This window comes from Fundulus heteroclitus, unplaced genomic scaffold (genome assembly GCF_011125445.2).
Source record: "Fundulus heteroclitus isolate FHET01 unplaced genomic scaffold, MU-UCD_Fhet_4.1 scaffold_62, whole genome shotgun sequence".
Classification (NCBI taxonomy): Eukaryota; Metazoa; Chordata; class Actinopteri; order Cyprinodontiformes; family Fundulidae; genus Fundulus; species Fundulus heteroclitus.
This window is the reverse complement of record NW_023397055.1, coordinates 1,455,781-1,527,869: the sequence shown is the minus strand read 5'-3', so window position 1 is coordinate 1,527,869 and position 72,089 is coordinate 1,455,781. Positions and strand designations below refer to the sequence as shown.

At 38.4% G+C, this 72,089-nt stretch overlaps 2 protein-coding genes across 6 annotated transcripts; both read left to right on the top strand.

Moving 5' to 3' along the window:
- The first annotated feature begins 32,486 nt into the window (after nucleotides 1-32,486).
- LOC118561360 (gastrula zinc finger protein XlCGF57.1-like) lies at nucleotides 32,487-49,580 on the top strand. 3 transcript variants are annotated; one of them, XM_036133412.1, is made up of 2 exons: nucleotides 32,487-33,251; nucleotides 48,295-49,580. In XM_036133412.1, exons 1-2 carry the CDS (start codon nucleotides 32,596-32,598, stop codon nucleotides 49,367-49,369), a joined length of 1,731 nt encoding a protein of 576 aa, XP_035989305.1. In that variant the 5' UTR covers nucleotides 32,487-32,595; the 3' UTR covers nucleotides 49,370-49,580. The 3 variants fall into 3 exon arrangements, with proteins under 3 accessions (XP_035989305.1, XP_035989304.1, XP_035989303.1); XM_036133411.1 differs by having other exon boundaries at nucleotides 32,487-33,433; nucleotides 48,315-49,580; XM_036133410.1 differs by having other exon boundaries at nucleotides 32,487-33,513; nucleotides 48,311-49,580.
- Nucleotides 49,581-58,203: 8,623 nt separating this feature from the next.
- On the top strand, nucleotides 58,204-69,155 carry LOC118561359 (gastrula zinc finger protein XlCGF57.1-like). 3 transcript variants are annotated; one of them, XM_036133409.1, is made up of 3 exons: nucleotides 58,210-58,259; nucleotides 65,869-66,886; nucleotides 67,046-69,155. In XM_036133409.1, the coding sequence occupies exons 1-3, from the start codon at nucleotides 58,214-58,216 to the stop codon at nucleotides 67,938-67,940; spliced, it is 1,959 nt and encodes a 652-aa protein (XP_035989302.1). In that variant the 5' UTR covers nucleotides 58,210-58,213; the 3' UTR covers nucleotides 67,941-69,155. The 3 variants fall into 3 exon arrangements, 2 of the variants coding, with proteins under 2 accessions (XP_035989302.1, XP_035989301.1); XR_004929988.1 differs by lacking the exons at nucleotides 65,869-66,886; nucleotides 67,046-69,155 and adding an exon at nucleotides 61,426-61,633 and having other exon boundaries at nucleotides 58,204-58,259; XM_036133408.1 differs by having other exon boundaries at nucleotides 65,869-69,155.
- Nucleotides 69,156-72,089: the final 2,934 nt, after the last annotated feature.

Genomic DNA, 72,089 nt, shown 5'->3' with positions numbered 1-72,089 from the left:
TCTGCCTTTAATTTGGTCTGGATAAAGCTGTGAGAGCAGCAGAGACGCTTCATCATCCAGAGTCTTTATTGGAGCAGCAACTGGAAACCTGCTCCTTTACAAATCTTCCATCGCTCTGAAGAAAACCTTGTCGTCACCTCTCTTTTTATTTCAAATAGGGGAGGTCCCTAATTACAAAACACAGTTACAGCACTAAGGAAGTAGGGGAACAATGACATCCAAGATAAGATAGCATGATTTAATCACATCTCTTCCAGGCACCTAATGCAGACCATTCACTAGTATACCTACTTTGACAGTTATTTAAAATACTACAAAAAGGGTTCAGTAAAAGTCTGGATTTTTTTTTTATTGTAAAGCATTGACAACCTGACAGAATAAACCTGGTTTCAGAGAAAACAGATAATCATCAATGCCATTGATGCAGTTAATAGAAGAAATCATAGAAAAATTGATAAAACTAAATTATCAACTGGTGTATTTCTTGATCTCAAGAGAACATTTGATTCCACCAATCATGAAATCTTAATGTTGCTCCTCTTCTCTGCCTGCTTGGACGCTTTTTTCTCTGCTCCCTGCTTGCTTGCATTTTCCTGCCTTTTACTTTTTATCTCCTTTTTTATCTTAGCCAAAACTACAGAGAGTTGGATTTTGTTATTTTATTTATTTTCTATTTATTTGATTTTGATTTTCAAAAAAGATGCCTACCTTCACCACAGAGGACTTTGACACACTTCTACAGAAAATGGCTGTTATAAATAATTAATTAACTGCAGGAGCAGCGACAAACCGAGTGGTTCAAACATTGTATCCTGAGGGAGGTGCCGTGTCTCAGCATGACAATGCACCAATACACACAGCAAGACTGGTGAAAGATTGGTTTGATGAACATGGAAGTGAAGTTGAACATCTCCCATGGCCTGCACAGTCTCCTCACTTCTCTATGAAATCCTGAAGTATCCAAGGCTGTATTACTGGTAAAGGAACAATTTTGAATTCTGTTGTTTTCTGATTCACAATAGAATCAAGATTTTTAATATCTTATTTCTTTTTCCCAACAAGGGTTTATTACTATTTATTTATTTTTTGCTTGGATGATCCTGTCCTTTTCTGAATACATATTGTATTAATCACTTCAGGATGGAATGAAAATGTTATCCAGTATATTAAGAAGTATTTCTGAACAGATTAACAACTATAGCTTTAAGGTGTTTGCAGACATTAAAAAAAAACACCCAGAGCAAAGGGCAACACCTGGTTGTCTGTGTCTATAGAGGCCTTAATGCGCTTTACAGCCTCTGAATAAGAGATGCTTTCTAACTTCCTAAAATCCTCTAGTTTTTGGGTTTGGATATGGGCAACACATCCTCCTGAAAGCCATGGTTGCCCCATAGTTACACCATTCACGTTATCATTTGTACATTGAGATTGATCATGTTCTTTGCCACACTTACCTCACCTCCCTTCACCCCTGCAGACTGCTGGAACATGTCCAGACCTCTGAAATACGTTTGGTTTCACAGGATACACTATGGATCCTAGAGTAAATCTTTGATTGATTGTTTCTTCTTTTAATATGAGAAGTACCAAAGTAGTTTTCTTCAAGTCTTCCTCTCCTGGTCTAAAACATCTTTACTCCCACCACAGTTCCCTCCGCTCAGGGTTTTGAGTAGGTCTCCCTCATATATGTCTGGATTAATGTAAATGACTCGTTTTGAAGCTGGATCAGACTCTTGACCGAGCCCTAGCACAAATCCTTAAACTTCTCATTTACCCAATTCACTGAGCTTCAGAGTTTTCACCTGCTGGACTTCATGTTTCCACTCAAACCTCCCAGAAAATCAATCACAGTACACATTGTAAATGTTATGAATCTTTTTCTTTTGTCTTTGAATACATTTACATTTTATTTTCAACAAATAAGTGTTTAATTCAGTGTTATCAGCGAACACAAAGGAGAGAATTTAAACTGTGTCTCAAACTCAAATCCCTGAGTGCTGGTGTCCTGCAAAGTTCAGATGCTCTTCCTCATCAGGAAACTGAAAAGGACTGGACTTTCCACTAAACTGCTAAAATACTTCTACAAAGCTACCATAGAAAGTGTTTTATGTCTCTGCATAAATGTATCATATGGGAACTGTAGGAAAGGAATGATTTAGCACTGGTGGTGAGAACAGTTTAGAGGACATTTCATCTCAGCGCTGCGTGTCCCGTAACATCATCAGAGACCCCTTTGCACCCCCACCATGGAGTGTTCTCCCTGCTGCCCTCTGGGAAGAGGTTTCGAGACATCATCTGCAGATCCAACAGGTTCTGCAACAGCTTTTTCCCTGCTGCCATCAGACTGTTGAACTCTAAACTGGACTCTGCATCACACTTGCACCATTATTTTGCACTATCAACGTTGCAGTATTTTAATTATCCATTTAAATAGGACACAACTCAACGTTTTTACTGCATTTTGCACCATATTTGCACAACACTTAACTCCGTCATAGTGCCTTTTTGCACCATTATATTAAATAGTTTTTTTTCTCCTACATTGTCACATTCTGAACACTGCTGCCCTTTACATTGTAATGTTATCTATATTCCAACTGCAATCTCACTACACTGTCGCAAGTTGTATGCAACAAAATTTTGTTTTAGTATACACCTTGTGCATACACAATCATAATAAATTTGTCTAAGTCACTTGATTTAATGTTGTTTCTCCTGGAAATAATTATGACTCAGATGGATAACTCTGGAAACTAGAGGTCGCCGTTGTAAAAGATTGACCGCAAATGATGTGTCAAGGTGCATCCTGTGGCCATTGTTTACATTAGCTTGATGAGTCTAGTGGTTACAGCAGTGTGCATAGACTGACAACACAGATGTGCTACAGCTCAGTCTGAACAAAATTGATTAAAGAAACTTGAAATATTTTAACACAACTCTAAACATTGGCTACAAGAGAAATGCTGAAACTGCCAAGTGAAAACCTTGTGTGTTTGATGACAACACACAAACATCTGTCAGCAAACTATAGCTGTGTTTGAGTTGGTATTCATAGATATTTTCTCATGCATGGATTTTCATGTGTCTATTTAAAATTGATGTTTGGCTAAAGCTTTTCCCACATAGATCACAACAGTAAGGCTTCTGCCCTGTATGGATTCTCGTGTGTACTTTTAAATAGGCTTTTTGGCTAAAACTTTTTTCACATAGATCACAACTGAAAGGCTTCTGTCCTGTATGGATTCTCGTGTGTATTTTTAAATGTGCTTTTTGGTTAAACCTTTGTCCACATAAATCACAACAGAAAGGCTTCTCGCCTGTATGGATTCTCATGTGTCTGTTCAGAGCTCCGCTGTCAATAAATGTTTGTCCACATAAACCACAATTGAAAGGCTTCTGTCCTGTATGAATTCCCATGTGTCTCTTTAAAATTGATGTTTGGCTAAAGCTTTTCCCACATAGATCACAACAGTAAGGCTTCTGTCCTGTATGGGTTCTGGTGTGTACTTTTAAATGTGCTTTTTGGCTAAAACGTTTTTCACATAGATCACAACCAAAAGGCTTCTCTCCTGTATGGATTCTCATGTGGATGTTCAAAGCTCCGCTGCTAATAAATGTTTGTCCACATAAATCACAACTGAAAGGCTTCTGTCCTGTATGGATTCTCTTGTGTTTGTTTAAAGATCCTCTTTCAATAAACCTTTGTCCACATAAATCACAACAGAAAGGCTTCTGTCCTGTATGGATTCTTGTGTGTATTTTTAAATGTGCTTTTTGGTCAAACCTTTGTCCACATAAATCACAACAGAAAGGCTTCTGCCCTGTATGGATTCTCGTGTGTACTCTGAAATAGGCTTTTTGGCTAAAACGTTTTTCACATAGATCACAACTGAAAGGCTTCTGTCCTGTATGGATTCTCATGTGTCTGTTCAGAGCTCCGCTGTCAATAAATGTTTGTCCACATAAACCACAATTGAAAGACTTCTGTCCTGTATGGATTCTCTTGTGTCTATTTAAAATTGATGTTTGGCTGAAGCTTTTTCCACATAGATCACAACCGAAAGGCTTCTGTCCTGTATGGGTTCTGGTGTGTACTTTTAAATGTGCTTTTTGGCTAAAACTTTTTTCACATAGATCACAACCAAAAGGCTTCTGTCCTGTATGGATTCTCATGTGGATGTTCAAAGCTCCGCTGCTAATAAATGTTTGTCCACATAAATCACAACTGAAAGGCTTCTGTCCTGTATGGATTCTCATGTGTCTGTTCAGAGCTCCGCTGTCAATAAATGTTTGTCCACATAAACCACAATTGAAAGACTTCTGTCCTGTATGGATTCTCTTGTGTCTATTTAAAATTGATGTTTGGCTGAAGCTTTTTCCACATAGATCACAACCGAAAGGCTTCTGTCCTGTATGGATTCTCGTGTGTATTTTTAGATGTGATTTTTGGCTAAAACTTTTTCCACACAGATTACAACCAAAAGGCTTCTGTCCTGTATGGATTCTCATGTGTGTGTTTAAAGCGTATTTTTCAATAAATGTTTTACCACATAAATCACAACTGAAAGGCTTCTGTCCTGTATGGATTCTCATGTGTCTGTTCAGAGCTCCGCTGTCAATAAATGTTTGTCCACATAAACCACAATTGAAAGGCTTCTGTCCTGTATGGATTCTCTTGTGTCTATTTAAAATTGATGTTTGGCTGAAGCTTTTTCCACATAGATCACAACCGAAAGGCTTCTGTCCTGTATGAATTCTCATGTGTGTGTTTAAAGCGTATTTTCCAATAAATGTTTTACCACAGTCTTGGCAGCTAAGCTTCACTCCTGTCTGGACTTTCCTTCGTGAGTCCACATTTTTCTTCTCTGTAGAGCATTTCTTATATTGAGAGTATGACAAGTCTTTCAGCCCAGAGAGACTGTGTTCCACATCGCTGTCCTCTTCATCCTTCTCAGTGTCTTCAGTCTCTAAAGAAATGGAAGCATCTCCATGATCTTGTATCCTGATGGGTCTTTCTCCATCATTATCTTCTGGAAGCTCTCTGCCTTTAAGTTGGTCTGGATAAAGTTGTGAGAGCAGCAGAGACTCTTCATCCAGAGTCTTTATGGGAGCAGGAACTGGAAACCTGATGGTATTAATCACCTCCTTCCCATTGAGCTCCTCTCCTCGCAGACTGATGTAGACTCCCTTCTCTTCCACCTTTATGTGAGGGGGACTTGGCTGATTAAGGTCGGCAAGAGGTCTTTGGTCTAAAGAATCTTCTTCTTTAACAATCCGCTTCTGAGCAACATCTGCAGTAATCATTGAAACACATTATGCAAATTAGAAAGGATATTGATCTCAGTCTGAACTGAGGCACATTTTAATAAAGATATATTTAAGTAATTCAGTTAGATTTAATTCTTTGATTTAACTACTTTTTCTTAGTGTTTAGTTTTAACTGTTTCTTATGCCTTTGCTTGTTAACAGTTCCTTGCAAAATCACCATGGCTTTTTAATGTTTATTTGTTCTGCAAAAGAAGTTGAACAAATAAATTACGTGAACCTGCAGGATGAGGACATTCTGGAAAACTATAACAAGAAATATATTTAGTCAATAAATGTAAGAATAAAAAATATCAATGTACTGGAATGGAATTACCTTCACATTTATTAAGATGATAATTGATGATATTGCAGACATGCTGACCTACATCTGTAACTTATTTGTAAAATTGCAAAGGTTATTCCTTTGTTTAAATATGCCGATAATATGTGCTGTGTTGGCCCCTCTTGGGTGCCTATGCTGTTGGGGTCTCTTCAGGCATCTGGGGTTTTGGGTCCCCCTGCGCCTACCTCGGTGATCTGGGGGGCGGGTCTTTGGCTCTTCACAACCACTACTGAACATTTTTCCTAAATAATAATAATAATAATAATAATAATAATAATAATAATAATAGACAAGTACACCTACTTTGACAGTTATTTAGTAATACAATAAAAAGCGGTCAGTAAAAGTCTGGATTTTTTTTAAATTGTAAAGCATTGCCAACCTGACAGTGTCAACATGGTTTAAGAGAAAACAGATCACCATCAATGGCACTGATGCAGTTAACAGACGAAATCATAGAAAAAATATTTATAAGTAAATTATCAACTGGTGTATTTCTTGATCTCCAGAAAACATTTCATTCCATGAATCATGAATCCTTACTAAAAACTGGAAATGTATGGCTATATGGGGTAGCATTAAGAAACAGCTAATCACAAAAAAGAATTAGTAAATATAAACTTTCTAAATTGTATATAAATAACATATTCCATGTATCACACTTGGAAAGTGGTGTTCTAGTGGTTAGAGCGGCGCACTTGCGCTCTGAGAAGGTTGCAAGTGCCCGGTCCGATCCCCATAGCCTGCAATCTGGGTCCCTGAGTAAAACCCTTAATCCCAGATTGCTCCCCAGGCGCCGCACAGTGGCGATAGGTTAAAATTCATAAGTGATTTTCTACATTGTGAGATCAATAAAGTTCTATTATTATTATAATTATTATTATTATTAAACTTGCTCAAATAGATATGTGCAGATGATGCAACCATATTCTGTATTAGAGAAAGAAATCCAACAACTCACAACAGTGGTCACTATAGAAATGAAGAAAAAAAATCTAAAACATTGGTTCAAAAATGAACAAATTATCATTAAATTTAGACAAAACAAAATTCATGATTTTTAGAAACCGCAATAAATTAGAAAACAATGCATTCAAAACAATTATTGACAGTGTTGATTTAGAACGAGTCCATGATATCAAATTTCTGGGTGTTTTATTGGATGATGAATTTATCTTGAAACTTCAGATCTGCCAAGTAAAATCAAGACTAGTCAAAAGTGTTGCTGTTTTGAGGAGAATATGATTTGTTCTGGACCACAAATATCTAGTTATTTTATGTAATACTCTCATTGTACCATATTTGAATTATTGTAAGGAGCTTTTGGGCAATATATTCAAAACAAATTTACAGCAACTATACGTCATACAAAAACTGCTAAACTTGTACGTAATTTGCTATCTTGAGATTCTCAGTAATATTAAAGTTAACAGTGAGAACAGCAGCACTACAATGAACAGCTAACGTGATTTAATAAGCTTGTTTTACATATCTTAAAGAGGTCATGACAACAACTCTCTGGGGTCTTGGTGGTATAATTAGATTAGATTCAACTTTATTGTGATTACACAGGTACAGATACAAGGCAACGAAATGCCGTTTAGGTCTAACCAGAAGTGCAATAGCAGCAAGTGCAGGATAAACAATGGTTCCATAAGTAAAGGACATGGGTTATTACTGAATAAATATAGAGATGGATACTATTATAAACAGAGTTTTACTGATCGATTTGTCCTATGAGTATAATATATAGATAACTGGGAATGTGAAATAAATTTACAGCTGGATATGTACCGAATATAATATTGTTGGGATTAATGTTTATACTTCATTAACCGATTTATCTTGTTATGATGTAGTAATGTAAGCTTCTGATATAATCATATTACTCACATGATAGCTTAATCATGTCTGTGCAAAGAAACAGAAGACACACTGTTACTTCCCTTCCTGAAACAAGAAGACTTAGCTACAAGATTATGTGCTGACTGAACGTGATTGCTCAGCTGTGTGTCTTTGTTGACAACTGAGGCTGTAAACTATCTGTTCCCCCACCCTTCAGTACAGCCTCAGTCATGTAACTAGGGAAACGCCCCGAACTTAATAAAACCGAGGAGAACGCTGAGACCGGCAGAGTGGGTTGGAGATTGTAACTGTACGGTCTCTTCCTACTCTCCTCGAGAATGAAACCAAACTAATTATCTTTGTGCCTTTCTTTCCCTGTGTAGTATGATGTTCTAGGTGTTTAGACCTGACATTAACTTGGTCCTTCGAGCCAGAGACCAACATACCTGAAGATACTGGTGGATGCGGGTGAATCCAGAAAGACTGTGGCCACAGTAGGACTGAAAAGTCCTTCAGACCCTTTAACGGGACTGGGTTTCATCCCGTCCCCTAGGATTCTGAAGGTTGACGGTGATCCGAGGGATTAAGGCACAAAGGAGAACGGCGGAGTCCTGTAAATTTCGTAAGTAGGTTTTTCATTGAAACAAAAAACCTGAGTGAAAAAGAAACAAAATAGAGTAAAGCAAAATAGAGCTAGGTTTTCATTGAAAAAAAAACCTGAGTGAAAAAGACAAAATAGAGTAAAATAAGTTCCTACCAAGGGAGCAGGCCCCCGAAACTGTCTGTGGTAAAAGTAGGATATTTTACGTCTATAAAAGAAAAAGACCTGAGGAATTCTAGACTATGTTCGGGCAAAAATAATATAGAGCTAAATAACTCCTACCAAGGGAGCAGGCCCCTGAAACTGTCTGTGGTAACAGTAGGATAATTTTGGTCTATAAAAGAAGTGGAACTAGTTCGCCTACCAGGGGAGCAGGCCCCTGGAACTGTCTGTGGTAAAGGTAGGATATTTGTCATCTCAATTCAATAGGCCTTAAAGTGTGACAGAGTGTGATTGGGAACAATATAACCACTAGGTTCTATTGCTCCATACTAAAACAGCAGGAAAAGTACAAAACGACTTTTGTGGATGCAAAGGCAAGAATTTCTCACCTGAAAAGGTTGAAGCAGAAATTACCACAATAATTTTTAGTATAGGGTAGTTCACTGCTATTGTTTTCATCAGGGTTTTTCGCGCATGTGCGCCGGACTGGTATGCAAAAGGCGAACACAATGACGGACGCAAACAGAGAAACTGACGAGTTCTCCACGTATTTTTCTTCTTTAGATAACGTATCACAAGATCGTTTTAAGAGTAAATTGATCGTTGATGGTATCAGATTGCCAGATCCACACAGCAAAAGCCTGAAGGGACGGAGCGAGTCTGTGAAATGCTGGCCAAGGGTTCCGTACCAGCTGCCTTATAAACACGGCAGGCCAGTACAGACGAGAGAGCACGAAAGCCCCTGAAACCACTGGACGGCTACAATTATTTTATATCGGGAAAAAGGCTCCAGCAACGCCCGCGACGCCATGAGGGATTAAGCGGGTCAGAAAATGGATGGATGGATGTTGTTCACCCGTTTGTGCAACAGCACAAAGCGGCGTCGGACACAGACTGCGTCTCAGCAGAGAGGAAGACCCGCCCGGTAGGTTAAAAAAGACATTGTCCACTACGGATTATTTTGGTGTTTTTGTCTTGTTAAAATGGGTGGGGGTGTTGGCGACGTTGCAGCGTAAACACAGAAGTACTAGCGCCCGTGAACCGGGGCGTAATAGAGCCGCTGTCAGCCGGAGAAGCGGCTGCTACAGCAGCAGCAGCTGCTTCTCCGGCCCATGTAGTGATCGCCACCTTCCCTTCGCCGCTATTTAAGTAGAACAATGACTAGAGCAGAATTAAGTTGTATTTACCGGAGATGAAGTGTAGACTGCAAATTCTGTCGTAGTATGATGGCTCCCACAGTCCAAAATGTCAATTTTCTGGACGGCAGAAGCAGGAAAAGCCTTTTGTGATCTAAAACAGGACTTAGTTTCCAGCACCGCTCTAGCGTTGCCGGATTACAATTAACCGTTTATTCAAATGGTAGACTGCAAAGGTCATTACATGACCTCTGTTCTAGTAGAGCAGCACGGTGCAAAAATAACGCCAATTGCTTACTTTTCATCTAAACTAGATAGTGTGGCCTGCACCTTATCAGCATGTGTACATGCAGTAATCGCGGCCGGCAGCAAACCTGACTGTCAATAAACAGCTGAACAGTTGACTAATTCCAGACCAGATCTAAAAGATCAACCCTTAACCAAGGGACAAACTCTTTTCATAGATGGCTCATCAAGAAAAGACAACTACGGTAAAACACAGACAGGTTATGCTGTAGTTACAGCAACAAAAGTCTTAAAGGCATACTATGCAACATTTTTCAGTTAATTAATGTGTTCCATACCGTTTTGGATGATTAAATGAGTAATTTCAGGTCGAACAAAGGTTTTCTCTGCCGCCCTGGTGGTCTGTGGGGGAAATACCGTACTTGCAATTGCAAGAGCCCTCGGCCCGCACCCACAGGCTCAGAAGTCTGGTGCAAGACCACGAGAGTCGGTCTTGCTTTACGACGAGAACTCCATGTGTTTTTGCCCTGCCATGCACGCGCGAAAGCAACAACAAAGAACCGCGTGTTAACGTCAAATAAACATGCAAGCATATCGATTTTTTTTTAAAATTATTATTATTATTATATTTTTTTTTTTGGAATGTTGGCGAGGCGGTAGCGTGAGTTTGGCGAGGCGGCCGCCTCGCCAAGATAGCGCTGCGGGAAGCTTGATGTTCATACCTTCACTGTGTTAGTCATTGTTTGTACTGCCGTTTTTTCCACTTTTCGTTGCGTTCGCCTGTCTGCTAAGCTCAAAACAACCGCGCCTGGCTTGACGGAGAAACCAGAACAGCTATGCATCTTTAAAAGACAAAATAACAAAAAAGTGCAAAAATTATAAAAACATAATGGCAAAAGAAGGATGCACTTTTACTTTCGCCCTCTGGGGGGAGCCTCGCTGGAAAATCAACCCCGGTTGCATAGTATACCTTTAAAAGCAGAAAAACTGCCATCAAATACTCTGCAAAAGCTGCAGAATTGGTAGCCCTCACAGAGGCTTGCAAATTAATGAAAGGAAAATGAACCACTATTTACACAGACAGTCAGTATGCATTTTCAACAGTTCACTCTGTGAACTGAGGCAAGTTTCCATCTCCCAGCTACCCATTTCAAATAATTCACATGGACTTTATTGAATTAAATCAGAGTGAAGGGGAAAAGTATTGCATATAAGATGCTTTTCTAAATGGAAAAGCAGTAACAGTAGCTAAAGCTTTGTGCAAAGACATACCTAGATATGATATATGAAGGAAAAAAAAAAAGCTACAGTGACAATGGCACTCATTTTGTAAACCAAGTGATCAAAAGATAGGACAATGCTTTCACATAGCCTTAAAGAATCATTGTTCATATCACCCTCAAAGATATGAGATCTCTGAGACATTGTTTGGCAAGCAATACAGGCTGCCATATTTTAAGAATGAATGGGAACTGAAAGAAGAAACTGACTTAGGAGATTATATGAGAAAAAGGTTGGAAACGCTTCTCCATTATCAAAATAGACAGTGATTAATGAAAAAGGCAAATTTTACAAAGGAAATTTTTAATCTGCCAGGACAAGACAGGGTGCAAACATAAGATATGGATTCATAGATCACCGGGTGATTATAATTTAACGAACACAGATCCTAAATTTGTAAGAATGCAGAAAATGCAACAATAATAATAATGGATAAATGAAAATGTATGAAATCACTCAGAGTAATGTCTGCTTAAAGTTTTTCAAGGGTAAACTAAACACATGAGAACCGAGAACAAGATACTTGTAAAAAAGGTTGAATTAGATGAGGTTAAGACTGTATTGGGGAGTATTATCAATTAAACTAATGTTAGATGACTGAAAAAGGTTTGAAGACTCATAAAATTATATCTAGAGCAGTATGGAGCAGTTAAATGATCAGGGGGAGATGTTTTTAAAAGAAGAACAATGAATTACTGTTCACAGCATACTACAGTTTAAAGTGTTTTTTTTTTTTTCCAAACAAGATTCAAATAGGGGACATAAAACACAACCAGGGTTGCTTACAAAAGCTTTCAGTTAAAACAAGCAGAAATGATCAAAAAATAAGAGAATGATGCACGTCAAGCTGAAACTGATTCACAGAACTACTTCCTGTCTCCGCCCTGGGCTACACCCACTTCCTGAATAGCAACCAATTACGACTTTGTGTGCGCTTGGGGTATGCACACACTTCCTTTTTCTCAAGCTGAGCTTTTCAAAATAAGACAAAGATACACGGGGATGCTTCTGATTACCATCACAACAATATTCTGGAAATATACATAGTGGAGCTTTCTTTTACAAACTTAGGGTTTTGTTTTTGGGGGGGTTTTTTTAGAAAAATGTGAAGTATTTTAAGGCTGGTTCAGCAAGAAGGCTCTGAAAGGTTTTAATACAATTCTTTGTTGAGACTTAATGTGTTAAATGACTTGAGATGAACCTTGACACAGTAGCCATGAAACAGAAACTGCACAGCACTGAAGATTCTCCCTCTGGGTCTCAACAGGAGACCCAGTTGGTGGAACCAGGGGACTGGGTGCTGATCAAAAGCAATAAGAGGACACACTGGCATTCACCCAAGTGGGAAGGACCTTTTCAAGTGCTCCTTACATCAGTAAAAATAGCAGAAAGGTCCACCTGGATCCATTTATCTCATTGTAAAAGAGTCATTCAAGCTGAAAGCTCCGATAGGGGAAGTACTTATCAGTCCGATAATAGGGTGGACCCAAGACATTTAGAGTCGGGGAGATCCGAAAGTTGGCGAACTTTATTCACAGGAAGCTGGCTCCTTGGTTTAATTCAGAGCTGCGTTCCTTGAAGCACAATGTTAGGAAATTGGAGAGAAAATGGCGCTCTACACACCAAGAGGAATCCTACCTAATCTGGAGGGACAGACTATTGTTGTATAACAAGACCCTTCGCAGAGTTAGAGCAGCATATTTTTCATCATTAATTGAAGAGAATAAAAATAATCCTAGATTTCTCTTTAGTACAGTTGCCAAACTTACACAGAGTCATAGCTCTGTTGATCCATCCATTCCCTTAGCTCTTAGCAGTAATGATTTTATGGGATTCTTCATAAATAAAATTGATGCCATTAAAAATAAAATAATTGGCATCCTCCCAAACATGATTACCTCGTCCTCAGTAAGTGAGGCAGCATTGGAGGAATCCTTAGAACCTGCGCAGTGTCTGAACTGTTTAAAAGCAGTAGAGCTTTCTGAGCTATCTAAAATTTTAGCTTCATCTAAACCTTCTACCTGTATGTTAGACCCAATCCCAACCAAGTTGTTTAAGGAGGTATTCCCTCTGATCAGTGGTCCTATTTTAGACATGATTAATCTATCCTTAGTAAATGGATATGTACCACAGGTTTTTAAAGTAGCTGTTATTAAACCTTTACTTAAGAAACCTTCTCTTGATCAAGATGAGTTAGAAAATTACAGACCTATATCTAATCTTCTTTTCTTATCTAAAATTCTTGAGAAAGTAGTTGCTAATCAACTTTGTGAACATTTACAAAGTAATGACCTACTTGAGGAGTTTCAGTCAGGCTTCAGAGCTCATCGCAGCACTGAAACAGCTCTGGTGAAGGTCACTAATGATATTCTCATGGCCTCAGATAATGGACTTGTGTCTATACTTGTCCTGTTAGATCTCAGTGCTGCATTTGATACAGTTGATCACAATATTCTCCTACAAAGACTTGAGCATACTGTAGGGATTAAGGGAAAAGCATTAGGCTGGTTTAAATCTTATCTGTCAGACAGATTCCAATTTGTTCATGTTAATAATAAATCTTCCTCAAACTCTAGGGTCACCTGTGGAGTACCACAGGGTTCAGTCCTTGGACCAATTCTATTTACTATATATATGCTTCCGATTGGCAAAATTATCAGACAGCATGGGATTAATTTCCACTGTTATGCTGATGATACTCAGCTATATTTATCCATAAATCCTGATGAATCCAATCAATTACTTCGACTGCAGTCATGTCTTGATGACATCAAAAGCTGGATGACTTTAAATTTCCTGCATCTAAATTCTGACAAGACCGAAGTTGTAATCTTTGGGCCAGAGTCCTCAAAAAATAAACTTCTTAACCAATCACTTAATCTGGGTGGCATTAACTTGGCCTCTGGTAATAAAGTTAAAAATCTTGGTGTTATTTTTGACCAAGACATGTCATTTAAATCCCATATTAAACAGGTTTCCAGAGTTTCCTTTTTTCACCTCCGGAATATCGCCAAAATTAGAAACATTCTGACCAGGAGTGATGCTGAAAAACTGGTCCATGCATTTGTTCCTTCAAGGCTGGACTATTGTAATTCTTTACTATCAGGAAGTCCACAAAATGCAGTTCAAAGTCTTCAGCTGATCCAAAATGCTGCAGCAAGAGTTCTGATGAAAATCAACAAGAGGGATCCTATTTCTCCAATTTTAGCTTCCCTTCATTGGCTTCCTGTTAAATTTAAGAATAGAATTTAAAATTCTCCTTCTAACGTATAAAGCCCTTAATAATCAAACTCCATCATATATCAGAGCTCTGATTACCCCGTATGTTCCTAACAGAGCACTTCGCTCTCAGACTGCAGGTCTGCTGGTGGTTCCTAGAGTCTCTAAAAGTAGAATGGGAGGCAGATCCTTTAGCTATCAGGCTCCTCTCCTGTGGAACCAACTCCCAGTTTTGGTCCGTGAGGCAGACACCCCGTCTACTTTTAAGACTAGGCTTAAAACTTTTCTTTTTGACAAAAATTATAACTAGTGGCTCATGTTACTTTCAGCTATCTTTATAGTTTTACTGCTATAGGCTTAGATTACTGGAGTATATCAGGATCTAATTTTCTCTATCTATTGAGTTCTACTGTTCTTCAATTATGCATTATGTGTTGTCATTTCTGCTTTAACTTTTTGCTCTCTCTCTTTTTCTTCATAGTAGGTACACCTGGTCTGGCGTTCTGTTAACTGTGACATCATCCAGAGAAGACGGCTCACCCGCTACTACCATCTAATGTAGAACAGATTACTAGATCAATGTGTGCTTCTGTGCTTTTTTGTCTCTCTTGTTGTGTCTCTGCTCTGTCTTCTGTAACCCCCAGTCGGTCGAGGCAGATGACCGTTCATACTGAGCCCGGTTCTGCCGGAGGTTTTCCTTCCCGTTAATGGGTGGTTTTTCTTCCCACTGTCGCTTCATGCTTGCTCAGTATGAGGGATTGCAGCAAAGCCATGTACAATGCAGATGACTCTTCCTGTGGCTCTACGGTTCCCCAGGAGTGAATGCTGCTTGTCGGGACTTTGATGCAATCAACTGGTTTCCTTATATAGGACATTTTTTTTGACCAATCTGTATAATCTGACCCAATCTGTATAATATGATTGATTTTGACTTTGTAAAGTACCTCGAGATGACATGTTTCATGAATTGGCGCTATATAAATAAAATTTAATTGAATTGAATCATCAATATAAAACAGCCTTCCCCCTCCCTCATTTTTTGAATAACTTGTCTTGTTAAAAGCCCCCCCCCCAAAAGGACAAAACATGGCATTAAAAAAATTAAACCCTGAAATCCTTACAGTTGATAGGAGCAGCAGTTAATGGAAAGCTGGTATCAGTCTCCTCCTTCACCAGGAGCTGCTCTCCTTCCTGACGGGCCCCGGGTTCCTCCTGTTCCTCCTTTATGTGGAGGGGCTCTGACTCCTGCTGCTCCCCCTCAGGACTCTGTTCTTCAGGAGCCTCTTCTTTAACATCTGCAGCCAACACTGAAACACATTACATGCTTTATCAACAACTAGATCTTTAAAATGTTACAACGATGGTAAAAGATTACATTTAGAGAAAACGAAGATTTGATCAGCAGAGAAAACTGAACCTGAGGAACTGACAGTTTCAACCTAAAGATGATCACTGGTATCTTTACTGTCATTCTGTTGTGGAAATTCAATGCAGTTATTCTGTTAAAACGTTCTATAAATGCTAAATGCTGCCTCTGTTATCCATCCATTCATCCATCTTCTAACATGTCTATCATTGTGGGGTTGTGAGGGGTGCTGGTGTCTATCTCCAGCTGTCAATGGGGGAGAGGCGGGTTCACCCTGGACAGGTCACCAGTCCATCACAGGGCAACACAGAGACAAACACAACATACAACCATTCACACACACTCTCACACCTAAGGGAGATGGAATTAGACGTGGAAATAGATTTCAGAATTAAAAGGACATGTTTTAATATGTTGGGATGTAAATATCACATACAATCACATACAGCAATCACATCACATGTTGGGGTGGGTGATGCTACTTTTTTTTAATATTTAGATTTCCATTAATATCAAAGAATAAAGCTTTATGTGAGCAGCCAGCTTCTGTCTCTCATTTATCCATCTGTCTCTTTTTTACGTTTCTGTCTCTATCATGTATCTTTATACATGGTTACATTATTGAAGGCTTTCTGCCTTTCTTCCTTCCTACTTCTGAATGAAAATCTCTTTAAATTTAGATCTGCCAGACTTTAGAATGTTTCATAGTGTCTTTTAATGAAATTTTAATCTTGTTATATTTGGGCTTCTGATCCATTCTGGGGTCTATCTAGCAACAAAAATGCCTTTTCCAAGAATAAACTTCCCTTCCTATTTCATTTAGTAATAAATGACCATAGAACTCTTTGCTTGTGGAGAATACGCTATATTTGGCTTAATATTTATAATAATCAACAGATGTTTGAACATCATCATCATATTTGTGTTAAGCAAATGTTCTCAGTATATTGAAGTAATCAGGGCACCCCATGAAATAAACATGTTACAACAGAAAAAATATGCATTTATCCCGTTGAATGTGATTATGGTAAAACTGCACTGTTAACAAATATACAAGATAAATTGATAGGGATGGGAATCGAAAACCGGTTCCTGTTCAGAACCGGTTCCGTGTGTTCCAATTCCATGGCACCGTTTGGCAGCTCGCTTAACGATTCTCTTATTGATTCCAGGCAGCACCACTTGCGTCACGTTTTTTTACACAAGTTACGCACACGGCATTCAGTAAGCAAGTACGACGTGACCAGGCGTAAGTCTAGAAAAGCAAAACAAAATAAATGGCGCCCCATCGGGTAAAGCAATCGAAAGTTTGGCTTCATTTTAAGGAAGAGAAAGATGGCAACAATTACATCCGCTGCAGGAAATACATCCAACAGGCAGAAACACCTGCGCACACAACATGGCATACATTTTAAAGAATGCCGTGTTTTTGATTTTTACTGGACAGAAGCTAAAGTTACGACCAGCATGGAAGGCAGCTCTGGTGGTGAGTACCTAGTTTTACATCACTGGCTGGTTCCTAGTAAATCATATACCATTTCTGGAAATAAACCAGTTTCCTACCTCTCTTTGGGGTTATTAAGGGAGTGTGCCTTTCTCGTTAATCCAGCCCTTCATTGCTAGCATGTTTAATTATTTATTTTAATTAATTATTACATGATTCTAGCTATTGCAGTGGATGTAACGAAACATGCTATGAAGTCGCTCCGCAGTTCAGGGAGCGAGAGAAAGGTGACGCTCGTTTATTTAAATCAGGGGAAGATGAGTTTATCTCCCAAAATTGTACAGTAATGTTATTTCATTAAACAGATGGCTTCTCCATTAGATTTAGATAACTGTGACGAGACAGGTAGCCTGGCTGGCTCAGAGGCTGGCAGCTTATCACATGATTTGTTATTAGACTGTATTGGTTATTAGAGATTAATAAGTAACTATTACTTCAAACTTCTAAACAGCTCATCTACTGTATTTATGTTTGTTCTTATATTCATTTTTCATTTAAACAAAGATAAATGTTACTCCAGTTGCAGATTTGACCTTGTAAGGTCGTGTGATAGTTAAGGAAACAAAGTTGATGCTCATCATCAAACTGTTTGTTCTCATTTTTTCCCCAAATAGGAATCGATAAAAGAACCAATAAGGTAATCGGAATTGTGAAAATTTTATCAATTCCCAACCTTATAAATAAAATAGTTAAAAAAAATTCAATTAGTGGTTTAAATAAGAAACAAGCATCAAAGCCAAGACATGAAATACGACTGTAAAATCTTTGAATAGAAATGTACCATTTGTAGCTATTTAGTTGGTCAATTATTGAATAAATATTTTTAAACTATTTTGTTGTGTTTTATGCCACATATATTATATTTTAGCTACTTTTTGGCCCAGTCTATTTCATTTACTAATTTATTTATTCTGTATTTATCCTGAATTATGGCAGTATTGGTCTTCCATAGTACAGCCAGAATAAAAACAGGCGATCCTCTTTCTGGAAAAAAATAAACAAAAAGGCGTTGTTCAGAGGCAGACAGAAAAAACACGTGCTTAAGGGTACTATATGCTAAGCTAGCATTAGCACCTCTATGCTACACGTTAAGCTAGCATTAGCACCTCTTTGCTACACGTTAAGCTAGCATTAGCACCTCTTTGCTACACGTTAAGCTAGCATTAGCACCTCTATGCTACATGCTAAGCTAGCATTAGCACCTCCTATGCTACATACTAAGCTAGCATCAGCACCTCTATGCTACATGCTAAGCTAGCATTAGCGCCTCCTATGCAGAGCTGTAGGCTTAGCCAGTTTTCTGGGGGAAACTGTGCAACAATGAAGAGGAGGAATCCATCAGCTGCTGAAAACGGCTCCTAAACTTTAGCTCCATCCACACAGTTAGCATGAAGAAGGAAATCTCCAAACCTAATCGGTGCAGCAGAACTCTGGGCTGGAAAACATCCCCCATCATCGGTGTCTCCTCTGCTGCGTCCTGCCGCTCTTTGAGCTCCTGCTTCCCTCCAGTTTCTCCGCTGTGCCTCCAGCTGCTGGACTTCTTTCCAGACTTCATCACCTGCAGCAGCTGCTGCTCTCTTCCAGCTTCTGGACTCACAGCACAACAACAAAGAACCAGGAGGATCAACGTGGCTGCGCGGTATGAACACCTTGTCGGTAGCACGATCCGTACCATCAGCTCATTTGCGCAAGCGCGAACAGAATAACTTCCGGTAGGAAATATTTCGTTTTTCTTACTTTTTTATTCTTTTGTATTTTTTTGAGGCAGGAGTTTCTTTTTCTATACATTTGTGTTTGCGGCAATATTGCACATTCTAAAAAAACTAAACAACAGAAATTCATTAAAAAAAAATACATTGTTTTTTGAATAGCAAAAATGTTTCCCAGTTGTGGTTAGGGAAATAAAAATATATAAACCATTTCTTAAAGTACATAAACACCCAGCTATAAATACATATAGGAGTACAGAAACGTATTTGATTTTGAATTTTTTTGAAGTGAGATGTTTTTTTATCATTTATTTGATTTGCATATGTATGTATTTTGTGCTTAAATGTAATTTAAATGGGTATGTAAGGTATGTGTGTGTTCCTTGTTCTATTCCCTGTTTGTTTTTGTAAAAAAAAAAAAAAAAAAAAAAAAAAAACAATGTGGCTGCTGTTTTGATGTGTACACCAGAGGGCGCTAACATCTCAATGGATAATTTGAACTTTCTAATAAAATAAACGTTTAGAACAAGTTTATTTGTTTAACGAAATTCACCATATAAGTAAGGATGAAATATTTTTTCCAGTCCTGTTTGAACAAGCAATAAAACTAACAGACAATACAGATAAACGTTACACAATGATATCTTTTCCGACTTCTGAGCATATCCGATGATGACGATGATGACGTCAAGCAATACAATGGAGAGAATGTAAAACGTATCAATTTCTTTCAGAAAAGTCTTTAATATTTTATTTACGATGTAGTTTAGCATTATTTAATGATTTAAGTATAGAAATAAGTATTTTCAGTACGGTAATCACATTTCGTTTTTGGCGACCCGGAAGTTATTCTGTTAGCGCTTGCGCAAATGAGCTGATGGAGAGGCGCGAGAGGGTGGAGACCATAGACACTCACCGGCCACTTTATTAGGTACCCCATGCTAGTAACGGGTTGGACCCCCTTTTGCCTTCAGAACTGCCTCAATTCTTCGTGGCATAGATTCAACAAGGTGCTGGAAGCATTCCTCATGGAGTTTGGTCCATATTGACATGATGGCATCACACAGTTGCCGCAGATTTGTCGGCTGCACATCCATGATGCGAATCTCCCGTTCCACCACATCCCAAAGATGCTCTATTGGATTGAGATCTGGTGACTGTGGAGGCCATTTGAGTACAGCGAACTCATTGTCATGTTCAAGAAACCAGTCTGAGATGATTCCAGCTTTATGACATGGCGCATTATCCTGCTGAAAGTAGCCATCAGAAGTTGGGTACATTGTTGTCATAAAGGGATGGACATGGTCAGCAACAATACTCAGGTAGGCTGTGGCGTTGCAACAATGCTCAATTGGTACCAAGGGGCCCAAAGAGTGCCAAGAAAATATTCCCCACACCATGACACCACCACCACCAGCCTGAACCGTTGACACAAGGCAGGATGGATCCATGCTTTCATGTTGTAGACGCCAAATTCTGACCCTACCATCCGACTGTCGCAGCAGAAATCGAGACTCATCAGACCAGGCAACGTTTTTCCAATCTTCTATTGTCCAATTTCGATGAGCTTGTGCAAATTGTAGCCTCAGTTTCCTGTTCTTAGCTGAAAGGAGTGGCACCAGATGTGGTCTTCTGCTGCTGTAGCCCATCTGCCTCAAAGTTCGACGTACTGTGCGTTCAGAGATGCTCTTCTGCCCACCTTGGTTGTAACGGGTGATTATTTGAGTCACTGTTGCCCTTCTATCAGCTCGAACCAGTCTGGCCATTCTCCTCTGACCTCTGGCATCAACAAGGCATTTCCGCCCACAGAACTGCCGCTCACTGGATGTTTTTTTCTTTTTCGCACCATTCTCTATAAACCCAAGAGATGGTTGTGCGTGAAAATCCCAGTAGATTAGCAGTTTCTGAAATACTCAGACCAGCCCTTCTGGCACCAACAATCATGCCACGTTCAAAGTCACTCAAATCACCTTTCTTCCCCATACTGATGCTCGGTTTGAACTGCAGGAGATTCTCTTGACCATGTCTACATGCCTAAATGCACTGAGTTGCCACAATGTGATTGGCTGCTTAGAAATTAAGTGTTAATGAGCAGTTGGACAGGTGTACCTAATAAAGTGGCCGGTGAATATATATATATATATATATATATATATATATATCTATATATATATAGATATATATATAGAGATAGATAGATAGATAGATAGATAGATAGATAGATAGATAGATAGATAGATAGATAGATAGATAGATAGATAGATAGATAGATAGATAGATAGATAGATAGATATAGATATTATGTCTATGATGGAGACGACAGCTGGCTTGGAGCGGAATTTGAATTGACGGAACAGAATTGACACAAAGTTGCTGATCGTGTGCGGTTGGTAAAAACTGGTTTGTGACTGGACTGCTATGGCGTCTCAGGTTGAGGATGAAGGAGATGATGAGATGGATTTAGGAGACTGGACTCCAGTGTGCGTGGTAGTAGAGGGTTGGGAAGAGAGAGAAGAGAAGGAAATGTGTCAGAGACACAAAGTAGCAAACGGAGTCTGGAAGGAAACAGTTCAGATGAAAATAATGTAGGGTGTAAGAGAATAGTTAGGGAGGAAGCTAAACTAATAATAAAGTTTAGAAAGGAGGATGAAGGTATTCATCTTAGTCCGTTGGCTCTGTCGGGAGAATTAAAAAAGAAGTTTGGAGAGCTGACATTTGCTGTGATACTTAGAGATGGGAATCTGTTGGTTACAGTGAGGAATGAAGAACAGAAAAATAAAGTAATGAGCACCCAAAGTATTTGTAAAAAAAATGATTACTCAGGTAAAGATTGTGGGAGAGGATAAAGTAGTAAGAGGGGTGATTACAGGTATTCCAGTGGAGGAAGATCTAGAAAAGGTCCGACGAAGTATTTATGGAGGAGAAGTAAGCAAAATTAAAAGGTTGATGAGAACAGTTGAAGGTGAAAGAATGGAAAGTCTATCAGTAATGTTGGAGTTTCAAACAAATGTTCTTCCTGAAAGGGTAAAAGTTGGGTGTATGTGCTTTCCTGTGAGACCATATATCCCTCCGGCTCTTAGGTGCTATAAATGCCAGAGATATGGACACATCGCTGCAGCATGTAGAGGAAAACAAAGATGTCCAAAATGTGGAGGAGAGCATAGCTATGAAGAATGTAAAAATGGGAAGGATACTTGCTGTAATTGCGGAGGGCAACACAGAGTGACTTATGGAGGATGTGAGGTCAGAAGAAAAGCAATGGAAATCGAAGAAGTTAAAGTCACCAATAATATAAGTTATGCAGAAGCTGCTAAAAGAGTGAAGCCAAAAGAAGTGATAAGGAAAGTTCAACCAAATCCAACACCAGAACAAAGACAGAGTGGAACTGAAAATGTGCTGAGAGTTGAAAAGATATTGTTGTTCATTGCATATGTCATAAATTGTACAGATCAAGTTAAGCAAAAAACAGAAAAAATCAAAATAATTGTGAAAGGGGCAGAGAGGTTGTTTGGTATAAAGGACATATCCTGGGAGCACATAAATAAGAGGCTAGGGGCAGGAGGACAGGAAGACAAAAACTGAAAATCTTACAATGGAACGCTAGAAGCCTTATTGCAAACGGACAAGAGTTTAAAGGATTTGTTAGAGAATTTAAAGAAGATATAGATATTTTATGTATTCAGGAAACTTGGCTTAAACCAAATCTTGATTTTGTTATAAAAGGATATGAAAGCATTAGAAGAGACAGAGAGGGTGGATCTGGAGGAGGGTGTATAACATTCGTAAAACAGGGAATTCAATTTAGACTACTGGCTAAAGGAAGAGAGTTAGAATACATTGTTACAGAAATTTGGACAGTAAATGGGCCATTTAAAATAATTAACTTCTATAATCCATGTAAAAGACTTTCAATAGATTTATTGGAGGAACTTGGGGTGTATTTAGAGGGTAAGGTTATATGGTGTGGGGACTTTAATGGGCATAGTACACTATGGGGTCATCATAATGATCAAAATGGGGATATAATAGAAGAAATAATGGATGTAAAAAATTTGGTTTGTCTAAATGATGGAAGTGGAACAAGAATTAATTTTAGAGATAATACAGAGTCAGCAATTGATTTAACATTAGTTTCAAATTCTATAGCAGGTGTTTGTTTATGGCAAGTAATTAATAAAACAACTATAGGAAGTGATCATTATCCTATTGTGATTGAAATAAAGTTAAATATAGAAAGGTATTGTATAAAAGGGGTAAAGAAATGGTGTTTTAAGTCAGCAGATTGGGAAACATTTAGGAACAGTAGTGAAATGAAAATGTAAAAAGTGGATATGAGCAGTAGTATTGATGAAATCAATTTTTCTATATGTAAAGCTATTTTAGAAGCTGCTAATCAGGCTATAAGGAAGAAAGGTGGGGGAAGGGAAAGAAGGTTGGTGCCCTGGTGGACATCAGAATGTAAGGAGATTATCAAGAAATTAAATAAAGCTTTCAAATTATTAAAAAGAAATCACAACTTTCAGAATCTGAATAACTACAAGAAATTACAAGCAAATGTAAGAAGAATTATTAAAAATGCAAAAAGAGAGTATTGGAGGAGTTTCTGTAATTCAGTAGGAAGGGAGACAGATATTTCTAAGGTGTGGGCAACAATTAAAAGGATGAATGGGATTAAAAGAGTGAGTGGATATCCAATATTAGATGATGGAGAAATAACAGCAGTTACTGACAGAGAAAAGGCAAAAATGTTAGTAAATACTTTTGTTAAAATTCATAGCTCTGAAAATATTAGTGAAGAAGGAAAAAAAGGAAGAGAAAAGACTATTTTAAAAAACAAGTATTTATTACAGCAAATAGAAGATAAAAACGAACCGTTGAACATGTCTTTTACAATAACAGAACTGAATAGGGCTTTTAAAAAATATAAATTATCAGCTCCAGGAAAAGATCAAATTTATTATGTTATGATTAGTAATTTAAGTGAAACTTCTAAAAATATTTTATTAGAAATGTATAATAGGATATGGGAAGATGGGGAATTGCCAAAGAGTTGGAAGGAAGCCGTGATTGTTCCAATCAGAAAACCACAGAAAGATGAGTCAAAACCAGGAAATTATGGGCCGTTATCTTTAACATCCAACTTATGTAAAATAATAGAGAGAATGATAAATGAAAGATTAATATATTATATGGAGAGCAAGCAACTTATATCATCTTATCAGAGTGGTTTCAGGAGAGGGAGAGCTACAATAGATCCAGTTTTATGCTTAGAGCATGAAATCAGAAAGGCCCAAGTAAATAAAGTGTTTTGTGGCAGTATTTTTTGATATTGAGAGAGCGAATGATATGATGTGGAAGGAAGGGTTATTATTTAAAATTAGAAAAATGGGTATAAATGGTCATATGTTTAGATGGATTAAAAATTTTCTAGAAGAAAGACAAATACAAGTGAGGATAGGGAAGGATTATTCTGAGAGTTTGAAAATAGAAAATGGGACACCACAGGGAAGTATAGTAAGTCCGTTATTATTTTCAGTGGTAGTTGATGATATGTTTAAAGAGATAGAGGGTGGAATGGGATTCTCATTATTTGCAGATGATGGAGCAATGTGGAAAAGAGGAAGAAACTTGGAATTTATTGTAAAGAAACTTCAGGGAGCAATTTTAGTTGTAGAAAAATGGTCATATAAATGGGGTTTTAAATTTTCTGTAGAGAAAACTAAAATAATGTTTTTTACAAGGAAAAGAGTTGATGGAAAAGCTAAATTAAAATTATATGGTCAGGATTTGGAAAGAGTTAAACAATTAAAATTTCTTGGGATGTGGTTTGATGAAAGAATGACATGGGGTGTGCACATTAAGAAAATAATTGATAAATGTAGAAAGGTACTAAATATAATGAGGTGTTTAGTTGGAACAGAGTGGGGAGCTGATAGAAAATCATTAAAAGCAATTTATACTGGGTTAATCAGGTCAGTACTTCACTATGGATGTATAGTCTATAACTCAGCAGCAGATACAAACCTCCATAAGTGAAATATTATTCAACATCAGGCTTTAAGAATATGTACTGGAGCTTTTAAAACATCGTCAACAGCAGCATTACAGGTTGAAATGGGAGAAATGTCTCTTAAAGTTAGAAGGGATCAATTATCATTAAACTACTGGTCAAATTTACAGGGGCAAAGGAAGGATCATCCAACATTAGAGGTGCTTAAACCTGGATGGGAAAAGGAAAAGAAACAATTTAAGAGCTTTGGATGGGTAATAAAAAATAAAGTTAATGAAATTAATTTAAATCAGTTACATATATGTCAGACAGTTCCGTTAACAACAATACCACCTTGGATACTTCCTGATGCTAAAGTTGATCTTTCATTATTAGAAAAGAAGGAAAAAGATAAATATCATATTATGAATAAATATATAGTACTAGAACACTTAAATAAATATTATAATTATATACAAATATATACAGATGCATCAAAAAACACATCTAATAGGGTAGGGATAGCATTTATAATACCACAGTTTCATATTAAGATAGGAAAAAGGATTAGTGATGGAGTTTCAGTGTATACAGGAGAAATGCTAGCTTTGCTTTTAGCAGTTCAATGGGTGGAAGAGGTAAGACCATTAAAATCTATCATTTGTTCAGATTCTAGTTCATCATTAATCAGTTTGCAAAATAATCAGTCAGACAGCAGACCTGATATATTAATTAAAATACAACAAACGCTTTACAGAATAAATATGATGGGGTTAGTAGTAAATTTTGTTTGGGTTCCGGCACATAACGAGATTAAAGGAAATGAAATGGCAGACAGAATGGCTAAGAAGAGTACAAATAAGGTAAGGGTAGATATTAATGTTAGTTTTGATATAACAGAAATAAAGGGTATAATTAAACAAAAAGCCAAAGATAGGTGGCAAAAGTTATGGGATGAAGAAAAGAAAGGAAGGTGGCTTTATAAAATACAAAAGAGAATTGGACAACTGAGAATAACAGAAAGGAACAGGAGAGAAGAGATAATTATTTCACGGCTTAGAATGGGACACACTGGATTGAATAGATCATTATTTTTGATAGGGAAGCATCAGACAGGGAAATGTGACTGTGGGGAAGATGAGACTGTGGAACATGTCATTTTGAATTGTAATAAATATTGGATCCAGAGAAACAGGTTGACAAGTAAATTTAGTAACATGAAAATTAAACTTGATATTGTTGATTTATTACGAAAGGAATCAGGAAGCAGAGGATACCAGGTCATATTTGAGTTTTTGAAACAGAGTAGGTTGTATAATAGGATATAGTTTTTTTTATTATTATTTTTTATTATTATTATTATTTTTATTTTATTTTATTATTTTTTTGTCATGCGGTCCACACTCCCTACCAGTTGGTGGCGGTAATGCTCAGCTAAACGTTTTTTGCCAACCGCCAATAAAAATCAAGAAGAAGAAGAAGAAGAAATGAGCTGATGGTACGGATCGTGCTACCGACAAGGTTTTCATACCGCACAGCCACGTTCATCTTTCCGGGTTCTTTGTTGTTCTGCTGTGAGTCCAGAAGCTGGAAGAGAGCAGCAGCTGCTGCAGGTGATGAAGTCTGGAAAGAAGTCCAGCAGCTGGAGGCACAGCGGAGAAACTGGAGGGAAGCAGGAGCTCAAAGAGCGGCAGGACGCAGCAGAGGAGACACCGATGATGGGGGATGTTTTCCAGCCCAGAGTTCTGCTGCACCGATTAGGTTTGGAGATTTCCTTCTTCATGCTAACTGTGTGGATGGAGCTAAAGTTTAGGAGCCGTTTTCAGCAGCTGATGGATTCCTCCTCTTCATTGTTGCAGAGTTTCCCCCAGAAAACTGGCTAAGCCTGCAGCTCTGCATAGGAGGTGCTAATGCTAGCTTAGCATGTAGCATAGAGGTGCTAATGCTAGCTTAGCATGTAGCATAGAGGTGCTAATGCTAGCTTAGCATGTAGCATAGAGGTGCTAATGCTTGCTTAGCGTGTAGCATAGAGGTGCTAATGCTTGCTTAGCATGTAGCATAGAGGTGCTAATGCTAGCTTAGCATATAGTACCCTTAAGCATCAGGTTTTTGTCTGTCTGCCTCTGAACAACGCCTTTTGGTTTATATTTTTCCAGAAAGAGGATTGCGTGTTTTTATTCTGGCTGTACTATGGAAGATCAATACAGAATAAATAAATTAGTAAATGAAATAGACTGGGCCAAAAAGTAGCTTAAATATAATATATGTTGCATAAAACACAACAAAATAGTTTAAAAATATATATTCAATAATTGACCAACTAAAGAGATACAAATGGTACATTTCTATTCAAAGATTTTACAGTCGTATTTCATGTCTTTGCTTTGATGCTTGTTTCATATTTAAACTACTAATTTAATCCGTTTTTTTAACTATTTAATTTATAAGGTTGGGAATTGATAATATTTTCACAATTCCGATTACCTTATTGATTCTCTTATCGATTCCTATTTGGGGAAAAAATTAGAACAAACAGTTTGATGAACTTTGTTTACTTAACTATCACACGACCTTTGTTTAAATGAAAAATTAATATAAGAACAAACATAAATACAGTAAATGAGCTGTTTAGAAGTTTGAAGTAATAGTTACTTATTAATCTCTAATATCCAATATAGTCTAATAACAAATCATGTGATAAGCTGCCAGCCTCTGAGCCAGCTAGGCTACCTGTCTTGTCACAGTCATCTAAATCTAATGGAGAAGCCATCTGTTTAATGAAAAAGCATTACTGTACAATTTTGGGAAATAAACTCATCTCACGCTAATTTAAATAAACAAGCTTTCTCTCCCTCCCTGAACTGCGGAGCAACTTTGTATCATGTTTTGTTACATCCATTGCAATGCCTAGAATCCTGTAAGAATTCCAGCTACCAGTAGTTCTAATTAATCATGCTACCAATGAAGGGCTGGATTAATGAGAAAGGCACACTCCCTTAATAACCCCCAAGGAGAGGTAGGAAATTGGTTTATTTCCAGAAATGGCATATGATTTAATAGGAACCAGCCAGTGATGTAAAACTAGCTACTTGTTGCCTTCCATGCTGGTCGTAACTTTAGCTTCTGTCCAGTAAAAATCAAAAAACACGGCATTCTTTAAAATGTATGCCATATTGTGTGCGCAGGTGTTTCTGCCTGTTGGATGTATTTCCTGCAGCGGATGTAATTGTTGCCATCTTTCTCTTCCTTAAAATGAAGCCAAACTTTCGATTGCTTTACCCGATGGGGCGCCATTTATTTTGTTTTGTTTTTCTAGACTTACGCCTGGTCACGTCGTACTTGCTTACTGAATGCCGTGTGCGTAACTTGTGTAAAAAAACGTGACGCAAGTGGTGCTGCCTGGAATCAATAAGAGAATCGTTAAGCGAGCTGCCAAACGGTGCCATGGAATTGGAACACACGGAACCGGTTCTGAACAGGAACCGGTTTTCGATTCCCATCCCTATCAATTTATCTTGTATATTTGTTAACAGTGCAGTGTTACCATAATCACATTCAACGGGATAAATGCATCTTTTTTCTGTTGTAACATGTTTATTTCATGTGGTGCCCTGATTACTTCAATATACTGAGAACATTTGCTTAACCCAAATATGATGATCAAACATCTGTTGATTATTATAAACATTAAGCCAAATATAGCGTATTCTCCACAAGCAAACAGTTCTATGGTCATTTATTACTAAATGAAATAGGAAGGGGAGTTTATTCTTGGAAAAGGCATTTTTGTTGCTAGATAGACCCCAGAATGGATCAGAAGCAGATCCCAAATGTAACAAGATTAAAATTTCATTAAAAGACACTATAAAACATTCTAAACTCTGGCAGATAAACAAGCTCATTAAATCACATTAGCTGTTCTCACTGTTAACTTTGAACATGGCTGAGAGTCTCAAGATAGCAAATCAGTTTAGCACTTTTTATATGATGTATACTGGCTGGAAATTTATTTTAAATATTTTGCCCACAACTTCCACACAATAATTTAAATATTATACAATGAGAGTATTAAATAAAATAACCAGATATTTGTGGTCCAGAACAAATCATATTCTCTTCAAACAGCAACACTTTTGACTAGTCTTGATTTTACTTGGCAGGTCTGAAGTTTCAAGATAAATTCATCATCCAATAAAACACCCAGAAATTTGATCTCATGGACTTTTTTAGTAAAATGTCATGATTAGATGTTCTCTTAAAATCAAAAATTATCACTCGCAGATCAGTCTGGCTACTCTCCGTTAAAGAAAATTTGGAGCCGTTCACCAAACGAACGTCCAATCAGCGTTGGCTTTGAGGCGGGTTGAGGTGTGACGCAACGGGAAGATCGACAGTTCAGTCTAAAGAACATGGGAGCTTCAGCCGATGAAACTAGCGTTAGCGTGGCTATCGAGCAAGTTTTATCGGAATTACAGAGTATTTCTTTGCTGAGCTAACGAGCCTTTACCGCAGCAGCAAGAGTAGCTTGGCTTGTGGTTGTGTTTTCGTCGTTGCTCGTAACACAGCGACGACGAATCTGATTGGTTCATTTGGCCCGTCTATCACCAACATAGGCCAATCAGCTAACCAGTATTTTCGCCCCTTCCCAAAGTTACTTCAACGGAAGGTTTCCAGATGGATATGCGGAGCAAATCTATCTGGCGGAGTCAGGTAAGCGGAAGAGAGCGCGAGTGAGAAAACTCAGTGGTTTTGTTTGTGGAGAAGGTGGAGCAGGAACACCTGTTGGTGGAGTCGGGCATCTCTGTGAACGACTCGTTCCTCCAGGTGTCGCCGCTCATGCAGCTACGAAGGTTATTTTATCAAATGTCCCTCCGTTCATCAGCGACGAGTTCCTCGTCAAAGAGCTGTCTCGGCAAATAGTTTCCCCTATTAGAAAGATCTTGTCAGGGTGTAAATCACCTTTAATAAAACATGTCGTTCCAAAACTGTGGAAGAACCATCTGATCCACAGAATAGTGATTGTGTGGTGGTGGAGGGGAGGTGAATGTGGAGCACAGCTTCCTCTGGGAAACCATGAAGAAGTTTGGGTTTGGCGCTGGTTTTATAGCCAAGATCCAGGTACTATACAGTAGTACCTGGATATACAGTAAGGTAGCCTGTGTGCTCCTTTTTAGAGTTTGTAGAGGCGTCTGGCAGGGTTGTGCTCTCCCTGGAACCCCTCCTCCAGAAAATTTGTTCTTGTGTTTGTGGTTTGATTTTACCTGGTTTTAACAGCAATATAGTTTTATCTGCATATGCTGCTGATGTTGTTTGTTTTTATAAAAGATCAGCAAGATGTTAATGCACTGAGCGATGTTGTGGATAAATTCTCTTGTATGTCAGCAGCTAAAGTGAACTGGAGAAAAAGCGAAGCCCTCGCTGTGGGTGAGTGGTCTGAAGTATTCCCGGTTCTCCCTCAGAACCTTCTGTGGAAAAAAGATGGTTTTAAATACCTTGGGATTCATCTAGGTGATAAAACTATAGAACTGAAAAATTGGGAAAATGTAGAACAAAAAATAAAAAATAAACTAGCAAAGTGGAAATGGCTACATTCTCAAATGTCATACAGAGTGTTGGTTTTAAATAATCTTGTTGCGTCGCAGCTGTGGCACAAGCTCTCTGTTTTAGATCCACCTCCTGGCCTTTTAGTCAAAATACAGTCAGAGATGGTTAAGTTTTTTTGGAACGCTTTGCACTGGATGCCACAGTCTGTTTTGTTTTTACCCCGAGAGGAGAGGAGGCGGGGGGGGGGGGGCAGGGCCTTGTCCACCTGGCTAGTAGAACAGCCACTTTTCACATACAGTTCATCCAGAAATACTTGTCAGGATCTCCTGACGTTATTTGGAGGGACGTGGCCAGTTGCATTTTCAGACGCGTGAATAAGTTGGGCTTGGATGCTGCTTACGCCTGACTCTCTGCATTGGCTTTTAAAGGAACCTTTAATTTGTGGAGTGAGATTTGATGTCTGTGACAGCAGAGTACCAGGCCTGACGGAAGCGCTGTGCCGATCTGGTACGACGACCATAAACCAACTGATCGTAGCATCCGGACCAGGTTTCTACAACACCAACGCGGTGGCTTCTCTACTGGGGATCCAGTCTGAAAGGCTGGTGCAGATATTCCTGGGACTGGTGAGAGAGAGAGTCACGGCCAAAGAGAGGTGTCTTTTACAGCTGTTTGCTGAAGGAGAACGTTCACCTGACTGGCAGACCCATTCCCTGAAGTAGAGTTGGATCCTTGTTTTTGTGGATGGGAAAAGTCCCTTTTAAGCAACAAAGGCTCAAAGATTTTATGCAACATAACCTCAAAAGTTGCATATAAGTGTTGTGTGAAGGTAATGAATAGGAGAACCTTGGAAAAAAGGGCCATCAGCGTATGGGTGGACAAGCTTGGAGGTCAAAAGCCCCAGTAGAGAACTTTTTACAATCCTCCAATAAAAAAACAGACTGGTGATCTTCAGTGGAGGATTCTTCATGGTGCTATTGCAACAAACTTGTTTTTATCAATCATTAGTCTGGGAGTTTTAAATTATTGTCATTTTTGGCAGTTTGCCCGAGAGTGTTTTTCATGCTTTTATGGATTGTAAGAGAATAAAAGTTTTTTTTTTTAACCTATTGATGAGTGTTTTTAGCCTTTTTGGTGTGCTTTTACAAATTATGTTTTTAACGTATTTCCTTACAGCAGAGCAAATAAGATAAAGTCCCAAATGTTAAATTTTTCAGTTTCTGAGACGAAAATGGCCATTTATTTATCTCGGCGGGACAGAGTGTAGGATGGACCTCAGCTTGATGTCAATAGTTTGTGGAGGTGCAATGTAAAGGCCAGGCTGCGGCTAGAATTCTGCTTTTATGTATCCAATGGGAATTTAGAAGACTTTGTGCTTTTATGGGGTTTTAGGGGAATTCTGTGCACTGTCTGATTAAAAAATAATTAAAATATGGCAAGCACTTAATGTAAATATTTTTTAAACTGGAATGAAACGTTTTTAATAGTGTATTGTTAACTTGTTTACTTGTGTAAATAAATGATTTGTTAAAAAAAATCAAATCTTCTTCCAAATGTAATTAGCAGCGTGTCTGCAATATCATCATTTATCATCTTAATAAACGTGAAGTTAATTCCTTTTAAGTACATTGATATTTTACTTAATTATATATTTATTAAAATGTGCCTCAGTTCAGATTGAGATGAATATCCTTTCTAATTTGATTTTGTGTTTCAATGATTACTGCAGATGTTGCTCAGAAGTGGATTGTTAAAGAAGATTCTTTAGACCAAAGACCTCGTGCCGACCTGCATGAGCCAAGTCTCCCTCACATAAAGGAGGAAGAGAAGGAAGTCTACATCAGTCTGCGAGGAGAGGAGCTCCATGGGAAGGAGGTGATTAATACCATCAGGTTTCCAGTTGCTGCTCCCATAAAGACTCTGGATGATGAAGAGTCTCTGCTGCTCTCACAGCTTTATCCAGACCAAATTAAAGGCAGAGAACTTCCAGAAGAGAATGATGGAGAAGAATCCATCAGGATACAAGATCATGCAGATGCTTCCATTTCTTTAGAGACTGAAGACACTGAGAATGATGAAGAGGACAGTGATGTAGAAGACAGTCTCTCTGGGCTGAAAGACTTGTCATACTCTGGATATAAGAAGTGCTCTACAGAGAAGAAAAATGTGGACTCACGAAGGAAAGTCCAGACAGGAGTGAAGCTTAGCTGCCAAGACTGCGGTAAAACATTTATTGGAAAATATGCTTTAAACCAACACACAAGAATCCACACAGGACAGAAGCCTTTCTGTTGTGATCTATGTGGAAAAAGTTTTAGCGGAACATCTAATTTAAATGCACACATGAGAGTCCATACAGGACAGAAGCCTTTTTGTTGTGATCTATGTGGAAAGAGATTTAGCCAAAAAGCAAATTTAAAAATACACACGAGAATCCACACAGGACAGAAACCTTTCTGTTGTGATCTATGTGGACAAAGGTTTAGCCAGAAAGAACGTTTAAAAATACACATGAGAATCCACACAGGACAGAAGCCTTTCAGTTGTGATCTATGTGGAAAAAGTTTTAGCGAAACATCTCATTTAAATACACACATGAGAGTCCATACAGGACAGAAGCCTTTTTGTTGTGATCTATGTGGAAAGAGATTTAGCCAAAAAGCAAATTTAAAAATACACATGAGAATCCACACAGGACAGAAGCCTTTCTGTTGTGATCTATGTGGAAAACGTTTTAGCCGAACATCTAATTTAAATACACACATGAGAGTCCATACAGGACAGAAGCCTTTTTGTTGTGATCTATGTGGAAAGAGATTTAGCCTAAAAGCAAGTTTAAAAAGACACACAAGAATCCATACAGGACAGAAGCCTTTCAGTTGTGATCTATGTGGAAAAAGTTTTAGCCATAAAGGAACTTTAAACAAACATATAAGAATCCACACAGGAGAGAAGCCTTTTGGTTGTGATCTGTGTGGAAAAAGATTTAGCCAAAAAGCGTATTTAAGAATGCACACGAGAATCCATACAGGACAGAAGCCTTTCTGTTGTGATCAATGTGGACAAAGATTTAGCCGAAAAGACACTTTAAATGTACACATGAGAATACATACAGGAGAGAAGCCTTTCTGTTGTGATCTATGTGGAAAAGGCTTTAGCCAAAAAGAGTCTTTAAATAGACATGTGAGAATCCATGCAGGACATAAGCCTTTCCGTTGTGATCTATGTGGAAAAAGTTTTAGCCAAAAAGCTTATTTAAAAATACACATGAGAATCCACGTGGATATAGATTTGGCTAAAAATCACATTTAAAAATACAGACGGGAATCCATATAGGACAGAAACCTTTCAGTTGTGATCTATGTGAAAAAAGTTTAGCCAAAAAGCATATTTAATTCACTCACTCCTCCGTGTTTAACACTTGTGTGGTTCCAAAAAATTAATTATGTAAATAACAGCCTCACGAGAAAAAACATATCTCTCTACAATAGGGCTGGACGATATAGAAAAAAAGCTTATCGATTTAAAAAAAAAAAGCATATTGATCGATATCGATAATTATTGAAAATATTTAAAACCATATTTTATGTACAGCTCTGCCTGGATATTTTTTTGATATTGCTAAATGATTTAATTTTAATAAAGAACACAAACACAGAATTCCAATTAAATCTTTATTTAACCAACTTTTTTAACCATAACAGAATTTTTTTTTAAAAGAAAAATAACTTAAGAGACCTGACTTATGTTATTAAATACTGACAAAGAATAAACTAAAGTGACCAGTAAAATGACCAAATTAAATATAGCAAATAAATAAATAAAATAGCCTATTTAGGTGGGAATAGTACACTAGTTACTTCTCAGGTTTCATAATTGAGAGGCTGACGCAGGGCTGAGGTCCAAGGTTGTGGCGTGTAAGGACACAGATTGCAGCTCATTTTGCACTGATTCCCGGCACTAGTTGCACAATTTAGGGAGCGCTGTTAGAGGAAAACTTGTGTCCCGGAACTTTATATCGCGGATCAAGAGTGGCGAGTAATTGTTTGAAGCCAGGTTTTTCAACTGCAGAGAACAGCAGCATATTCATCACTATGAAGCACGTTACTGCATGCGTTATGTCCTTACGCCGCTTGGACGCTTTGTCATTTTATCACAAAGAAGGGAGCCCAGTTTAGCTGCTATACCTGCTTTCTTTTGGAAGAAGTTCCAGAAAATTCTTTAGAAGACGCGCAGATGCGCGGGGCTGACGGTTGTGAGCTGCTTACGTGATGAAACAAGTTGGTTATGTTACCAGACTTTGTTTTTACCGGTTCCTTGCAAGTTTTACAAATCACTGTGGTTTATTTCTGTCAGACTGGCGAACTAGTAAAACCCCGTTTGGGACCATTTCATCCGCCGCTCCTTGCTGCGACATATTCACCTGCTGTGTGTTGTGGTTTGAGAGGGCGGCGCTTTGTGACGGCGTGCCTGGGTCCGCGATTACGATTAGTCGAGAGGAAGTAGTGACTGTATCGACCGTATTTTTTTCTATCGCGCCACACGTGTATCGATCGATATATATTGTTATTGAATTATCGTCCAGCCCTACTCTACAATTACTGTCGTGCTGCGCTAAAAGGATCCTGTCTGTCTCGCAATACGTGATTAATACAAAAAGCTCTAAATTATTATTACACCTTCCACGACAGGTTGCTGTCGTAAAAATTAACAAGACATGGCTACGACAGACTTCCCTATCTCCTCCACTTATAAAGACACAATCTCATCCTGCTTACATGAAATAAGCCTGCTCACGAGCAGGTTTAAGCTTGTGCACATGTTGCTATGACAGCAAGTCCAGGATGAGTGTCAAAGAACCAAACAATCCAAGATCATGCCAAATCATCAACAATTAAATCCAGCTAACTGAGTTAGCGACTGCGAAGAACGGACCCCTGGTCAGAATGCTCTCTATGGTGCTTCTGTAGAAGGTGGTGAGGATGGATGGTGGCAAGTGGGCTCTCCTCATCCTTTGCAGGAAATGCTAGTCCTTTAGTGCCCTCTTGACCAGTGATGTGGTGTTCACAGACCAGGTGAGGTTGTCTGTGTCCTAAAAGTTACTCATATTTAGTGAGCAAATCACTTTTTAAAATTATATTTCCCCAAATAATGTTTTGCCTAATTCAGGTTTGCTTTGTGAATGGGTTGAAACACATCAAATGTTGTTCTAAATTAGTTAAGCTAATTTAACCTCAACCCATATTCTTTAAGATGAACTTTGGTTCCCTAACTTGGATCTGCAGTGAACCAGGATTCACTGAATCATTCTGATAATTTTATGTCTTTTCGTTTCTATTATGTGTACATAGTTCTTTAGCTTCTTTATATCTTAATTTTGCTCATTAGTTTTAGCTGAGTTCCACTAGCCTAGCAGAGAGGATTTGTTGGTTGAAAAAAGTTAAACAGCATTGTATAGTGATGTTCATTTATATCTGTTAAAAAAATTCTCTCTTTTATTCCATATGTTTACAGAATTTGCTGTCAAAAGAATGCCAATGCTGAAATCTTCCAACTATTGTTCTCATATCAGCCTTTTATCAACCATATAAAACACTTGAATTACATTGGCAATGGCATGGTATCAAAATGCTAACGGAAGCTATGTTGGTCAGCTCCATGTATTAAAAACACAATGTAACCGCATCAACACAAAACTTTCCAAATAAACCATTTAACTTTCCCAGTTTGTTTCTCTGCCAAATCTCCCAAAAGCCTTTACTTAATTAATTGAATTCATAATTGCAGATAAATGCTGAGACTATGATCTTGTGTGATGAGACTGACTCGTGAAGCTTTCATTATTTTCATTTTATGTTCTTATGTTACTATTTTGTTTAGAAATGTGACTTGATTTATATGGCTATTCCTTAATCAAAGGGCAAAATGTAATGGAAAATGTTCTTGTGGAGTTCTAAATTTAAACCTTGTGCAAAACATGTCACCTTTAACAGAATGGCATATATAGTCTATATCCTGTGTTTGCAGAGATGTAAGGTTAATCAGAGTTCAGTATATCTGTGTGTGCTTACATGTTCATGAAGTATTCCTAAAACTTTACCTTTGTGGGTCAAAGTGAGGAGGTGATGGTAATTTAGAGTGGGTCAGGAGAGCTGTTTCTTCCCCAGGTTGTAGGAGAGGTTAAAGGTCAGGAGCTAAGATGAAGCTGTTATATGTCACATGAGGCTCTTTGTTAGTTTCTCCATGACAGGCTCCTCCTGTTTGTGTACATCTGTTCCCTATAAAGACAGGGTTTGTCTTACTAGGGGTGCATTTGGGGAAGAATGTACCTTGAATGCTGTTTGCCTTCAATAAAGACCGGTCCATGTATTGAAAGACTATCTTGCTTCTTGATGATCATTTTTTCAATGACAATTTTTTTTCAAACCTAAACAGAGGAGTGAAATTATCACCTTCTGCAGACAACGAGGCTACATGGATGAGGGGAAAATGTGACATACATGGTAGAAAATTTTTATAAAGGAATTAAGTAGAACACTGGTCACATTGATGGGATTTCAAAACATCAGCAACCAAGCCTTGTTTTTTGTAAATTACAAATTAGTTTGTGAGATTATTTTGGGGAATTAACATTATATGGATAAACGTTTAGAAATGGTAACAGACTTTGAATACCTGGGGTTATGGTTAGATAGTTCATATACATGGAAAACTCCAAAATATATATTTATAAACTAAACGAAAATAGGTCAAGATTTCTGAAAGTTGTGGTGGTAATCAGCTGCAGGAAGATTAGCATGCACTGTTAATCTCAGAGCCCTGAATACATTATCATTAGATTGTGGTATACATTATTTCCCCTGTTTGGTTTTTGTTTTGGACTTGTGTAGCGATTTGAATTGTCTTATTATTGAAATGTGCTTTCTAAATAAACCTGCCTTGCCCCTCTGACCAAACTGGAAGAGGGGCAAACGGCACATTGCCTGGGTGGGTGGGATCAGTGGAGATGTGTCTGGCCCTTTATTGGACTCATTCTGCATAGATTAAGTCTAGATGCTGGTGAAGATTCTCAGTCATCCAGGTCAGCATTTCATGCTGACCTGGATGACTGAGATACTGAGATGACCTGGATACTTTTTTTTGGAATTAAGTCTAGATCCTGCAGACGGCATCCCACAATCCTCTAAACTGTTCTCACTAACGGTGCTAAACCCTTCTTTTTCTACAGCTCCCATATGATACATTTATGCTGAGACATAAAACACTTTCTATGGTAGCTCTGTAGAAGTATTTTAGCAGTTTAGAGGAAAGTCCAGTCCTTTTCAGTTTCCTGAGGAAGAGCATCTGAACCTTGCAGGACACCAGCCCTCGAGGATTTCAGTTTGAGACAGCCGATTTAAAGTCTCTCCTCTGTCTTCTGTGATAACACTGAACTAAACATTTATTAGTTGAAAATAAAAAGATTCATAACATTTACCACGTGTACTTTGATTGATTTTCTGGGGGGTTTGAGTGGAAACGTATTGATGTTTTGTAAGTCTGAAACCCAGAGAGTGACAGCTCTGAAGCTCAGTGAAATGGGTAAATGAGAAGTTTAAGGATTTGTGCTAGGGCTCGGTCAAGAGTCTCATCCAGGTTCAAAACGAGTTATTTACATTAATCCAGACATTTATGAGGGAGACCTACTCAAAACCCTGAGGGGAGGAACTGGTGGGAGTAAAAAGGTTTAAGACTAGGAGACGAAGACTTGAAGAAAACTACTTTGATACTTCTCATATTTAAAGAAGAAACAATCAAAGAGTTACTCTAGGATCCATAGTGTATCCTGTGAAACCTTTTTTTGGATTAAATGTAGCAAAGAACATGATCAATCTCAATGTACAAACGATAACGTGAAATGATGTAACTGTGGGGAAACCATGGTTTTCCGAGGATGTGTTGCCCATTTCCAAACCCAAAAACTAGAGGATTTTAAGAAGTTAGAAAGTGTCTCTTATTCAGAGGCTGTAAAGCGAATTAAGGCCTCTAGAGGCACAAACAACCAGGCGTCGCCCTTTGCTCTGGGTGTTTTTTTTTTTTTAACAAGTGCAAACACCTTAAAGCTATAGTTGTTAATCTAAAGCTATAGAATACAAAATTGTTCCATTACCAGTAATACAGCCTTGGATACTTCCAGATGTCATAGAAAAACGAGGAGAAGGAACTAATTATTAGCTATTAGAAATTAGACAAATGAGATCAGTAATATGTTCAGATTCTAGTGTTTCATTAGTCAGTCTATAATATAACCTTTCAGAGCGGACCAGATATCAGTCCACCAACAGATATCTCTGCCTGCTATCCTTGTGCTCCGGCAGACCTACACCCCAAGAACTGTCTCGCCCTGTACCTCTGGTCTAACAGCAGCCCTGCATTTCAAGAACTCTCTGGTCCTCCTGCTCCCATCTACACCCCAGTTCCAGTCCATTACAGTCTCTCTGGTTTCCTCATCCACTACTCATCTTTCTTTCAATAAACTCTCAGAAATAGCTCCGTGAGTGTGTGTGTGCTCTGTCTGGGTTCATCAAGACAAATCACGACACTATCAGGTACAGGGACAACTAGCCATTACCGGCCTTCAGTGGTGTGATTTCATCACAGATACAAACATTGACTTTACAGTAGGAAGAGTCTTCAGGGATGAGGAGATTATCCACTCAATGCGGGAAAAGCTTGATGATTTCTACTACAACATTCACAGGGATGTCTTCTTAAGTCGCAACTCTTAAAACAGTAGTACAGTGTAAATAGTTGTTACCGGTAAATGGTTGTGAAGCCGAAATAAGCAATTTAACAGATGTATAGAAATTAAAAAATGTGTTTGGATTTGTTATATAAGACAGATATTTGCAGCATCTATTGATATTTGTTGATTGGGGTGTGAGCAATTATCTGGGTAACTTCAAAACTTGTAAACAGTAGACATATTTGAGAATTAAATTAACCATTTCATGAATACTGCATTCTTGTTTCTTTTTACTTTATTTTAGTTGTCCTCAACTTCAAAGTAAGACACAATGTATACAATGCTTACATGCAACCAATTACAATCTTACAGGGTCATAGCTGTAAAGCCTTTTGCAGTAAGATAACATCCAAGCTAGCGGGCCTCAGACTGGCTTGTCCCCCTTGATATCAAGAGGTCCCTGGAAATTTGACATCAGGCAGCAGATGGCCCACAGCTGATTCACTGATCCTACCATGGAGAGCAGAACAATTCATCCCAAATATGGTATTCCTTCACCCTGCGTATGGCCCTCTCCACTAGAACCCTCAAACGGGCGATGGCCTGGATCTTCTGAGTGGTTTGTTGAGCTGGGTTGATTTCTTTAATGGTGGCATGATGAGTTTTACCCCCACCTCTGACAGCATTTTCTCAATCAGGAAACCCTTGCCAGCCATTACTTCATCATTATATTCGTCACTTCTGCTGCACGCTGTGCTTTGGACCAATAGATAAGCCTTGATGCAGACGGGTTAACAGACTCCCAAGACAGAGTGAAGACCTTCTTGGAGCTGAATCTTGTCTAGTAACGGTAGTCCTCGTCGGTCACACAACATTTATAATTAATGGCTCCTGGTTTTTAAGGGTCAGCTGTTGGATTTTGTGCTCAAGTGTCAAGATTTGCACCTCCAACTGCTGAATCTTCCTAGCAGCTCTGTCCATTTTACCTTTAGAGAAAAGAGGAGAATACACTTTAGCATCACTTATCCATTTTTGGGTCATCCACATAATTTGATGCTGTCAGTAAGCTTAACAAGAGTTCTAAATTTTCTAGAGCTGAAAAAAGGAACATTAAGGTCTTTATTGCTATTGTGTCAAATATGATGGTGGATATAATTTACTTGTTTAGAAACATTAATTTCTCAGATCAATTTCCTTTCATTAACAAATTGATTTTGACAGCTCTAATAAAAATGCATGTGGTGACCCACTGAAATTATCTTGGGAAAAGCTAAATAAGATTAACTCAATTATCTTTAAGAAAGAAGGAATGAGTTTATTTTGTAAAAATAAAATCACCAGGAGAGGGATGGCAGCTGTAGTCATGATCTTTTTGCACTGCCTCCAGGTAGGACCAGTCCTCTGTGCTGCTCCCTGGAACAGGCGTCTCATTGTCAGCTGCAAGGCGTTTTCTTGCTCGCCTTGCAGACTGATCACCTCTTCCTAGAATAAAAAATGTTGTTATTGTTTTTACGTCATTTCAAACAAGCAATGTGATTGTCATACTTAAAACAGCAACCACTATTTTAAAAGAAAGAGTTAGCATGAACCCTTTAAGGTAAGTTCTTGAGTTCTGAGTAAAAGTTATCTAATAATTTATTACCAATTTAAATACTGTACTCTTACTTTTGCCCCATTCATTCCACAGGAATTTAGATGGTACTGCTCCCTTCTTTAACTTCTTTCAACCACTTGCAGAAACATAGGTCTCCTCTGAAGAGAAGTGCTGACTGCAGACGTAAGTGCTGCCGCAAAGGATTTTAAGATTTGGCCCCTCGTCTCTTCTTATTGCCGTCACCCAACAGGCTCGAATCTCAGCATCAGCCAGGAAGTCGTGAAAACTGAGATATGGAAAGTTTTTTGTTGTTGTTCGAACACTGTGGGACACTGCAGTAGCAGTTTCTCAGTGATTGTGCCATGCTTGGTGGATATGATGCTGCTGAGAGATGGACACAACGAGGACAAAGGGAGAAATTAGATGAATCATAATATTTTTTAAACCTTTATTTAACCAGATAAAATCCCATTGAGATTAAGATCTCTTTTTAAAAGTTTGATCTCACTAAGAGGTCAGCAGCACATCATTATTAATACAGTATAATAAACAAACCAGTTTAAGGCCTCTACTTAAAATGCACAGTATTTTGTACAAAAATTAAGAAAAAGGAAAGTGCATTAATATAAAGTGCAAATTATATATTATGAGAGACGCAACACAGAAAATTCACAAATCAGAAGGTACTGTCCAATAGACCCACCAACGTTATTTTTTCTATAGGAATGAACAAAAAGATTCAACTGGAATAAGATCTTTTGAATTCATGACTGCAATTATATATAACACATCACCATAATCAAGTAAGGGGAACCATGTAGCAGATAAATGTCTCTTTTTTCACTCAGTGAAAAACAAAATTTATTTCTATAATGACAAACAAGCTACAGTAATTATTTATTAACATCAACATCAGATTTCTGATAGGTAAACAATCTGTAAAGTAAGCCAACAAGCTGCTGCATGTCAGCTTTGATCTTCATGCTACTGTCCCGATAAAAGCATCTATATAACAGCAATGATCGCTACTTATACTAAGGAAAATAAAGATAGTCAATAAGACACGTTTAATATTGTGGTCTCAGTCATACCTAATGAGATTGCGCTGATTTTCATTGAAACATGTCTTGACCCCCTGAATGCTCTACATAAATGCATGTAACCGGATGTAGCGATACCCTGCTGCACTTCAAAACTGAAGTTTAGTGATGTCATATAAAAAGAACTACATTCTGGTCCACACTCCTTACCGGTAGATGACCGTAACGAAAATATTTCTTTGTTTGCCAACTGGCAAAAATTTAAACAAAGAAGAATCCCTAAAGGTTTTGTTTGTTCTGAGGCCAGAAGCTGAAGCTTCCTTTACTTTGGCTCAGTTGACCTGTGCAGCACTGTCTCTTTTACTTTTAAGACAAACAGCAAAGTTATTTGGTTGTGAATAAAAAAGAGTAAAAATTAACAAATTAAACAGTTATATATAATATATTGTTTTCTTTGAAGACTGGATACTCTTAATTTTTTTTATAAATGTAAACAAATTACCAACATTAGCTTTAGGTGTACATATATTTATTGTATCATAGTTCTACTTTAACTATGGACAGAATCAACAAAGACTTTCTTTAAAAACTTGAGATTCCACGATTATGTTATAACAGCAAGAAATAATAAAGATTTCCAAAGAAAAAACGTGAGAAACTTCTGCTGGTTTAGCAAATAGCGCCCCCTTCACTTCCGGAGTGTGATGACGTCATTTCCATATATGGTATGGGTTTGTCGCGTGGTCTGTCCCCGCCACTTTCTGCAAGTGTTCATGCCGCGCAGCCACGTTGATCCTCCGGGTTCTTTGTTGTTCTGCTGTGAGTCCAGAAGCTGAAAGAGAGCAGCAGGAAAAAGATGCATTTATCCCGTTGAATGTGATTACGGCAACACTGCACTATTAAATATACAAGATAAATTAAACAGTTCAAAAAAACCTGATTGAAATTAGTGGTTTAAATCAAAAACATGCAGCAAAGCAAAGACATGAAATACGACTGGTAAATCTTTGAAGAGAAATGCACCATTTGTAGCTCTTTAGTTGGTTATTGAATAAAAATTATTGAATAAAAATTATTTATTTATACATTTTATGGCACATATATTATATCTTAGCTACTTTCTGGCCCAGTATCTATGTACCAATGTATTTATTCTGTATGAATCTTGAATTATGCCAGCATTGGTCTTCCAGAGGACAATCAGCAGATATTCTAGGCCTTCAAAAAGACCTTGTTTGGAGGCAGACCGACAAAAACCTGATGCTTAAGGATGCTACATGCTAAGCTAGCATTAGCACCTCCTATGCTACATGCTAAGCTAGCATTCGGACCTCTATGCTACATGCTAAGCTAGCATTAGCACCTCTATGCTACATGCTAAGCTAGCATTAGCACCTCCTATGCAGAGCTGCAGGCTTAGCCAGTTTTCTGGGGGAAACTCTGCAACAATGAAGAGGAGGAATCCATCAGCTGCTGAAAACGGCTCCTAAACTTTAGCTCCATCCACACAGTTAGCATGAAGAAGGAAATCTCCAAACCTAATCGGTGCAGCAGAACTCTGGGCTGGAAAACATCCCCCATCATCGGTGTCTCCTCTGCTGCGTCCTGCCGCTCTTTGAGCTCCTGCTTCCCTCCAGTTTCTCCGCTGTGCCTCCAGCTGCTGGACTTCTTTCCAGACTTCATCACCTGCAGCAGCTGCTGCTCTCTTCCAGCTTCTGGACTCACAGCAGAACAACAAAGAACCCGGAGGATCAACGTGGCTGCGCAGTATGAAAACCTGATTGCAGAAAACATGTACGTAGACTACCCGTGGCACGCTCCCGATCCCGTACCATCAGCTCATTTGCGCAAGCGCGAACAGAATAACTTCCGGGTCGCCAAAAACGAAATGTAATTACTGTACTGAAAATACTTATTTCTATACTTAAATCATTAAATAATGCTAAACTACATCGTAAATAAAATATTAAAGACTTTTCTGAAAGAAATTGATACGTTTTACATTCTCTCCATTGTATTGCTTGACGTCATCATTGTCATCATCAGATATGCTCAGAAGTCGGGAAAGATATCATTGTGTAACGTTTATCTGTATTGTCTGAATGCACTCTGTTAGTTTTATTGCTTGTTCAAACAGGACTGGAAAAATATTTCATCCTTACTTATATGGTGAATTTCGTTATACAAATAATCTTGTTCTAAACGTTTATTTTGTTATAAAGTTCAAATTATCGATTGAGATGTTAGCGCCCTCTGGTGTACACATCAAAACAGCAGCCGCATTGTTTTTTTTTTTTGTTTTTTTTTTTTTACAAAAACAAACAGGGAATAGAACAAGGAACACACACATACCTAATTTAAATTACATTTATTAAGCACAAAATACATACATATGCAAATCAAATAAATGATAAAAAAAACATCTCACTTCCAAAAAAATTCAAAATCAAATACGTTCCTTTACTCCTATATGTATTTATAGCTGGGGGTTTATGTACTTTAAGAAATGGTTTATATATTTTTATTTCCCTAATCACAACTGGGAAACATTTTTGCTATTAAAAAAACAATGTATTTTATTTTATGAATTTCTGTTGTTTATTTTTTTTTTAGAATGTGCAAATTTGCCGCAAACACAAATGTATAGAAAAAGAAACCCCTGCCTCAAAAAAATACAAAAGAATAAAAAAGTAAGAAAAACGAAATATTTCCTACCGGAAGTTATTCTGTTCGCGCTTGCGCAAATGAGCTGATGGTACGGCTCGTGCTACCGACAAGGTATTCATACCGCGCAGCCACATTGATCCTCCTGGTTCTTTGTTGTTCTGCTGTGAGTCCAGAAGCTGAAAGAGAGCAGCAGCTGCTGCAGGTGATGAAGTCTGGAAAGAAGTCCAGCAGCTGGAGGCACAGCGGAGAAACTGGAGGGAAGCAGGAGCTCAAAGAGCGGCAGGACGCAGCAGAGGAGACACCGATGATGGGGGATGTTTTCCAGCCCAGAGTTCTGCTGCACCGATTAGGTTTGGAGATTTCCTTCTTCATGGTAACTGTGTGGATGGAGCTAAAGTTGAGGAGCCGTTTTCAGCAGCTGATGGATTCCTCCTCTTCATTGTTGCAGAGTTTCCCCCAGAAAACTGGCTAAACCTGCAGCTCTGCATAGGAGGTGCTAATGCTAGCTTAGCATGTAGCATAGAGGTGCTAATGCTAGCTTAGCATGTAGCATAGAGGTGCTAATGCTAGCTTAACGTGTAGCATAGAGGTGCTAATGCTAGCTTAGCATATAGTACCCTTAAGCATCAGGTGTTTGTCTGTCTGCCTCTGAACAACGCCTTTTTGTTTATTTTTTTCCAGAAAGAGGATCGCGTGTTTTTATTCTGGCTGTACTATGGAAGACCAATACTGCCATAATTCAGGATAAATACAGAATAAATAAATTAGTAAATGAAATAGACTGGGCCAAAAAGTAGCTAAAATATAATATATGTTGCATAAAACACAACAAAATAGTTTAAAAATATATATTCAATAATTGACCAACTAAAGAGATACAAATGGTACATTTCTATTCAAAGATTTTACAGTCGTATTTCATGTCTTTGCTTTGATGCTTGTTTCTTATTTAAACCACTAATTTAATCCGTTTTTTGAACTATTTAATTTATAAGGTTGGGAATTGATAAGATTTTCACAATTCCGATTACCTTATTGATTCTCTTATCGATTCCTATTTGGGGGAAAAATGACAACAAACAGTTTGATGAACTTTGTTTACTTAACTATCACACGACCTTACAAGGTCAAATCTGCAAATTTATCTTTGTTTAAATGAAAAATGAATATAAGAACAAACATAAATACAGTAGATGAGCTGTTTAGTCGCCAGTCAGAATCTGTATCCCCTGCGCCGAGAGCGCATTCAACTGGAAGAATGAATCTAGTCAACTCCACTTCATTTCCAACCTATTAGGCGTGGAAATGAAGATGTTTTACTTTTCTTAACGAAATATAGCAATGGTGTCGTTACATTATCGTTCAGTTTGTGTGAAAAAACTGAAAATGTAACACTTGTTAGTGCTATCATCAGGGACTGCTATGTCGGTTAAAACTCGATTGATCACTCAAAATAACACGTTATGAGAAAGAAAACGGCTCCGTGGTCATTTCCACATGTGTCACGAACATATTAGCTTTATGTTATTTGATTGTCGCATGTCTGTCTGCTTAAACCAAAAATCCACCTTCCTGAGTCCATCACAGCTGTCTATTTTTGTCTTTTTGACCCGCATGAATGGATCATATAGAGCGGAATTCACATGTGATCAAATGAACACTGAATAAAGGTACAGCCAAAATTATCAGATTTAATAATATTTTAATTCAACCAAGAACCATATAGAGATATTAACCATATTAAGAAAACGAAATATGTCGCTTTTAAAAATAGAACAATGTATTAGTTTAGTTTTTAAAAAAATCAATTTAATTTTATTAGAATGTGATGTTTAAAATATTTAGACTTCACAAAGCTGGAGGTTAAAACTTTTATTGATTTCAAAAATACAATACAATACAAAATTCTACAAATTCCGAAAGGGATAACTCGTTTGGCACAACGAGTTTATACAACGCGTCTCGCCCATTGACAGCTGGAGATCGGCACCAGCACCTCGCAAACCCAGCGGGGATAAGCGTGTTAGAAAATGAATGATGGATGGATGGATGTTCTGGGCTATTTCTTTTTTCTTGCCATCAAGATCTCTGCCAACTGGCACCAGAAAATGCTATTATTGGGCTTTCTTCATCTGGAAACAAATGCATACAAACATCTTACGAGCGCAGCCATGATGAACTGGTGAACGCGCACAGCTGACAATACAGCGATCTGATTGGCTGAGCAGCAAAAATCAAATCACGTGACCTCTTGGACCGGAGCGCCACAGTTTAGATTTTTTATCGGCTATAACTTATTAATGTGCAAAACGTGGGAACATTGGTGTTTTGAGATCACTGCTATGAGTAGCAACTTTTCCCGGTGGAAGAAAGTTGCCGTCTGACAGTTCATACGAAACTTCTTAAGGAGACGTCCTACAGATTCTGGCCCACGGACTACATTCCCTGAAGTAGAGTTGGATCCTTGTTTTGTGGATGGGAAAAGTCCCTTTTAAGCAACAGAGACTCCAAGATTTTATGCAACATAACCTCAAAAGTTGCATATAAGTGTTGTGTGAAGGTAATGAATAGGAGAACCTTGGAAAAAAGGGCCATCAGCGTATGGGTGGACAAGCTTGGAGGTCAAAAGCCCCAGTGGAGAACTCCAAACCTCCAATAAAAAAACAGACTGGTGATCTTCAGTGGAGGATTCTTCATGGTGCTATTGCAAAAAAAAAAAAAAATGTTTTTATCAACCATTAGTTTTTAATTAATGTCCTTTTTGCAGTTTGCCCGAGAGTGTTTTTCATGCTTTTATGGATTGTAAGAGAATAAAAGTTTTTTTTTAACCTATTGAGTGTTTTTAGCCTTTTTGGTGTGTTTTTTTTTACAAATTATGTTTTTAACCGATTTCCTTACAGCAGAGCAAATAAGATAAAGTCCCAAATGTTAAATTTTTCAGTTTCTGAGACGAAAATTGCCATTTTTTTTATCTCGGCGGGACAGACTGCAGGATGGACCTCAGCTTGATGTCAATAGTTTGTGGAGGTGCAATGTAAAGACCAGGCTGCGGCTAGAATTCTGCTTTTATGTATCCAATGGGAATTTAGAAGACTTTGTGCTTTTATGGGGTTTTAGGGGAATTCTGTGCACTGTCTGATTAAAAAATAATTAAAATATGGCAAGCACTTAATGTAATTTTTTTTAAAACTGGAATAAAACGTTTTTAATAGTGTATTGTTAACTTATTTACTTGTGTAAATAAATGATTTGTTAAAAAAAATCAAATCTTCTTCCAAATGTGATTAGCAGCATATTTAAACAAAGGAATAACCTTTGCAATTTTACAAATAAGTTACAAATGTAAGTCAGTGTGTCTGCAATATCAATTATTATCTTAATAAATGTGAAGTTAATTCCATTTCAGTACATTGATATTTTACTTTTATCTTTATTAAAATGTGCCTCAGTTCAGACTGAGATCAATATCCTTTCTAATTTGCATTTTGTGTTTCAATGATTACTGCAGATGTTGCTCAGAAGCGGATTGTTAAAGAAGATTCTTTAGACCAAAGACTTTGTGCTGACCTGCATCAGCCAAGTCCCCCTCACTTAAAGGAGGAACAGAAGGGAGTCTACATCAGTCTGCGAGGAGAGGAGCTCAATGGGAAGGAGGGGATTAATGCCATCAGGTTTCCAGTTGCTGCTCCCATAAAGACTCTGGATGATGAAGAGTCTCTGCTGCTCTCACAGCTTTATCCAGACCAAATTAAAGGCAGAGAACTTCCAGAAGCGAATGATGGAGAAGAATCTATCAGGATACAAGATCATGGAAATGCTTCCATTTCTATAGAGACTGAAGACACTAAGAAGGATGAAGAGGACAGTGATGTAGAACACAGTCTCTCTGAGCTGAAAGACTTGTCATACTCTGGACATAAGAAATGCTCTAAAGAGAAAAAAAATGTGGACTCACGAAGGAAAGTCCAGACAGGAGTGAAGCTTAGCTGCGAAGACTGTGGTAAAACATTTATTAGAAAATACGCTTTAAACAAACACAAAATAATCCACACAGGACAGAAGCCTTTCTGTTGTGATCTATGTGGAAAAAGTTTTAGCCGAACATCTCATTTAAATACACACATGAGAGTCCATACAGGACAGAAGCCTTTTCGTTGTGATCTATGTGGAAAGAGATTTAGCCAAATAGCAAATTTAAAAATACACACGAGAATCCACACAGGACAGAAGCCTTTCTGTTGTGATCTGTGTGGAAAAAGGTTTAGCCAAAAAGAACATTTAAAAATACACATGAGAATCCACACAGGACAGAAGCCTTTCAGTTGTGATCTATGTGGAAAAAGTTTTAGCGAAACATCTCATTTAAATACACACATGAGAGTCCATACAGGACAGAAGCCTTTTTGTTGTGATCTGTGTGGAAAGAGATTTAGCCAAAAAGCAAATTTAAAAATACACACGAGAATCCACACAGGACAGAAGCCTTTCTGTTGTGATCTATGTGGAAAACGTTTTAGCCGAACATCTAATTTAAATACACACATGAGAGTCCATACAGGACAGAAGCCTTTTTGTTGTGATCTATGTGGAAAGAGATTTAGCCTAAAAGCAAGTTTAAAAAGACACACAAGAATCCATACAGGACAGAAGCCTTTCAGTTGTGATCTATGTGGAAAAAGTTTTAGCCATAAAGGAACTTTAAACAAACATATAAGAATCCACACAGGACAGAAGCCTTTTGGTTGTGATCTGTGTGGAAAAAGATTTAGCCAAAAAGCGTATTTAAGAATGCACACGAGAATCCACACAGGACAGAAGCCTTTCTGTTGTGATCAATGTGGACAAAGATTTAGCCGAAAAGACACTTTAAATGTACACATGAGAATACATACAGGAGAGAAGCCTTTCTGTTGTGATCTATGTGGAAAAGGCTTTAGCCAAAAAGAGTCTTTAAATAGACATGTGAGAATCCATGCAGGACATAAGCCTTTCCGTTGTGATCTATGTGGAAAAAGTTTCAGCCAAAAAGCTTCTTTAAAAATACACATGAGAATCCACGTGGATATAGATTTGGCTAAAAATCACATTTAAAAATACAGACGAGAATCCATATAGGACAGAAACCTTTCAGTTGTGATCTATGTGAAAAAAGTTTAGCCAAAAAGCATATTTAATTCACTCACTCCTCCGTGTTGAACACTTGTGTGGTTCCAAAAAATTAATTATGTAAATAACAGCCTCACGAGAAAAAACATATCTCTCTACAATAGGGCTGGACGATATAGAAAAAAAGCTTATCGATTAAAAAAAAAAAGCATATTGATCGATATCGATAATTATTGAAAATATTTAAAACCATATTTTATGTACAGCTCTGCCTGGATATTTTTTTGATATTGCTAAATTATTTAATTTTAATAAAGAACACAAACACAGAATTCCAATTAAATCTTTATTTAACCAACTTTTTTAACCATAACAGAATTTTTTTTTTAAAAGAAAAATAACTTAAGAGACCTGACTTATGTTATTAAATACTGACAAAGAATAAACTAAAGTGACCAGTTAAATGACCAAAATAAATATACCAAATAAATAAAATAGCCTATTTAGGTGGGAATAGTACACTAGTTACTTCTCAGGTTTCATAATTGAGAGGCTGACGCAGGGCTGAGGTCCAAGGTTGTGGCGTGTAAGGACGGAGATTGCAGCTCATTTTGCACTGATTCCCGGCACTAGTTGCACAATTTAGGGAGCGCTGTTAGAGGAAAACTTGTGTCCCGGAACTTTATATCGCGGATCAAGAGTGGCGAGTGATTGTTTGAAGCCAGGTTTTTCAACTGCAGAGAACAGCAGCATATTCATCACTATGAAGCACGTTACTGCATGCGTTATGTCCTTACGCCGCTTGGACGCTTTGTCATTTTATCACAAAGAAGGGAGCCCAGTTTAGCTGCTATACCTGCTTTGTTTTGGAAGAAGTTCCAGAAAATTCTTTAGAAGACGCGCAGATGCGCGGGGCTGACGGTTGTGAGCGGCTTACGTGATGAAACAAGTTGGTTATGTTACCAGACTTTGTTTTTACCGGTTCCTTGCAAGTTTTACAAATCACTGTGGTTTATTTCTGTCAGACTGGCGAACTAGTAAAACCCCGTTTGGGACCATTTCATCCGCCGCTCCTTGCTGCGACATATTCACCTGCTGTGTGTTGTGGTTTGAGAGGGCGGCGCTTTGTGACGGCGTGCCTGGGTCCGCGATTACGATTGGTCGAGAGGAAGTAGTGACTGTATCGACCGTATTTTTTTCTATCGCGCCACACGTGTATCGATCGATATATATTGTTATTGAATTATCGTCCAGCCCTACTCTACAATTACTGTCGCGCTGCGCTAAAAGGATCCTGTCTGTCTCGCAATACGTGATTAATACAAAAAGCTCTAAATTATTATTACACCTTCCACGACAGGTTGCTGTCGTAAAAATTAACAAGACATGGCTACGACAGACTTCCCTATCTCCTCCACTTATAAAGACACAATCTCATCCTGCTTACATGAAATAAGCCTGCTCACGAGCAGGTTTAAGCTTGTGCACATGTTGCTATGACAGCAAGTCCAGGATGAGTGTCAAAGAACCAAACGATCCAAGATCATGCCAAATCGTCAACAATTAAATCCAGCTAACTGAGTTAGCGACTGCGAAGAACGGACCCCTGGTCAGAATGCTCTCTATGGTGGTTCTGTAGAAGGTGGTGAGGATGGGTGGTGGCAAGTGGGCTCTCCTCATCCTTTGCAGGAAATGCTAGTCCTTTAGTGTCTTCTTGACCAGTGATGTGGTGTTGACAGACCAGGTGAGGTTGTCTGTGTCCTAAAAGTTACTCATATTTAGTGAGCAAATCACTTTTTAAAATTATATTTCCCCAAATAATGTTTTGCCTAATTCAGGTTTGCTTTGTGAATGGGTTGAAACACATCAAATGTTGTTCTAAATTAGTTAAGCTAATTTAACCTCAACCCATATTCTTTAAGATGAACTTTGGTTCCCTAACTTGGATCTGCAGTGAACCAGGATTCACTGAATCATTCTGATAATTTTATGTCTTTTCGTTTCTATTATGTGTACATAGTTCTTTAGCTTCTTTATATCTTAATTTTGCTAATTAGTTTTAGCTGAGTTCCACTAGCCTAGCAGAGAGGATTTGTTGGTTCAAACAGTGTTAATTCATATAAACGGCATTCTATAGTGATTTTCTCTGGATGTTAATTTATATCTTTTTTTTTTAAAAATCTTTCTTTTATTCCATATGTGTACAGAATTTGTTGTTAAAAGAATGCCAATGCTGAAATCTTCCAACTATTGTTCTCATATCAGCCTTTTATCAACCATATAAAACACTTGAATTACATTGGCAATGGCATGATATCAAAATGCTAACGGAAGCTATGTCGGTCAGTTCCATTTAAAAACACAATGTAACCGCATCAACACAAAACTTTCCAAATAAACCATTTAACTTTCCCAGTTTGTTTCTCTGCCAAATCTCCCAAAAGCCTTTACTTAATTAATTGAATTCATAATTGCAGATAAATGCTGAGAATATGATCTTGTGTGATGAGACTGACTCGTGAAGCTTTCATTATTTTTATTTTATGTTCTTATGTTACTATTTTGTTTAGAAATGTGATTTGATTTATATGGCTATTCCTTAATCAAAGGGCAAAATGTAATGGAAAATGTTCTTGTGGAGTTCTAAATTTAAACCTTGTGCAAAACATGTCACCTTTAACAGAATGGCATATATAGTCTATATCCAGTGTTTGCAGAGATGTAAGGTTAATCAGAGTTCAGTATATCTGTGTGTGCTTACATGCTCATGAAGTATTCCTAAAACTTTACCTTTGTGGGTCAAAGCGAGGAGATGATGGTAATTTAGAGTGGGTGAGGAGAGCTGTTTCTTCCCCAGGTTGTAGGAGAGGTTAAAGGTCAGGAGCTAAGATGAAGCTGTTATACGTCACATGAGGCTCTTTGTTAGTTTCTCCATGACAGGCTCCTCCTGTTTGTGTACATCTGTTCCCTATAAAGACAGGGTTTGTCTTACTAGGGGTGCATTTGGGGAAGAATGTACCTTGAATGCTGTTTACCTTCAATAAAGACCAGTCCATGTATTGAAAGACTATCTTGCTTCTTGATGATCATTTTTTCAATGACAATTTTTTTTCAAACCTAAACAGAGGAGTGAAATTAGCACCTTCTGCAGACAACGAGGCTACATGGATGAGGGGAAAATGTGACATACATGGTAGAAAATTTTTATAAAGGAATTAAGTAGAACACTGGTCACATTGATGGGATTTCAAAACATCAGCAACCAAGCCTTGTTTTTTGTAAATTACAAATTAGTTTGTGAGATTATTTTGGGGAATTAACATTATATGGATAACCGTTAGAAATGGTAACAGACTTTGAATAACTGGGGTTATGTTTAGATAGTTCATATACATGGAAAACTCCAAAATATATATTTATAAACTAAACGAAAATAGGTCAAGATTTCTGAAAGTTGTGGTGGTAATCAGCTGCAGGAAGATTAGCATGCACTGTTAAATGTATTCAGGGCTCTGAGATTATCATTAGATTATGGTATACATTATTTCCCCTGTTAGGTTTTTGTTTTGGACTTGTGTAGCGATTTGAATTGTCTTATTATTGAAATGTGCTTTCTAAATAAACCTGCCTTGCCCCTCTGACCAAACTGGAAGAGGGGCTAACAGCACATTGTCTGGGCGGGTGGGATCAGTGGAGGTGTCTGGCCCTTCATTGGACTTGTTCTGCATAGATTAAGTCTAGATCCTGCAGACGGCATCCCACAATCCTCTAAACTGTTCTCACTACCGGTGCTAAACCCTTCTTTTTCTACAGCTCCCATATGATACATTTATGCTGAGACATAAAACACTTTCTATGGTAGCTCTGTAGAAGTATTTTAGTAGTTTAGTGGAAAGTCCAGTCCTTTTCAGTTTCCTGAAGAAGAGCATCCGGACCTTGCAGGACACCAGCCCTCGAGGATTTCAGTTTGAGACAGCCGGTTTAAAGTCTCTCCTCTGTCTTCTGTGATAACACTGAACTAAACATTTATTAGTTGAAAATAAAAAGATTCATAACATTTACCACGTGTACTTTGATTGATTTTCTGGGGGGTTTGAGTGGAAACGTATTGATGTTTTGTAAGTCTGAAACCCAGAGAGTGAACGCTCTGAAGCTCAGTGAAATGGGTAAATGAGAAGTTTAAGGATTTGTGCTAGGGATCAGTCAAGAGTCTCATCCAGGTTCAAAACGAGTCATTTACATTAATCCAGACATATATGAGGGAGACCTACTCAAAACCCTGAGGGGAGGAACTGGTGGGAGTAAAAAGGTTTAAGACTAGGAGACGAAGACTTGAAGAAAACTACTTTGATACTTCTCATATTTAAAGAAGAAACAATCAAAGAGTTACTCTAGGATCCATAGTGTATCCTGTGAAACCTTTTTTTGGATTAAATGTAGCAAAGAACATGATCAATCTCAATGTACAAACGATAACGTGAAATGATGTAACTGTGGGGAAACCATGGTTTTCCGAGGATGTGTTGCCCATTTCCAAACTTAAAAACTAGAGGATTTTAAGAAGTTAGAAAGTGTCTCTTATTCAGAGGCTGTAAAGCGAATTAAGGCCTCTAGAGGCACAAACAACCAGGTGTCGCCCTTTGCTCTGGATGTTTTTTTTTTTTTTTTTTTTTTTTTTTTTTTTTTTTTTTTTTTAACAAGTGCAAACACCTTAAAGCTATAGTTGTTAATCTAAAGCTATAGAATACAAAATTGTTCCATTACCAGTAATACAGCCTTGGATACTTCCAGATGTCATAGAAAATTGAGAAGGAACTAATTATTAGAAATTAGACAAATGAGATCAGTAATATGTTCAGATTCTAGTATTTCATTAGTTGGTCTACAATACACCCTTTCAGAGCGGACCAGATATCTGCCTGTTATCCCTGTGCTCCGGCAGACCTACACCCCAAGAACTGACTCGCCCTGTACCTCTGGTCTAACAGCAGCCCTGCATTTCAAGAACTCTCTGGTCCTCCTGCTCCCATCTACACCCCAGTTCCAGTCCATTACAGTCTCTCTGGTTTCCTCATCCACTACTCATCTTTCTTTCAATAAACTCTCAGAAATAGGTCCGTGAGTGTGTGTGTGCTCTGTCTGGGTTCATCAAGACAAATCACGACACTTTCAGATACAGGGACAACTAGCCATTACCGGCCTTCGGTGGTGTGATTTCATCACAGATATACATACACTGACTTTACAGTAGGAAGAGTCTTCAGGGATGAGGAGATTATCCACTCAATGCAGGAAAAGCTTGATGATTTCTACTACAACATTCACAGGAATGTCTTCTTAAGTCACAACTCTTAAAACAGTAGTACAGTGTAAATAGTTGTTACCGGTAAATGGTTGTGAAGCCGAAATAAGCAATTTAACAGATGTATAGAAATGAAAAAATGTTGTTTAAATATGTTATATAAGACAGATATCTGCAGCATCTATGGATATTTGTTGATTGGGGTGTGAGCAATTATCTGGGGAACTTCAAAACTTACAAACAGTAGACATATTTGAGAATTAAATTAACCATTTAATGAATACTGCATTCTTGTTTCTTTTTACTTTATTTTAGTTGTCCTCAACTTCAAAGTAAGACACAATGTCTACAATGCTTACATGCAACCAATTACAATCTTACAGGGTCATAGCTGTAAAGCCTTTTGCAGTAAGATAACATCCAAGCTAGCGGGCCTCAGACTGGCTTGTCCCCCTTGATATCAAGAGGTCCCTGGAAATTTGACATCAGGCAGCAGATGGCCCACAGCTGATTCACTGATCCTACCATGGAGAGCGGAACAACTCATCCCAAATGTGGTGTTCCTTTACCCTTCGTATGGCCCTCTCCACTAGAATCCTCAAACGGGCGATGGCCTGGATCTTCTGAGTGGTTTGTTGAGCTGGGTTGATTTCTTTAATGGTGGGATGAAGAGATTTACCCCCATCTCAGACAGCATTTTCTCAATCAGGAAACCCTTGTCAGCCATTACTTCATCATTATATTCGTCACTTCTGCTGCACGCTGTGCTTTGGACCAATAGATAAGCCTTGATGCAGACGGGTTAACAGACTCCCAAAACAGAGTGAAGACCTTCTTGGAGCTGAATCTTGTGTAGTAACGGTAGTCCTCGTCGGTCACACAACATTTATAATTAATGGTTCCTGGTTTTTAAGGGTCAGCTGCTGGATTTTGTGTTCAAGTGTCAAGATTTGCAACTGCTGAATATTCCTAGCAGCTCTGTCCATTTTACCTTTAGAGAAAAGAGGAGAATACACTTTAGCATCACTTATCCATTTTTGGGTTATCCACATAATTGGATGCTGTCAGTAAGCTTAAAAAGAGTTCTAAATTTTCTAGAGCTGAAAAAAGGAACATTAAGGTCTTTATTGCTATTGTGTCAAATATGATGGTGGATATAATTTACTTGTTTAGAAACATTAATTTCTCAGATCAATTTCCTTTTATTAACAAATTGATTTTGACAGCTCTAATAAAAATGCATGTGGTGACCCACTGAAATTATCTTGGGAAAAGGTAAATAAGATTATTATAACTCAATTATCTTTAAGAAAGAAGGAATGAGTTTAATTTGTAAAAAGAAAAACAACAGGAGAGGGATGGCAGCTGCTGTCATGATCTTTTCGCACTGCCTCCAGGTGGGACCAGTCCTCTGTGCTGCTCCCTGGAACAGGCGTCTCATTATCAGCTGCAAGGCGTTTTTTTGCTCGCTTTGCAGATTGATCACCTCTTCCTAGAATAAAAAAGTTATTGTTTTGATGTCATTTCAAACAAGCAATGTGATTGTCATACTTAAAACAGCAACCGCTATTTTAAAAGAAAGAGTTAGCATGAACCCCTTAAGAAAAGTTCTTGAGTTCTGAGTAAAAGTTATCTATTAATTTATTACCAATTTAAATACTGTATTCTTACTTTTGCCCCATTCATTCCACAGGAATTTAGATGGTACTGCTCCTTCCTTAACTTCTTTCAACCACTTGCAGAAACGTAGGTCTCCTCTTAAGAGAAGTGCTGACTGCAGACATAAGTGCTGCCGCAAAGGATTTTAAAATTTGGCCCCTCGTCTCTTCTTATTGCCGTCATCCAACAGGCTCGAATCTCAGAATCAGCTGGGAAGTCGTGAAAACTGAGATATGGAAAGTTTTTTTTTGTTGTTCGAACACTGTGGGACACTGCAGTAGCAGTTTCTCTGTGATTGTGCCATGCTTGGTGGATATGATGCTGCTGAGAGATGGACACAAGGGGAGAAAAAATAGATTAATTATAATACTTTTTAAAACCTTTATTTAACCAGATAAACTCCCATTGAGATTAAGATCTCTTTTTTAAAGGTTGATCTGACTAAGAGGTCAGCAGCACATGTCATTACTAATACAGTATAATAAACAAACCAGTTTAAGGCCTCTACTTAAAATGCACAGTATTTTGTACAAAAATTAAGAAAAAGGAAAGTGCATTAACATAAAGTGCAAATTATATATTATGAGAGACGCAACACAGAAAATTCACAAATCAGAAGGTACTGTCCAATAGACCCACCAACGTTATTTTTTCAATAGGAATGAACAAAAAGATTCAACTGGAATAAGATCTTTTGAATTCATGACTGCAATTATATATAACACGTCACCATAATCAAGTAAGGGGAACAATGTAGCAGATAAATGTCTCTTTTTTCACTCAGTGAAAAACAAAATTTATTTCTATAATGACAAACAAGCTACAGTAATTATTTCTGATAGGTGAACAATCTGTAAAGTAAGCTAACAAGCTGCTGCATGTCAGCTTTAATCTTCATGTTACTGTCCCGATCAAAGCATCTATATAACAGTAATGATCGCTACTGATACTAAGGAAAATAAAGATAGTCAATACAACACGTTTAATATTGTGCTCTCAGTCATACCTAAATGAAATTGCGCTGATTTTCATTGAAACATGTCTTGACCTCCTGAATTTTCTACATAAAAGCTTGTAACCGGATGTAGCGATACCCTGCTGCGCTTCAAAACTGAAGTTTAGTGATGTCATATAAAAAGAACTACATTCTGGTCCACACTCCTTACCGGTAGATGACCGTAACGCAAATATTTCTTTGTTTGCTAACTGGCAAAAATTTAAACAAAGAAGAATTCCTCCAGGTTCTTTGTTCTGAGGCCAGAAGCTGAAGCTTCCTTTACTTTGGCTCAGTTGACCTGTGCAGCACTGTCTCTTTTACTTTTAAGACAAACAGCAAAGTTATTTGGTTGTGAATAAAAAAAAGTAAAAATTAACAAATTAAACATTTATATATAATATATTGTTTTATTTGAAGACTGGATACCAACATTAGCTTTATGTGTACATTTATTTATTTTATCATAGTTCTACTTTAACTATGGACAGAATCAACAAAGACTTTTTTTTAAAAAACGTGAGATTCCACGATTATGTTATAACAGCAAGAAATAATAAAGATTTCCAAAGAAAAAACGTGAGAAACTTCTGCTGGTTTCACTTCCGGAGTGTGGTGACGTCATTTCCATATATGGTATGGGTTTGTCGCGTGGTCTGTCCCCCCGCCACTTTCTGCAAGTGTTCATGCCGCGCAGCCACGTTGATCCTCCTGAGTTCTTTGTTGTTCTGCTGTGAGTCCAGAAGCTGGAAGAGAGCAGCAGCTGCTGCAGGTGATGAAGTCTGGAAAGAAGTCCAGCAGCTGGAGGCACAGCGGAGAAACTGGAGGGAAGCAGGAGCTCAAAGAGCGGCAGGACGCAGCAGAGGAGACACCGATGATGGGGGATGTTTTCCAGCCCAGAGTTCTGCTGCACCGATTAGGTTTGGAGATTTCCTTCTTCATGCTAACTGTGTGGATGGAGCTAAAGTTTAGGAGCCGTTTTCAGCAGCTGATGGATTCCTCCTCTTCATTGTTGCAGAGTTTCCCCCAGAAAACTGGCTAAGCCTGCAGCTCTGCATAGGAGGTGCTAATGCTAGCTTAGCATGTAGCATAGAGGTGCTAATGCTAGCTTAGCATGTAGCATAGAGGTGCTAATGCTAGCTTAGCATGTAGCATAGAGGTGCTAATGCTAGCTTAGCATGTAGCATGTTGTAACAGAAAAAGATGCATTTGTTTATTTCACGTCCTGCCCTCATTACTTCAATATACTGAGAACATTTGCTTAATACAAATATGATGATGATGATAATCAAACATCTGTCGATTATTATAAATATTAAGCCAAATATTGAGCATTCTCCACAAGCAAACCGTTCTATGGTCATTTATTACGAAATGAAATAAGAAGGGGAGTTTATTCAGAAGCCCAAATGTAACAAGATTAAAATTTTATATGTTATGATGTAAATAAATTACACTAAAAAATATTCTAAACGCTGACAGATCTAGATTTGAAGAGATTTTCATTCAGAAGTAGGAAGAAAGAAAGGCAGGTGGGCTTCAAAATGTAAACATGCATAAAAATACATGATAGACACAAACATAAAAAGAGACAGATGGATAAATGAGACACAAGCTGGCTGCTGGCAAAAAGCTTTATTCTTTGACATTAATGGAAATCTAAGCTTAAAAAATTGTAGCATCACCCACCCCAACATGTGATATTTACATCCCAACGTATTAAAACATGTCCTTTTAATTCTGAAACAGTGATCTATTTCCACCTCTAATTCCATCTCCCTTAGGTGTGAGAGTGTGTGTGAATGGTTGCATGTTGTGTTTGTCTCTGTGTTGCCCTGTGATGGACTGGTGACCTGTCCAGGGTGAACCCGCCTCTCCCCCATTGACAGCTGGAGATAGACACCAGCACCCCTCACAACCCCACAATGATAGACATGTTAGAAGATGGATGAATGGATGGATAACAGAGGCAGCATTTAGCATTTATACAACGTTTTAACAGAATAAACACAAAAAGACTACTTTAAAAAAGGAGGAAAAGGAGGAACCCGGGGCCTGGTGAAGGAGGAGACTGATAGCAGCTTTCCATTAACTGCTGCTCCTATCAACTGTAAGGGTGAAGGCTGTTTTTCTTGATGGTGTGCTCTGATTGGAGAATATGAATTGCATAGAAAGACGATCTAAATGGAAAGACAACTCCTTTGTGATCTGACCGTTTCTGAGCAAAGCTACAAAGCTGATAGCTCCTGAGCAGGTCCTCTGGATTCAGCTTTGACATTAACACGGCCTCATCAGGGCACAACAGACCATATTATACCCCCAAGACCCCAGAAAATGAGAGTTGTTGTCATGACCCTGTAAGACATGTAAAACAAGCTTATTAAATCATGTTAGCTGTTCATTGTAGTGCTGCTGTTCTCACTGTTAACTTTGAACATGGCTGAGAGTCGCAAGATAGCAAATCAGTTTAGCACTTTTTGTATGATGTATACTGGCTGGAAATTTATTTTGAATATATTGCACACAATAATTCAAATATTATACAATGAGAGTATTAAATAAAATAACCAGATATTTGTGGTCTAGAACAAATCATATTCTCCTCAAACAGCAACACTTTTGACTAGTCTTGATTTTACTTGGCAGATCTGAAGTTTCAAGATTAATTCATCATCCAATAAAACACCCAGAAATTTGATCTCATGGAGTCGTTCTAAAGCAACACTGTCAATAATTATTTTGATTGCATTGTTTTCTGATTTATTGCAGTTTCAAAACATCATGTTTTATTAAATTTAATAATTAGATTTTTGAACCAGTGTTATTTTTTTTCTTTATTTCTATAGTGAGTTGGTGGATTTTTCCCCCCTCCAATACAGGTCATGCTAGTATCATCTTCAAATATGTATTTTGCCAAGTTTGAAACATTGATTATGTTTTTTTATATACAAATTAAATATGGGACCCCACTTTTTTTAAAATTTCTGATTAGTGATTACCTTTTTCTAAATGCTACCCCATATATCATACCGTTCCAGTTTTTTAGTAAAATGTCATGATTAGAGGAATCAAATGTTCTCTTGAGATCAAAAATTATCAAACACCAGTTGATGATTTACTTTTATCCGTTCTATGATTTCTTCTGTTAACTTCATTAATGCCATTGATGATGATCTGTTTTCTCCTAAACCATGTTGACACTGTCAGGTTGTCAATGCTTTATAATTAAAGACTTTTACTGAACCCTTTTTATAGTATTTTAAACAACTGTCAAAGTAGGTATACTCGTCTATTATTATTAACTTTCTTCTTCTTCTGTGTGGGAGGAGTGTGACTAAAGAAGGGAGAGAGCGTGAGTTGAATCTGTTTGAGTGTTTTTTTTCTACTTTTTTCTATCTTTTACAGGGTGTATTTAAATATTACGTATATAGGTGTTTTTTTTTTTTGTGCTTTAGGTTTTTTTTGGGGGCTTTGGTGGCCGTTGGGTTTTGCCCGGCGGCAGGTCTTGAATGCCATGGTGGTGGTTCTGGTGTTTTCTCCACGCTGACACGGAGGAACGGCATCAAGGTGGGTGTTGGTTCTCCGTGCAGCGTGGAGGAAGTTTGTTTGGCTGTGGGGGAAATTATTGTTCACGGTGCGATTAAGTCCGCGGCTCGCATGAACGGAGCCGTGGTTTTGTTTGTGGAGAAGGTGGAGCAGTAACACCTGTTGGTGGAGTCGGGCATCTCTGTGAACGGCTCGATCTTCCAGGTGTTGCCGCTCATGCAGCTACGAAGGTTATTTTATCAAATGTTCCTCCCTTCATCAGCGACGAGTTCCTCGTCAAAGAGCTGTCTCGGCATGGAAAAATAGTTTTCCCTATTAGAAAGATCTTGTCAGAGTTTAAGTCACCTTTGTTAAAACACGTCGTTTCACACAGGAGACAGCTCTATATGATTCTAAACAAGCGTGACGAGGAACTCAATCTGTGCTTTAAAGTTAAAATTGATGACTTTGACTACATCTTGTTTGCAACATCTTCAAACATGAAGTGCTTTGGCTGCGGAGGGGAGGGACATTTGATAAAAATGTGCCCAAACCGCACAGGATCAGCCCCGTCAGACGCGGCGGAGCAGCAGCTCGGAACCTGTGGCCTCGGGTCCCGTCGCTGGAGACCAGCAGGAAAAAAGGGCCATCAGCGTATGGGTGGACAAGCTTGGAGGTCAAAAGCCCCAGTGAAGAACTTTTTACAAACCTCCAATAAAAAAACAGACTGGTGTTCTTCAGTGGAGGATTCTTCATGGTGCTATTGCAACAAACTTGTTTTTATCAATCATTAGTTTGGGAGTTTTAAATTAATGTCCTTTCTGCAGTTTGCCCGGGAGTGTTTTTCACGTTTTTATGGATTGTAAGAGATTTAAGTTTTTATTTTAACCTATTGAGTGTCTTTAGCCTTTTTGGTGTGTTTTTTATGAATTATATTTTTATTAATGGATTTCCTTACAGCAGAGCAAATACGATAAAGTCCCAAATGTAAAATTTTTCAGTTTCTGAGGCAAAAATGGCCATTTATTTATCTCGGCAGGACAGAGTGTAGGATGGACCTCAGCTTGCTGTCAATAGTTTGTGGAGGTGCAATGTAAAGGCAAGGCTGCGGCTAGAATTCTGCTTTTGTGTCCAATGGGAATTTAGAAGACTTTGTGCTTTTTTGGTGTTTTAGGGGAATTCTGTGCACTGTCTGATTTAAAAAAGAATAAAAATATTTTTAATGTAAATATTTTTTAAACTGGAAGAAAACGTTTTTAATAGTGCATTGCTTAAAACCAAGATGGCGGCACGATTAGATCGCGAGGCTCACGGTCTCTCCAGATTCTGCAATTTTGCGGTGGGGCGCGCGGAGGACTAAGAGCTAAGCTAAAGCTAACGCCACACCGGCTCTCTTTACCCAGCATTTTCCTTGCCAATGTACGGTCACTGCTGAACAAAATGGAGGAGATCCGACTCAACATTACATGCAGCAAGAGACTTTTGAACTGTAATGTCCTAATTTTCCCAGAAACATGGTTAAACAGCGGAATACCGGACAATGTTATTGAGCTAGCGGGGCATTCCGGGAGGACAGAACATCAGATGGCTCCGGTAAGACCCGAGGCGGGGGACTGTGCATTTACATTAACAAAGCTTGGTGCACAAACTCTGCTATTATTGAGAGACATTGCTCAGCTAACCTTGAGTTTCTCATGGTTAAATGCAGACCGCTCTATCTGCCAAGGGAGTTCACTTCCACTATTATCACTGCAGCCTACCTTTCCCCTGACGCTGATGCTAAGCCTGCTATGAAAGAACTTCACGCAGCCATCAGTAAACAACAGACCATTCACCCTGAAGCTTAGTTTATTGTCGCAGGTGATTTTAATCATTCAAATTTAAAGTCAGTATTACCGAAATTTCACCAGCATGTTTCCTGCCACACCAGAGGAAACAAAACTTTAGACCACGTTTACACAAATGTGGCTGGAGCTTATGTCCCGACACCCCTCCCCCACCTGGGTCAGTCAGATCACCTTTCTTTGTTCCTCATCCCCAAATATGCACCTCTCATCAATCGTGTGAAGCCATCAGTGAAGACCATCAAGGTGTGGCCTGCAGGAGCAGATTCATCACTTCAGGAAAGGTTTCTACACAGAGACTGGAGGATGTTTGCTTCTCAAGCCACCAGTGGCTCTCACACAGACATCGACTGTTATGCCTCCTCTGTACTGGATTATATTAATATCACCATTGACAACGTTACAACCGAGAAGCAGATCACCACATACCCAAATCAGAAGCCATGGATGAGTGGGAAGGTGCGACTCCTATTGAAGACGCGCAACACTGCCTTCAGATCAGGAGATGCACAGGCCTACAGCACAGCCAGAGCAAATCTGAAAATGGGCATCAAAGAGGCCAAGTACTGCTACAAGCTTAAGATAGAGGGACACTTTTCCAACGCTGACCCCCGACGCATGTGGCAGGGAATCAAGGCCATCAGTGACTATAAACCCACTCACTCCACCTCTGCAGCCACTGGTGTCAACTTCCTGAACAAGCTGAATGACTTTTATGCTCGTTTTGAAAGAGACAACAGTGAAACTGCCACCAAGCTCAAATCCTCAGCCGACCACCCGCCAATCACACTCCCCTCCACAGATGTCTACAACGCACTGAGCAGGATCAGCACACACAAGGCAGCTGGACCAGATAACATCCCTGGACGCGTGCTCAGGGCATGTGCGGAGCAGCTCGCTGGGGTTTTTACAGACATTTTCAACCTGTCTCTTGCCCAAGCAGCTGTACCAACATGCTTCAAATGCACTTCCATTGTGCCAGAGCCAAAACACTCCAGCCCAAAGTCCCTTAACGACTACCGCCCTGTAGCACTCACACCAATTGTAATGAAGTGCTTTGAGCGGCTGGTCCTTGCACGCCTAAAAGACTCGCTACCATCTGCATTGGACTCACACCAGTTTGCATACCGCAGCAATAGGAGCACAGAGGATGCAGTTTTCATGGCACTGCACTCTGTGCTCACACATCTGGACAATAAGACCACTTATGCACGCATGCTGTTTGTTGACTTTAGCTCAGCATTCAACACTGTCATCCCGGCTAAGTTAATAGCCAATATTAACTTAGCCTGGGCATCAACCCCTCCATTTGCAACTGTATTTTGGACTTTCTGACCAACAGACCCCAGAATGTCCGATCAGGCTCCAACTGCTCCACGTCCATCACACTCAACACTGGTGTACCACAGGGCTGTGTGCTAAGCCCGTTTCTCTACTCCCTCTTCACCCACAACTGCAAGCCTGTGTACGCTTCCAACTCCATCAAGTTTGCAGGCGACACTATGGTGATTGGTCTCATCAGCAACAACGATGAGACTGCCTATAGGGAGGAGATCAAGCACCTGGCTACATGGTGCACTGAAAATAATCTGCTCCTCAACACTACCAAAACGAAGGAGCTCATCGTGGACTTCAGAAAAGATTCAAGAGGCACGTACGACACCATCCACATCAATGTAATGGCTGTTGAGTGTGTCTTCCGGTTTCAGGTTTCTGGGGACCCACATCTGAGCGGACATGTCCTGGTCAACCAACACCTCCTGCCTGGTCAAGAAAGCTCACCACAACTCTTCTTCCTGAGGACACTGAGGAAAAATCAGCTATCCTCGACTATCCTGGTGAACTTCTATCGCTGTGCAATAGAAAGCATCCTGACCAACTGTGCAACAGAGCGCAAGGCACTGCAGCGGGTGGTGAAAGCCGCCCAACACATCACCGGGTCTCCACTACCCACCATTGAGCACATCCAGAAGAAACGCTGCCTACATCGAGCTCGCAGCATCCTTAAGGACTCATCCCACCCAGCCCACAGACTGTTTTCTCTCCTGCCCTCCGGCAGGCGTTTCAGGTGCCTCCGGATCAGAACCAGCAGACTGAAGAACAGCTTTTCCCCCAGAGCTGTCTCTTTATTGAACTCTAATCCTCACTGATAGACTCTCCTCTCCCTCCTCACACCTACCTCCATTTTGTTATTCTGTTATTTACAAGACTGTAATGTTCACCTGCGCTCCTGACTGTTACTGTTGTAACAACTGTTTACATGCATCTTGCACTACTAACTGACTGAATATTGATTTGCACTGCTGACTGTTTATTCAATTGTTTACATATACATTTGCAATACCGTACTTTAACTCTAATATGCAATTACCTTCCACTGCACTTTAATTTAAATAGCTTCTGTCCAAACTTTATTCATTTTATAGTAATAGCTACCTGTATATCATGCTCACAATTCTGCCTATAGTAATAGCCATCTGTACATATATCCATACTACATGTAAACTCTGTTATAATAATCATCTGTATATTATGCTATTGTACATATCTGTAAAACTCTATTCATAGTAATATCCACCTGTATATTATATTCGGTACATATCCAGCTGAAAATTTAGTTAACAATACTAGTTATCTATATATTATACTAATAGGACAAATCTATCAGTAAAATTGTCTATAATAGTATCCATCTCTATATTTATTCAGTAATAACCCATGGCCTGTACATATGGAACTATTGTTTATCCTGCACTTGCTGCTATTGCACTTCTGGTTAGACCTAAACTGCATTTCGTTGCCTTGTACCTGTGTAATGACAATAAAGTTGAATCTAATCTAATCTAAATTGTTAACTTATTTACTTGTGTGAATAAATGATTAGTTAAAAAAAAAAAAAAAATCAAATCTTCTTCCAAATGTGATTAGCAGCGTATTTAAAAAAAGGAATAACCGTTGCAATTTTACAAATAAGTTACAGATGTAGGTCAGCGTGTCTGCAATATCATCAATTATCTTAATAAATGTGAAGTTAATTCCATTCCAGTACATGGCTATTTTTACTTATTATTTAATTATATATTTATTAAAATGTGCCTCAGTTCAGACTGAGATGAATATCCTTTCTAATTTGCATTTTGTGTTTCAATGTTTACTGCAGATGTTGCTCAGAAGCGGATTGTTAAAGAAGCTTCTTTAGACCAAAGACCTCGTGCTGACCTGCATCAGCCAAGTCCCCCACACTTAAAGAAGGAAGAGAAGGGAGTCTACATCAGTCTGCGAGGAGAGGAGCTCAATGGGAAGGAGGTGATTAATACTATCAGGTTTCCAGTTGCTGCTCCCATAAAGACTCTGGATGATGAAGAGTCCCTGCTACTCTCACAACTTTATCCAGACCAAATTAAAGGTAGAGAGCTTCCAGAGGAGAATGATGGAGAAGAATCCATCAGGATACAAGATAATGGAGATGATTCAATTTCTTCAGAGCCTGAAGACACTGAGAAGGATGAAGAGGACAGTGATGAAGAGCACCCTCTCTCTGGGCTGACAAAGTTGTCAGAAACTGGATATAAGAAATGTTCTTCAGACAAGAAAAATGTGGACTCACAGAGAAAAGTCCAGACAAGAATGAAGCTTAGCTGCGAAGACTGTGGTAAAACATTTTTTGGAAAATGCGCTTTAAACATACACAAAGTAATCCACACAGGACAGAAGCCTTTCTGTTGTGATCTATGTGGAAAAAGTTTTAGCCAAAAAGGGTATTTAAAAATACACTCGAGAATCCATGCAGGAGAGAAGCCTTTTGGTTGTGATCTGTGTGGAAAAGGTTTTGGCCAAAGATCTAATTTAAAACGACACATGACAGTCCATACAGGACAGAAGCCTTTTTGTTGTGATCAATGTGAACAAAGATTTAGCCGAAAACAAAATTTAAACATACACATGAGAATGCATACAGGACAGAAGCCTTTCTGTTGTGATCTATGTGGAAAACGTTTTAGCCGAAAAGCAAGTTTAAAAATACACAACAGAATCCACACAGGACAGAAGCCTTTCTGTTGTGATCTGTGTGGAAAGAGTTTTAGCCAAAAAGCATATTTAAAGATGCACACAAGAATCCACACAGGACAGAAGCCTTTCTGTTGTGATCTATGTGGAAAAAGTTTTAGCCAAAAAGGGTATTTAAAAATACACTCGAGAATCCATGCAGGAGAGAAGCCTTTTGGTTGTGATCTATGTGGAAAACGTTTTAGCCAAAAAGGGTCTTTAAAAATACACACAAGAATCCATAAAGGAGAGAAGCCTTTCTGTTGTGATCATTGTGGACAAAGATTTAGCCAAAAAGAAACTTTGAACATACACATGAGAATCCATACAGGACAGAAGCCTTTCAGTTGTAATCTATGTGGGAAAAGTTTTAGCCAAAAAGCGTATTTAAAAATACACACACGAATTCATGCAGGACAGAAGCCTTTCAGTTGTGATCTATGTGAAAAAAGTTTTAGCGAAAAAGGAACTCTAAATAAACATATAAGAATCCACTCAGGACAGAAGCCTTTCAGTTGTGATCAATGTGGACAAAGATTTAGCCGAAAACAAAATTTAAACATACACATGAGAATCCATACAGGACAGAAGCCTTTCTCTTGTGAACTATGTGAAAAAAGTTTTAGGCGAAAAGAAAGTTTAAAAAAACACACGACAATCCACACAGGACAGAAGCCTTTCTGTTGTGATCTATGTGGAAAAAGTTTTAGCCAAAAAGCAAATTTAAAAATACACATGAGAATTCACACAGGACAGAAGCCTTTCTGTTGTGATCTATGTGGAAAAAGTTTTAGCCAAAAAGGGTATTTAAAAATACACACGAGAATCCATGCAGGAGAGAAGCCTTTTGGTTGTGATCTATGTGGAAAACGTTTTAGCCAAAAATCAATTTTAAATGGACACATGAGAATCCATAAAGGACAGAAGCCTTTCTGTTGTGATCATTGTGGACAACAATTTAGCCAAAAAGAAACTTTAAACATACACATGAGAATCCATACAGGACAGAAGCCTTTCAGTTGTGATCTATGTAGAAAAAGTTTCAGCCAAACATCACATTTAAATAGACATATGAGAATCCATACAGGAGAGAAGCCTTTCAGTTGTGATCTATGTGGAAAAAGCTTTAGCCAAAAAGCACATTTAAAAACACACACGAGAATCCATACAGGACAGAAGCCTTAGAGTTGTGATTTATGTGGACAAAGATTTCCCAAACATCAAATTTAAATAGACACATGAGAATCCATACAGGAGAGAAAATGTCTCGGCGATGAAAACCAACTCAAACACAGCTGTAGTTTGTTGATAGATGTTTGTGCGTTGTCATCAAACGCACAAGGTTTTCATTTGGTAGTTTCAGCATTTCTGTTGTAGCTAATCTTTAGAGTTGTTAAAACATTTTAAGTTTTTTATTTATTTTGTTCAGACTGAGCTGTAGTACATCTGTGTTGTCAGTCTATGCACACTGCTGCAACCACTAAACTCAAGTTAATGTAAACAATAGCCACAGGATGTGCCCGTACGTGTAATTTCTGGTCGATCTTTCACAACAGTGACCTCTAGCTTCCTAAGTTACCCATTTGAGTCATTTTTTTCCAGGAGAAATAACATTATTAAATCAAGTGACTTAGACAAATTTATTATGATTTTGTATGCACAGGGTGTATACTAAAACGAAATTTTGTTGCATACAACTTGTGACAGTGTCGTGAGATTGCAGATGGAATATAGATAACATTACAGTATAAAGTGCAGCAGTGTTCAGAATGTGACAATGTAGGAGAAATAACTATTTAATATAATGGTGCAAAAAGCATTAATATGTCAGAGTTCAGTGTTGCGCAAATATGGTGCAAAATGCAGTAAAATTGTTGAGTTGTGTCCTATTTAAAAGGATCATTAAAGTTCGACACGCAGCGCTGGGATGAAATGTACTTAGAGGGAAAAGCAGCCCCAATTATCCTTATTGCTGTCCTCACCACTCTCCTCACGTTCTTCCAATCAGAGGCGCTATACTTTCCACACCAAACAGAGAGACAGCTGGGGCTCGTTCTTCGTGAGACAGGTATACTTAAAATCTTATTAAATTCCAGCAACGAAAGACCTTGCAAAAAAAACAAACAATATACAAACTATTCTCATGTCTAAAGAGAGAAAATGTAATACAACATATCTAAAGGTTAAATGGGAAAAAGAAGCTAAAATAACAATAACTGATGATGTTTGGTTAAATATTTGTAAATCTGTGATCCACACGTCAAGTTCTGACCTATGGAGGGAATGGACCTTACCAGAGGGGCCGCTTTTCATTGGCTGATGCCCATTCTACGTCATAGAGTGGCTACAACGTTCGAAGAAGTCTCACAAACACAAGCTAATGTAGTGCTAGACTACTGCTGTACTAGCATACCGGCATAAAGTTTTCGAGTTAATAATCGAAAAATAATAAAAAATAATGGTTCTCCATTGCCAGTGGGGTATCTGTACTGGTGATGTCAGATATCCTGATCGTATTTGTGGTGGGAAAATTCACAGATTTCCAAAATCAGGTGCAGAATGCCGGGCTTGGATCAAAGCTTGTGCACGACCACACGAGCAGCTCAACCTTCGTAGGATCAACAAGAACAAGGGAGTGTGTGCTGGTGTAAGTATTATAAATTTGCTTTAATACTTAAAGCAAATTTATAATACTTATTGCTTATTATTTATTTATTTATTAGCATTTTGTCGGCGGGGATGGGCCAACAGCGTCCCATCCTTATCCGACACCAGCAGACGGAGCGCGAGTGCATAAAGCTAGGCGCGCACCAAAAAGAGCATCGGAAAGTGCAAGTAGGCAGGACAGCAAAGACAAGAGACCATCGATTAGAGCAGAGAGCTTGTTAGTACACACAATTTGGACGAAACTGTTCCTCGTGTTAGCCACTCTAGCACCAAGTACAGCGTATCAGGCTAGCCACACAAACATTTGCCAACAAACCACAGGAATTATCCACTGATTTCAAAAGTAACAGACAAAACGATGAATGCACAACTTACCCAGCCTTGCAAGAACAATAGGCATCAGTTATCTTGTCCACATCTATATTAATGCTGAGGGAGTGAGGGTCTGCCGTTTTCCTCATCGACCGATAGCATTTTGCTGTGACCTGCACAACTTTGGAGGCATCGCGTGGCTCAAATACCTTTAACTCATCCAAAAATGATGACATGAACTTGTTAATTCCTCTGTCCATTGTTGTCGATGATATTTTTTCAAAATCAGGCAGAAATGACGCACTAATCGAGTCAGGAATACTCCGCAAAGAATCAGTCCAAGTGGAAACCGCCATGTTTACATAGAAACTTCCGTAGAATTAAAGCGCTGCGAGGCTTTGTTTGTGAGACTTCAGAATTTTAGGTCAGTTGTGGGCGGAGCTTGGTAAGGTCCATTTTCCTGGACATGCATGGGGCGTTTTTTTGTTACACCTTACATTAAAAGTAAACATTGTAACGACACTGAGAGGGCAAAATGTTGGAGGAACTGTGGGAATGTGTCTGCAGGAAATTTTCATATCTTCTGGGAATCTACTAAGATCGCATCCTACTGGTCAGGAGTGATAAAAGAAATCAATACTAAAATGGACTTAAATTTAAGCTGTGATTTTACTACGGTTTTCCTGGGTAGTTTACCCCAAGAGCTGAGGAAGTCCGTTAGATATCTCCTGCTAATATTAATAGCAGGTGCAAACAAAACTATAACTTGCAGGTGGCTTGATATGGAACCACCATCATGTTTGGACTGGAAGGACATAACTGAGGAAATTCACACAATGCATGACTTTTTCATTATGACTTGCCACACTTATAAATACAATAAATACTGGAAAAAAATGGAACATTCATCAGAACGTGACACCAACTGTATAAGTAATGTAATTCCTTTTTTGGATTATTATTCAACTGCTCCTGTCAAACTAGTTGCTCTGTAACTTTTGTTGGAGGGGGGTCCAATTGTTCAATGTATTGTTGAAGCCGTTTGCTTCCCCGGGTTCGTTAATTCGTTGTGCAGGACTTTAAAATAATAACTCAGCCATGGACGCAGAATTTCAGTTTCACCTTTGCAAAGGGGAGAGATGGTACACCTGCCGACTGCGGGCAACAACTCTCGTCTCTCTCCCGCTCAGGCTGGTTTTTATTAAAGTTAGAACATAGATTATACAAAGTCACACAATGAATGATGCACACATCCTATCACTATCTTACTCCCTAATAACTATCTTCCCTCATTATTTTCTCCAGCTGCATGTGAACCGGAGTTTCTGTTCTTTCCCACTGCCTCGGACTGGCCTTGAAAGTTCTCCTGATACTCATACACAGAACCTATTCACATTCTCTTCTTCTGATAAACAGACAGGCCTCAAAGCAAATATATTGCACAATAAAAGCATGTTATACCTTTATAAATGTGTACTAGAAAATGAATCAAAGTTAATACATTCCACAGTATGCATGTATGTATATTTCTAAAACTACTAAAATGACAAAAAATAAAGTATTAAAAAAACAACAGGAAACACCTCAAAGTCTGCTAAAGCCAGGAGAGAAGGCTGGCAAAAAGTAGCAGACAAATTAAATGTGTAAATACTATCCATGGTAGATGTTTCTATCACTTTTTAAAGTATGTATTTTTGCATTTTAATAATTTCATATTTACTTTGTTCTTTAATGTCAGAGCCTCCATGGGACCCACTAGAGTATGGGGACAAGTAAAAGTGAAGTACAAGAATATTCTACAAAACGGTAGCCTTTAATTATTAGTGTATTTTAAAAAGCCACTTTTTCCTCTTTTTAAAAGCCACTTTTAAATGCGCTAAAAAAAAAATTATTTGGATGAACATAAAAAAAATCACTCCTCTGTGTTGAACACTTAACGTGTGGTTCCAACAAATTAATGATGTAAATAACAGCCTCACGAGAAAAAACATATCTCTCTACAATTACACTGTCGCGCTGGGCTAAAGGATCCTGTCTGTCTCACAATACGCGATTAATTCGAAAAGCTCTTTAAATTATTATTGCACCTTCCGCGACAGGTTGCTGTCGTCAAAATGGTCAAGACATGGCTATTATAGACTTCCCTATCTCCTCCACTTATAAAGCCGTAATCTAATCCTGTTTACATGAAATAAACCTGCTCTCGAGCAGGTTTAAGCTTGTGCACATGTTGCTATGATAGCAAGTCCGGGATGAGTGTCGAAGAACCAAACAATCCAAGATCATGCCAAATTGTCAACAATTAAATCCAGTTAACTGAATTAGCGACGTACGAAGAACTGGCCCCTGGTCAGA

Coding starts and splice junctions, on each gene's coding strand:
- LOC118561360 (XM_036133410.1), top strand. CDS start 32,596: ATGAGAGTCCATACAGGACAGAAGCCTTTTTGTTGTGATCTATGTGGA. Junction 33,514..48,310: donor GCCAAAAAGCTTATTTAAAA/ATACACATGAGA, acceptor TACGCTTTAAAC/AAACACAAAATAATCCACAC.
- LOC118561359 (XM_036133408.1), top strand. CDS start 58,214: ATGATGGGGGATGTTTTCCAGCCCAGAGTTCTGCTGCACCGATTAG. Junction 58,260..65,868: donor AGTTCTGCTGCACCGATTAG/GTTTGGAGATTT, acceptor TGTTTACTGCAG/ATGTTGCTCAGAAGCGGATT.